Source organism: Schistosoma mansoni, chromosome 5 (assembly GCF_000237925.1).
Source record: "Schistosoma mansoni strain Puerto Rico chromosome 5, complete genome".
NCBI lineage: Eukaryota > Metazoa > Platyhelminthes > Trematoda > Strigeidida > Schistosomatidae > Schistosoma > Schistosoma mansoni.
Window position 1 is genome coordinate 8864818 of NC_031499.1, and position 72089 is coordinate 8936906.

The window sequence follows — 72089 nt, forward strand, 5'->3', positions numbered from 1 at the left end:
TTGAGATGAACGAATAATTTTAAAATAATAATAACAATAGTAACAATAATAATAAACCTTTACTGCACTCCTGTATACGAACCAGTGTGTCTCCTCAGTGACTGTCAAACTGACCTTTGTCTATCTGACCTTGTTCGGGAAGTTAAGAGATGTTTCACAGCCAGTAGGTGAACACGTCACAGCATCAACTATTCTTAAGATTGTCTAATTTTACTCAAAGTGGCTTTTGAGGAGCTTTTGACGAGAGATTCCTGGGATCCAGAAGTTTATTTGTAAGGTGAGCTGGCACTGCTCCCATTAGTTTACAAACTTCACGGCACTGGGGCTGATCATGATATTCCAATGTTGTCAGTAGTGTTGCGACACATTTCTTGGCCTTGAAAAACACAAAGCCTCATGCATTCATTCATATGAGTGTTAATCGGCGGAGAAATGCTGGTTACGCCACCAACTTCTGATTTCGTCACCCGCGTCTAAGTGTGCATGAGCTTGAGGATGGTTATCACTCACAAAGTTGAATGAATAGAATGCTTAGGGCTAGTAACTGTCACTCATAGCTTTATGATGTCTATTTCGTACAAAAGACATCAAGGTGTATGCGAAACCTGTATCTACTCTCAAACATCTACATTGCTTAGTTAAGATTAGCCTAAGAATATCGCGTCAGTGAGGAAGTTTTGTTTATTTCTAGAATTTTTTGATTAGATCAGAGAGGGTTTTGTGGAGAATTTAATATTTTCATAGTTGAAATCATGGGTCAATTGAAGCTAGACCTCCATCGAAAACCTGGACGGTAGTCTAGCAACGCAACCTTTTTTAGAGTTTGTGAGGTTCTGAAACATCACTGGCAAACATACCAGGTGTGACGTACTTGTTGAATTCGCGCGGTAGTACATTTACTACTGCGAGGAATTGTGAACGTAAGTCGGTCACGCCGTGCTTGTAGGAGTCAGCTTCTGCCAAACAGAACCATGTTTCGATGTTGTCGGACCAGAATGTCAATAACTGGAATGAGAGTGGCGTAGGAGTCATGATCTTAAGTAAATTCGGAGTCTGTCCAGTCATGCCGAATATGAAATATAGCAACGAGTGAGAAAAATGATTCAAAAATACCAAAAAGCAATATCACGGTTTGTAAAAATCAAGGTAAAAACTGATATATAAAGGTCCAACAAAGGACAGACTCGCGGTTTACGAATTGGTGTACTTGGTCACGTCGAGCTCACCATTAAAGATGTAGGTGATGTGAAGCATGGAGTACTCACTCATGATCTGATGTGGATGCGTAACCGAGGTGACTCCATAAAACTAATGTGATCAGCATCAAGTTTAGAAGACTTACGTAGCTATTGACTTTGAGGGTTTATTTACCACTACAATTCATTTCATCATTTGGACGAAGAAATGCTTAGGTATCATATCCGACTTTCGTGAGGCCGCATTTGGAATGTGGGATCTGAAGAGTGAGTCCATGCTTCAATATGAAGCTGATATTCCAGAATGAGCCCAACAGCCAGTGATCAACCTCTTTCCACTATCTTACCTCAGGTTACTCTCTTATGTAATACCGCTTTACAATATAATGAACGATGATCTTGGTAATATTATATTTTTATTCAATCTAGGACTGATCATCTGGAAAGATTATCTAAAAATGTCAAAAACAGGGATCTAGTTGTTTTCGTCTGGGGTTCCATCTCGCACTGAGTAGTGAATTACACAAATTCTCTACCGCAACACGTAACATCAGCACCTGTTTATGCATTCATGGTGAGATCGGACCTCCATAGTGTTACAAGTTGCAAAAAGAAATATAGACCAATTGACCTATTCTTACTGCTGAAAACTGAGAACAGTTCAATCAATAGGTCGTCTTCCTGGCTCGCATTACAAGCATCTAATTTTCGGCACATATTTGAATGAAGTGTGGGAAATGGCTGTCCCACAATCGTCTTGTTTGTGTTTATCCGACTCCCCTTCAGAGTGGTTAAATAAACTTTTATACCGTGATAATCTTCACAGAGATTTGACATCTACCTTAGAGCTGGAAAAATGTAATTCTGAAGCATTACTTTAAAATTATTCCTTATATCAGGTAAAGTTTGTTTCAGCGGCACTCGGGAACTTGATTATCCAGTTCTGAATGATGGCCTCAGCTATGAGATTGAGGCAACTAAATCGTTTCCTCTACCTCCTGATTTGATTGAAAAGTTTTCAAGTACATTTGATTCCGTAGTATAAAGGATATTATAGGTATGCAAACGAACTGTTTGATGGGAGTTTTCACCTTGTGTGAAAAAGTGTGGGTCACAATAGACAATGAAATATTTATGTGGAACTTCGAGGATGGGTCCGTGCAATCCATTTGGCTAACCCAAACTTATTTTTAGAGAGGACTTAGCTTATTACGATGGAGTAAACGATACTATTATATCTGTGTCGCTAATCGTGCCCTCAGTTGGTAAGTATCTGAAATGGCTTGGGTTATTCAATGCACCTATTTTATGTGGTAGTTCGATGTCATACGTTGCTCAAAAACCTGTCTTTTAATTAAAATTATACTCTCAACAGATTAACTGGAGATTCAAATATTTATTGGTTCTCAAAACTATAGAGTTTCACTAACATTCTGTATTTTCGTTTTCTTCCGGCAATCATTTTAAGATTAACTTCAGGATAAACTCGCAAAAACAGACAGTACTGAACTTGTAAAAAGAACTCTGCAAATGTATTGTTTATCCTGTCGTAAATTAAAAACAACCCCAATATAATTTTGTAAAATTATAGTTCATTTCCCTATCCCCTCACTTGAACTCTGTCTTTTGCCGAGTTGAATGCTCCAAGCGCTAAGTGAATTTTTCGACCAACTCAATTTTTCGCAAATGACTATAATTCAGACACATTTCTTCTTAACTCTTTTCCGGATGCCTGACACTTGTATTTTACGTGTAAATATGTAACAAACTTTTAAAAAATTGCTCTCATAATCGCCTTTGAAAGTGTAACAACTCACTCTCTGAGATGTATCCTATTTCAAAAGACTACATTGATTGCACGTAACTATTTTACCAGGTAAGGTTACAAAGGTAACAGTGTATGCATGGCGATCGCTTATCTTTTCAGATTATTTGTCGCCTTCAAGTTTTCAATTCGTCCCGGCATTTTCCTATACTGACCGTTAAGTTTTAAATGTCAAAGTAATTTTGTTCAAGCTGTGAACTTTCATGATCAAAGTTGACTAGTGATGTTCTGTGTGTCTAGTTACTATTTACTCCTATATGTAAATGAAAAAAGGTGGTCATACACTAAACAAGCCGGAACTTTGGTGCTAATTCAGCCAGTTTGTGTTGTGCAGGCACATGTAAAACTCGACTAAGAAACAAGTGTCATAGACCAGTAGTGTCAGGTCCCATGTGATTTGATCGAAAAACAGTTTTATTTGTGTATTTACCGCAACAAACGCGTTCCTATTTTCAGTACGTACAAATGTAGCTGATAATTTCAACATGTAAATCTAATGGACTAACTAAATAGCAGAGTAACTGCATCGCATTTCAGAGTTCCTTCTTTAAAACTTAGCTGTTTCCAACTGATACCAACTTTGACAACAACAATTAACCTAATGATCTCCAATATTAAATTAGATTGTATGAAATTGATCCAGCTTTTAAAACAATTAGACTGAGTAAAAGTCACTTCACGTTATTTGCTAATTAATCTTTAAGTATATCTTTGTTTAAACATTTAGCACATTAAAAACCTAGTGGACATCTAAAATAGCTTGTCAACCTAAAAATAGTTTATGACAGTGTAGCATCAAATTGTCGCAATAAAATCCCTCCGTTACGTGTATGTAGATTTCAAAAAACAAGTTTTTCATCCTCAAATCAAATGAGACCATAATTCTCGTACTTTTTCTATTATTCAGTGGGTACTAACACACTTTTTCAAAGCTTTTTTCAGCTGATTTCACTACTATATTTAAATAATCATTCCAAGTATTTTCGTACTTTATGTATTTGATTATAGGTACACTACCAGAGCATATTAAATTCCTATTATGTCTAGCAACTCCTTCAGAAATCTGGCTTCTTGGTATGATGTACTCAAATACGAACAGCAATCATACACTCAGAATGCAATCTTCCTGTCCTATTCTGGAAGTAATGCCAGATCCTCTCTATTGCTTACCAACCGAAAATAATTACATTTCTTGTATTGAAAGTACACCGAATGGCAGGTAATTCATGGAATTTTTTAAATGATTGTTTTACTCTTGTTAACTCAGTTCAGTCAGCTTGGTCTCGTGTGTTGTTACGGGTATGAGGGCTAATATCACTTCCTGGCTGCCCACACCGCGGAAGGGTATTTCTTGAGAAACCTGAAAAAGAAGTTGGATTAGTGTTGGTCTGAACGACCTGGGAGCGTGACCGCAGTGCCCAAGGGACAACTGCTTGAGGTCGGTCACACACGACCTTTTTGCGGGGGATTTTTGACGTGTTAGCTCCGTTCTTCAAAGGACCCTACCGCCGGAGACGGATATCCGTGGGATAAGGCGAGGTGTGCATTTTTAGGGTCGACCTTTTCTAACCCCACACCTCCTTGTGGGAAGGCAGCATCGCTGTCATGCTGGTTGTTTGAAGGAAACACCTTACTGCCGTCACACCTCTGTACAGTCGGTAGTACGACTTCGCCTTCGGACCTTGGGATTGCTGCTTTTAGTCTTACCGCTCTTCAATCGACCTGTCTGGCATGGTAGTACCTTGAGGAACGATTGTTCCAGCCAGCATAGCTCGATTGCTTCATCACGATAGGCAAGCCCAACCACCACGTCAAGGTAGCAGCAACGGTCGGGTGTTAGCTCAGTTAATCCGTTATATATATTAAGTTATACATTTATGAATCCATTACATAAAACACTCGATTTTTTCACCATTAGGTTTTTGATCCAAATTCCATCTACTTAGATCTAAGAGACTATGTTTTTGTTTTTCACTTATTAACTCATTTACCAAGCACAGAGTTATTTAATTGACTCCGTATCACGCTCCTCCCGTTATTCAAACTGATCTCCTTGTAGTGAGATTGGAACATAAAATGTAGTGGATGAACGTCTAACGCCTTAACTACCAAGCCACCACTCCACTGCGAAGCTGTGTGGTATCACTAGTTTTCATAAAATGGGACACGGAGCTAGGTATGTAAACCTGTACTTGGTAAATGAGTTTCATTAATTTACTGTTTAAAGAAAAACGCATTGAAGAAGATATGTTTGCTACATTTATCGTTCTCAATGTCTTAACGGGAATTTTAAGGTTTACTTTGCTGAAAAAGGTTAACTAATGAGGAGTAAAAACAATATGACAAGTTATTACTTATAATTTTCGTTCTATTCATCGCTTTATCTGTAGAATATTTCTTGGGACTCGTGAAGGATTTCTACTGGAAATGACTTATAGTTCAATACCTAACTGGGATGGTGATTCCCTACAACCACCCGTTGGTAAAACTGGATATTGTACGCTTGTGAATCACTCTGTTTCTGCTTTGAGCTTGTTGTTGCCTTCAATAATAACTTCTAGATTTCATAATGGTGGTAAGTTTTTCGATCATGAGGTAAAGTTTTGTTCAGTCATTCGCTTTTTAGTTCTATCAAGTGGAAGATACGAATAGTGATCTTCCTATATTGTTATGTGTTTTATCCTGCTTAGAATTAAGAATACTATTTATGGGTTATGTTGACCTTCGGGTTACTACTAACTACGTGAATGACCATAAAGCGGTGACTTAGTGTTTAAAGTACATTGTGATGCCTTTATAAGTTTTTTTAATGCTAAGATATGTTATTGTTTTTTTATAACCAGATTCAATCATACAGTTGGCTGTAGATACCTCACGACATCTACTTTATTCTCGTACTGAGGACTCCCATTTGGTGGTTTATGAATTTTCAGATAAAATATCTGGTTCTTTTTCACGTTTATCCTCATTATCTGCTTCAGATCTGGCTTATCAAGCATCTTGTATTGTACGTTCTGTAGACAAAAATCAATTTCGAAAGTAAGTAACAGATGTTTTCATTTAGTTCTATTTGTTTCATATTGTTAATGGTTTTCGAATTTTAGGCAAGCATAAAACGGCATTTTAAAGTCATTTGAATTAGTACACACAAACATTTGTGTGAGTTATTAAGTTGCAAATAAAAAAGCTTTTAGTAATAGTTTTTCGCTACGGCGTAACATCGACTCAATTTAAGACCAGAAGGTTTGATTTGTGTATGGTAGATTCGTAGGTAGATACTACCACTGTTCTAAACTAGGATAAAAAAGAAACTACAGGATGACTATATCAATATTCAACACTGGCTATATCTTTAAATCTTAGTGCTCACTGTGGGATTGTTATATTGATCGGACAAAATAATAGAGAAATGTTTTCTTCAAAGCATTATTCCACTTGGATGGAGACCAAATGTAGTGTAACTAAGTGCATGTATTCTATTTATTTATTTATTTTATTTATTTAAACACATAAATATTGGTACAAAGGGGTACCAGATAAATATGCGCCGCATAAATCTCATTTGATTTGTGTGAGGGCTGTGATACTGCCCGGGTGCCCAAACTGAAGCACGTGGTTTTCTTAGGGAGCCACACTCCGAGCCTTTGATCTAAAGGTCTGATCCACAAGGCAATGGAGCATCGTGAAGAGATGCAGTCCCATAGTAGCCGGTGACCAACACTTGATTCATACGCCATTTGTTCCCTCAGGATACTGGAGCCCATGTGCACCATTGGTTTGGAATTGTGGTTTTCCAACTCCCCTAGATAAACTTTCCGTGTCCACCAATCCGGTTAAAGCGCCGTACATTCGCTTTACGTCCTCTCACTTTCGTAAAAAACAGTAATGCTGTGAGAAGGCAGTGAGTAGGACTTCTCTGTCAGAGGCTATATATTCGCGTGTCCATATAAGAGCATTTGGAGAGGGAGAGCGGACTCTTCCCACTCTCGGCCGTACCAGGGCATTTGGGGGCATGTATTCTATCTTTTTAAAAGTCCCGCTTAACTTATTTCTTCGTTTAATATTTTATATGAATCATTTGTGTATTGTTTCAACATTAGTTATGTATATGTCAATAGTTAAGCTTCAGTTTTGCTAAAAATATATTATACATCATAATATTTCTCGTTTCTTAATATCACTACTTTCTTTACCTTTTCAATTACATTTCTATTAAACAGTATAGTTTCTATTATCCCATTAACAACTGGTCTATGCTATCTGTTGGCCATTACAAAAACTGGTATTCGTTTGTATTTCGGAGAGAATTTACGCTTACTGCATATAAGACTTCCTCCTTCCTCACCTTATGACACTATCGGTTTAAGTGATGTAAAGTAAGTTAAATATATTACTTTTTTTGGGAGAGGGTGGGCTGGGTTGGGAGATGTTGGTTTAAAGCATCTAACAGAAGTGTTTATCTGTTTTTGTGATCTGATTCGATTGTGTTTTGTATTCCGAATACATCGAATTATATATTTATAATCAATGGAGGTTGGCACAATCCGATGCGTTAATTAGTTTCTTCCTGTAAAAGTAGTATGTTTCTTTTGTAATTGTTGAGTACTATCCGTTCACAGCGTATTAGTGATGCTAAAACAAACTATAATATCAGTTCATAACTGAGTCGTGCAAATAAGTGCTAACTATCTGGTTCGAGTTTACGTGATTATCGTAACCATCAGTTAATAGGGACGTTAGATAACATGTCTGAGTATTAGTTGCAATGGCTCAGTTGTATACATTTGTCGTCATATCCTACCGCTTTTATCAATTTTTTTAGCCCATTTTAAGCTATATATCACTAGTGTTTATTATGACTTTAAATTGTTTCCCTTCCTTTGGTGTTATCATGAAATTGGTCTCCTTTTCTTTTCTTTATTTCTGTTCGAGGGAGCATGTTAATCCCTAACCAGTTTGTTATATATATATATAATTCAGGAAGATAAAAATAATCTTACAAGATAGAAAGAAAGAAGGGAAGATCAGTTGGTCCTTTTGTATGAATAAATTTCGATTTCCAATAGCATTCTTCGTCTCCAATTAATTTGTACTATTATTAATATTACCATAATTATTATTACTATCGTTTTGATGACTTTTTTATGTAACCATTTTTGAGTTCCATGTCTCACAGTAGGAAATCTTCTGTCACTTGAAGTCGTGTTACTAACAACCTGTTATGCACTCACTCAAGTTGTCAACATTCAAAAGCCTATATCATCAAATGACCAGTTAACTTTACTGTCAAATTTAGTATTCTTTATCTATAGTATCTATACTATAGGTGAGGTATTTGCAAAGGTCGCAGTTAGAAAATGTTATATCTTGTGACCGAGTGGATGCCTAGTTAATGTATGACGTGATAAGACCGCCAATCACAGAGCAGCGAATTATCGATTAGAACAGTGACACACGGAATCCATACGAGCAGTCTAGAGTGCTTATCGATCCTGCTCCTGCCTAGCCCAACCAGTTAAGTACAGAACACCAATAACATCCTCTGTGTTATGAATCCTTGTATTTCAAACATACTGAGTTTATATACCAAATAGACTGACCACACTGTACCAATGAAATGGAAAATAACATTTGTACAAGAGTTAGCCAAATGTGGCTGTGAATAGGGGGAACAGTAATTAATAGATTGGGTATAACTCAGGAATGGTAAATCGTACAATAATAGTCCAAGGGTCAAAATAAAGCTCACAATAAAAGGAACATGAACATATGAGTAGTTTAATTATTTAGCAAATATACGATAAAAATGATATGCATAATATTGGTCCAAAAATGGATCCCAAAGTTACTATTCACTATTTTTATCGGGATATAACAGAAAAACAGTTTTTTAATCTATTGGTGTTGTAACTATTTGGTTTACAGGCTGGCAGTGGAAACTCGTGGTACAGTGATTATGGTGTCTGCTTTTACACAAAATGTATCATCTACGTTAGCACATTAAGGTAGAACTTGGTTCTCGATATGCACGACACACGCTCTGCTGCCGCTACACTAAACCAGTCCAGTTTAAATATGAGTTTGGGACAGTTTTTCACATCGGATCTTGACAATAGTAATAGTAGTTACAAGGCGGCAGCAGTACTTAATCAATCTGATGATAATTTAAATGTCTTTACAAAACAAATTCCACCACATGTTATCTATACAATCAGTCCAGATTTGTACCCTTGGACACTGAACTTAACGGAGAGTTTTACGACTAGTTGGTGTGTTGATGGTGGTGCATGGGCGTTAACGGTTTTACCGGATAATCAATCATTTGGGGATTCTGTGGGGAATGATCTAGGTGGATATTTAGCAATAGAAAAAAGGTAAGTAAGGTTTTCTGTGTGTTCTTTTTTAGATTTTTTTAAACCTTCAGTATCATTTTTAGTCGTATAATTTGAAGACAAAGAAGTTATTCAATCACATGACTCAAAGCCTAGTGTATATGTTCATTTATTCAAGTTACTATATTTTGATTTGACTGTCCCTAGCTTTCTTCTAGCCTAATTGTATACCTGACATTTCCCGTCAAGATACATGGTGGTTTTTTAATACTTATATATGTCCCAATCACCTCATTAAATGAAAATATACAACCTCATAAACCTACTTTTCACTCTTACGTAGTACTCTGCGTCTAACCTCAGCTTGGCTTACTCAGCGGTTCTAATATATACTTGCAGTGCTTCGAAGATGCCTGTAATCAAATATTTGTAACCTCCGAATATCCTGCATTTGTAAAGACCACGTCCTAACAGCTACAAAGTAGAATGGACTGAACTAACGCGCAGAATAATCGTCCTTTGGCTAGTAAGTTGACATATTGCATATTTCACAAGTGACACAAGCTGATAAAAGTCAGTCAAGTTTTCTGATTCCGTGCTAACATTCTGTCAGAAATCAACCTACAAAGGCTAATGAAGCTCAATCAACTGTAGGATGCAGTTAGATGTGTATATTTGTAAATGAATTCTATGCCGTAATAGTCACATTTACATAAATATGCTTATTTTTAAAAAAATATTCCTTTCAATTTTAAATATCATTTGAAATAGTGCATGTTAAATGTCACATAATAAATGTGCGACCAATAATAGTTTAATGTTTTGTTTATCCAACCATCTGAGATGATGAATACTTTAATTAGATTGATGCTCTGTTAACCTTTGGAAAGAGATTCTTTACATCTATTTGTGACCAGACTCAACAGTGTGATGTATGCAGTCCCACATCAGTACTCAGGATAACATTTACTTTAGAATTAGATGTAATTTTTTTAGTTTCCATCTGCAAGGTGATCGTAACATGTTTTTGGAGGAGTTATATACGTTTGATATCATTTGCTCACTTTTCATTTTTTCACATCGTTCGTTTATCTACAACGGTATCGTTTGTTTGTCACTTAGTTTTTCACTATAATTGATATCCATTATTCGGTCAGTCAGTCAGCTACAATGTGGGACCAGGCTCATACATGCATCGGTCCAAGTTGCCATACCTCATTAGCACAACAAGATGAACACCGAATTCATAGAAGTAGTTACTTCAATGGTAGTAATATATAAAAGAAAGATTGTATATAAGGATATAGTACAGGAGGAAAGAATTAGTTGGTAGAAAGAACGCTATAAAGCAATTTTAATCTCAAACAATAAGGGAAGACAAAGAGTGTATACGTCATTGTGATCGATTCTGAGCCATGTCACATCTATTGTTACCGTCTCTTCGTCTTGTTCCTTTCTGTAACTTTCGTTTCTCACTATGCTTATATAAACTGTTACAATCTAGGAAGACATCGGTGCACTATTTAGCAGATCCCACTCTGTCTATGATTCACTGGTTGTCTTGGTATCACGATCAGTCGTTAGTTTTTTTTATTTTACAACGGTCTCACTAGACTAAGCCAATTGACACCAGTATGATACCACACGTATATTTGATTTTAGATAATTAAAAGTATTGAAGAAGTCGTAATTTTCTCTGTCCTTCAAAATGTACTTTTATTACTGAGGTATGTTTTTTTTATAAAACATGCGTTGGAATACTTCAGTCCTATTCTATGTATAATAGTTGTTCAATGCCAATGTTAAATAACTTACTTCATGAATGAAGTAAATCGCCGTCTTTTTTTCTCACTTTCTTGATTTTCTCGTTTGGATTTAATACTTCCACTCAGTTTTACTTACCTTCAAGTTTTACAAGTTTACAATAGTGTTTTATTTATTTCTTTGTTTTAGGATTTCAAGTTTCTCTGAGTCTTCACAATCAGAGAAACGTCAATCATCACGTCGTGGTGAACCTCCAGTTGTGTTAACACAGATTTTAGATCCACCATTTCGACGTTTATTATTAATATCTGCTCAAGGTGTTGTACATTTTCGTCTGGCTAACCCATTAACTCGATTAAGAGAATATTTATCTCGTGAATTCTCTAATGCTTCTTTATTATTACCGGGATATGGTGATCCTCAATTATCTGATATGATTCCTAATTTTCCAAATTATTTAGAGAATGATTTAAAGTTAGGCTTGGAAGGTGGCGGTAATTATCTATCCGCATTTTTACATCAATTCAGTCCAGATGAAGCTATTTGCACTGCATTAGCAATAGGCGCCTCTGCTACAGTCTCGGGTGGATTAAGCAAAGGTCTTCAACTTGTAGCTGAACAAGTAAATGTTTCTGATTGGTTATTTACTTTAGTAAAACTAGGTTGATTGATGTAAAATATAAATAATGGTGTTCATTATTATTGAATTGATGATATATACATATTCACATTAAACAACTCATTAACCGTTACACTGGATTTGATATTTATCATTATGTTAGATTCAAGAACTCTTGCACTTGTTAACAGTACTCTTACACACTTAAATGCTTAACAATAATCAAAATGTTTGCTTCATGCATTAAAGCATGTAAATTTATACGAAAACACTAGTGTTTTTATGATTTTCATAGTTGAAATCATGAGTCAGTTGAAGCTCAAAATGGTGGATTAGTTGAAGTTAGACATTAACACCATCGGATGCCGGCTCAGTGGTCTATCGGTTAAGTGCTTTGGCGCGAAACTGATAGGTCCTGGGTTCGAATCTCGCGAGTGCGGGATCGTGGATGCGCACTGCTCAGGGGTCCCATAATAGGACGAAACGGCCGTCAAACAGTGCCTCCAGGTTTTCGATGATGGTCTAGCTTCAACTGACTCATGATTTCAACTGTGAAAATACTAAATTCTCCACAAAACCCCTTTTGATTTTTATGATTTGTTGTTTTCTCGATGTTATCCAAATTAAGGATGTATTTCTAACGATTGACTTCCAGTTAAAACGTAAATGATTATTGTTCTGGAATATTCCGTCATATGCCGGCTTAAGGTAAAGATTTTCTACAATTCGCTTTCAGGTTTTCATCAATGTATAGTAAGTGCTGTGATATCCTCGATAATTGTAGGTTATCAGTTTTACAACTAACTGGACTGATATATTTCTAACAGCTATGAGGGATATCTGGCTCATTGAAAGTCGAGTTAAATAAATTTCTGAAAACAACTCATGACAATATTAAACTAAGCCTTTGTATTTATCCCGTGAATACCAGTAATATTGATCTGTCCCTTGTATAGAATAGATGGATTGTGATGAGGAACGGGTTCCAAGTCTATCGTTTCATCTTATTTGGCATTCGTCAGTTGAATGTGTCCGTATCTCCCATTGTTGATATCCCCATTAGAACTTAAGCCCATTATGAAACATGGATCCTGAATTCCACTACTGACCACAATCCATCTATTTAAAAAAACCGTGACAGAATGTCTATCGAAACTTTCCGCACAGAATGATGCATATATATCAACAGAGACCGATGAAAATTTGGTCAAGAATATCAGCGGCAGGATAGTTCAATGATATGTCGTTTGCGTATGTGAAATGTTTAGATGCTCGTATTTATAAACTGTTATATATTTTTCTGATTATTAGACTGCGTTATATTTTGCTGCTAAAGCCAGTCAATATTGGACTCCAGCAATAATTCGAACACGCGCTCCTAATCTATCTTGCGTCCAATCTCGTCCACAATTATCTTTAGCTACTTCTACTGCTACTACTCGTAGTACGGATGATAAGTCAATTAATAGTGCGCTTCATCTATTCAGTGGGATTTGTTTGTTCTTAGCACGAATTGCACGTTCATTTTGGAGATATTCCATGTTTTATGATGCAACTAGTATATGTTCTAAATGTAATGTTAAATCAATGTCTGGAATAAAAAATACAACTACTAATATTAGTAGTAATGGAGGATTAAGATCATGGGTTCGTAGTCTAATTTATACTTTATCAACTGTTTCAACATTTGGCGGTGGAAAATCGAACACATCATCAGTTGAACAGATTGTAAGTATCTGGATTGTTTTATTTTATGTATTTCATAATTTATAAAGATATTTTAATGCTTGAACTGTAAACTGTTCATCTTACTTTCGTAAAGAATACCACATGAAGGCAGTTAGTAGGAATTCCCTAGAAGAAGCTTTAGGCGGGGTATTGGAGCCAGCGGATTCTCCTCACTCCTCACCTTACTAGAGCATTGGATTGCTTACTATTATTAATTCAAAACTTGTGTTTTGATGGCGAGTATAAAAATTTATATTTGGTAAATTAGGTTAAGATCTTATGATAAATTTCAATAGTTCTTAATGTATATATAACATTGTCACTATTTTCGGATGCTTATTCTATTCACATCGTGTAAATAGATTTGTAGGATATATGCGCTTAAATGTGGATTATATCAATCAACAGTTTCTGATTACCACCAATCCTATAGTCTTCAGTATATTCCTTAAAACTATAAAAATAATTCATATATGGGTTTCCGTTTTAAAAACCATTTGTGTTTGCACCTTGTCCTCTGGAAATAGCTATTTTAAATCAGAGACAAATGATTCTGAATGCTTTCTTTTCATATCATCTCAGTCAGTCTGTTAGTCACAACGTAGAACTTCGCACGTACGTACATCAGTTCGAGTTGCCATACCACATTAGTACAGAGATGCAGTTGTCCATTCAAATCCCATAGTGGTAGAAGTAGTAAGAGTATAAGCATTAATGTGTTGATATCATATAAAATCAAACCGATATGTTCACTGATATTATCAACTTGTGTTTTTTGAATGAATGCTACGCGGTTACTTTGAAGATCAAACAGTAGTAGAGAATAGTTAGACAAGTAGTTCAGATCCAAGTTAATCTCGAATGCTGTCGGAAGTTTAAGGGGGTTTATTACCCAACGATTGCCCATACAATGGAAGAATACTGTTTCTTGCGGTAGGTGAAAAGGAAACTGGATTAAGTGTTTTCTTGTGGTTATGTGGATGTTGCCACAGTGCACACTGAATGTCTACTTGATGCTGGTGACATAAATTTTTAGCGAGTGTTCTTAATGTATCAGCTGTGCGCTTCGCTCCGCCTGTAGCTCCTCCGGGGGCTACTGCCGGTCCCATGCCCGGGTAAAGGAGGAGGGTTGAGCATGGAGTTAGCGACCCCATCCCGTAGAAAACCAACTCGTTAAAAAAACGCTAGCCAGAAAAAATTAAGTAAGTGCGCTTCGAAGGTTCCTTACCGTTGAGAACGGAAATCTGTGGGGCTAGGTGAGATGTGCTATTTTTAGGCAGATGTTTTGTAACCCCTATCATGATGAAAACTTTAAACAAACTTTTGGTTTATTGTAGCCAGATCACCCAAAATACGGTTTCTGGGGTTTGGTAGGTCCGTTAATGTTGTTAACTCTCAGTTTAATTGATCAGGGGTGAATGGATATACATATACGCATTAGTGAAATATACAAAACTGAGTATTTGTATTTCTGTACAACAACTCTCTTATCCGCTTACTGTCCTTGTAAGCTGTTCAGTAAAACAAATTTATTCTGGGTCATTCACTTAATGGTGTTTTTATCATTCCAATTCATTTTATTCAGTCATATTTTCACATTACTTTCATAGTTTGAATTATTAGAAGATCTGAATTTTCAAGACGTTGAAAGTCCATGTGTATATTTTTTGTAAAATCGATTCAGTATAGATATTTTAGAACCTTTCTGGGTAGGAAGTACATAACTTGTGTTGTATTTACCATTCCCCCTACTTCACCCTCACATTTCATCTAGACACATCAAAATTTGGTGGAGCTACTTCACTGTTGATGGTTTAGATGAAATGTGACATGGCTCAAAATCGTTTGCAATGGCGAAGGTGCATCCACTCTTTGTGTTCTCTCAAATTCTAATCTGAATTCTTCATGTCCCTTCCTTTTTTCTCTTTCCAAATTTATTTCACTGGAATATACTCCTTGAATAACATCTTCAAACCCTAATCTTTCCGATTACTGCTTATACTCTTACTACTTCTACCACTATGGGATTTGAATCAACAATTGTATCTCTGTACCAGTGTGGTATGGCAACTCGAACTGATGTACGTACGTACGAAGTTCCACGTTGTGATTGACTAACTCCTTCGTATAAGGTAGATCTAGATTCATAACAAGCCGAACTACAGTGTAATTATTTATTGTAATATGTTATTTAACAATTTCATCATATATGCTTTAAATTTTACTCATTACTTGTTCCATCTGTAACATTTTCTAAAACAGATAATTTCCCGTTTGGAAACATCTGAAATTTCATGGTTGCGTAATCAAATCATCTATTTACAACAATTAATTCAACGTCAATTAAATATTCGTGGTGGTTGGTTTCGACTATCACCATCGCATCATTCTATTGGCAATGTCAATGGTAATATTCATTTAGAATCTACACTATCAGATAATCCTACTGGTTTAAATACTGAAGAGTATATGGATGAAGTGGCACTTCAAAGATTAGCTGAAGAATTACATCATTTATTGTCTATGATTGCAGAGATACTAGGGTTTTGGGAGATATTGAGTGAACATGTAGTTCACAAAATTATGAAGTATGTTGTTTCATATTTCACTCATTAATTTGAAATTTTAATTTCAAATGATGAAATTCATTAGATCAGAAGGGGGGTTTTGTGGAGAATTCAGTGTTTTCATAGTTGAAATTCAATAGGTATATGTCATATGCTTCAACTATTTATTATTTTTTGACCATGATACTTCACTCAAATCTTAAATTAAAACAAGTTTTGATAGAAAATGATCAATGCCCAGTAATAAAACCTTTTTTTGCTTCTCTGTTCGTTCACTAATGCTTATTGCCTTCTCGTGGCGGGGTTGTTTTTTTACGAAATTGAGAAGACGAAAAGCGAATGTCCGGTGCTTTAACCGGGTTGGTAGACACGGAAAGTCCACTTAGGGGAGTTGGAAAACCCTGATTCCAAACCAATGGTGCACATGGACTCCAGTATCCTGAAGAAACAAATGGCATATGAATCAATCGTTGTTCACTGGCTACCATGGGACTGCATCTCTTCACGATGCTCCATTGCCTTGTGGACTAGACCTTCAGGTCAAAGGCTCCGGGTGTGGTCCCCTAAGAAAACCACCTGCTTTGGTTCGGGCACCTGGACAGTATCACAGCCCTCACACAAATCAAATGAGAATTGTGAGGCGCATATTTATCTGGTGCTTCCTTGTACCAATATTTATGTGTTTAAATAAATAAATAAATAAATTGTTCGGAAGTGGTTCAATCAAAATATTCTAATTTAAGCTTGATCAGTGTATTCATTAGTCAGGGAATTATTCTGCTGATAGTATTATTGCTTTTATTGAACATTTATAATTCTGTATTGAAATTATTACGACGCGGGGTATTCGAATCTGGTACTGATGCACAAACTTCCTTTACACAAGCCCCCAACTTGCTATTGGGTGGAAAATCTGAGAATGAAGAAGGAAGTTGATTGGGTTAAACTGAATACAATACATAAGTACTCTTATACATATATGTATATCTATGTCTGCACCTTAGAAAATAAAACTATTTCTTATCCAATAACATGGGATTGTCATTAGATAACTTTTGTTTAGCACAACGTGACCTTCTCATTTGTCGACTTTTGATTAACACACTATCGTAAGTCAGTATCGTTTGAAAATGTCAAACAGTCAACCATTACTGCCCAACTTTCTGGAAGGAAACTGGTGTAAAATTTCGAAATTAGTTAAAAGATTACTAGATCTTTGAAAAAATAACCTCTATAGGTTTGAATATCGTATTAACTGACTTGTTTTTCATACTGACGAACCACTAAATATATAAACTGATCAAAAAAAGTTGGTAGACCAAGTCAATGTATACAACCACTATCAAGATAGTGTAGAAGATTTGTAGCCCCAAGTATTGCCCCACAAGTGCTCCTAACCAATATTCTCCAATAATATCTGTGTAACTATAATGTCTATCCGACACATTAAGGCTGTGCTAGATATCATAACTAGTATTAAGTATGAATATTATACACATGTCCAAGCTATTACAATCACTTCCTGAGTTGGTTTTCCTACTCAAAACTTCTATCAATTGCTACAAGACTACATCATTCTTTTAAAAATATTAGTGTTATGGAAGAGATTTTCTTGATAACTGGATGAGACTCTAATTTATAGACGACCTTTGAGCGACGTTAAAGTGACCTTGAGAATGTCCGCCAATTAACTAGAGCTAAATGAGGGTTATAAACCCGTGTGAAGAACAAAGATTATGATTTATAGTTGATGATTAGGATTAGGAATTAGATTTAGGGTTTTTATCACGAACTGACATCAGCTAAAATGCCAAAACGTTATTTAGATGAATGGGGGGAATGAATTTGGTTCCAAAATCGAAGATCTGTTATCCTAAATCTGATTGGTTCGTCGATAAATCATAGTCTCGTTGATAACTGAAGAATGATAGCTTTCCAGTGTTCCTTGGTTTCGGATAACTGCTTAAATAAGATTAATCTGTGATGTAAATTACTGCTTTTTCATCTACCCCCTAATAACTGAACATTTTTCCCTTTCCTTGTAGACGACTGTCTAGTGGACATCGAGATTTAGCGCTTAAATTAACTATTGAAGCATATATATCAAGTTTGTTAAACATTCCATGCATTGGATCAGTTATGAGCAATGTACAAACTTCATTAATTGGAGATAGTCGGATAAGTAGAAGTCCAATATCATCCTCAGTTGGTAGCGTAGGCGTTGCCAGTGCAACCACTACTACTCCTACTGGTAGTAGTGTTGGTTTCAATACAACATCCAATCATACCGGTACTGAAGTTATCGGTGCATTAATTACTGCCCTAATTGAATATTATCTTGTGGAGGCAAGTGAAGAGTTAGAAGAGGAAAGTCGTAATATTCTCAGTACTACCACTGCTAATAATAATCTAACTGTGGAAACTATCACATCACGTCTTCAATCCACTTGTCCTAGATTATTCGCAAATGAAGATGCTATGTGCGCTAAAGCTAGTGAATGCTTAATCCAAGTGAGTGAATGGGTGATAACTCTGTTTTATTCCTCTCATATTTTCATCATCTTGATCTCCTCTTCACTTAAAAACAGTGTTATAATATCCTTTTTAAATATTTCATCTACTTGCATCAAGTATTTTATGTTTTCACCCATAGATTGCATCGTAGTTTCTCGTAAAAAATTACTGTACAGTAAATGTCAAAATTTTCGACTGAAATGTTTGATGTGATATACACCACCGTTCTGCCAGCATTCTACCTTTCATACTTAATAGAGCACTTCTTACTGATCAATGAGTTGTAAATGTCTCGGTTCTGCTTGATGTCAGTCACCGTCCAACTAACTTATCAGTAACGTTTCACTCATAACACCGAGCTGAGCGAAGCATGTTCGAATTCTTCAGAAAACAACGACTCCCTAAATATTCCAAGTACTTCTTGCTGATGAACTCAGCATAGTACAAAACCGACTTTAGGTGAGGCTTCTTGTTGATTAGTTCCAACCATACAACATTCCACTTTTTAATTATTCAATCAAACACGAACTTTGCTTTATCTATTTCCATTTAGGCAACTGGATATCATCACTAACGCTGTTCTCTAATACAGTGTAACTTGTTTCTAAGTTCATATACATGTTTTCTAGGTTCCTAAATTTTGTTAAACAAATTTAATGGCGATATTTCAGCTGTATATAGAGAGTTATATTCTGTCGCACCCTACACATAAATAAAAATGGTTATCCCCAAAACTTCATGAGAAGGTGTCTAGAAAGTTGAGACACTAGCACAACATCACCTTCAAAAAACTAGAAAACTCTTATAGTTCAGCTTTACTCCAACGCATTATTGGAAACCTCTATAATTCGTTCACAAATATCTAGTTTACTTTATGAAAAAGTATCTTAATAATGCTTATGGCGTTCGATTTTCGACCATTAAGTCACAGATTCGAACCATATTCCACATACTTCAGTTTGAACAATAATTTAGTATCACCTGCCCTCACACTTAGAGTGTGACTCAAAATCCAGTACATAAATCTGTATCTAGTAAATGAGCTGAATAAGTTTAAACTGTGTGTTGTGCTTGCCACTAGTGCTGACAGATATAATAAATAGTATGCCGCAGCAATCAGGAATGAAATGCCTGTCAGCATAAGACTGAATCGAAGTGACTTGCGTTAAGTCATGAAACGTCAGAAATATATCATTAGCTTTCTACCCAGTCCTCAATTTATTTGGAACTATCAAGTCCAACCTTTGCATTGATACATATAAATACGCTACATCCTTTTCACATGGAGATTCCTTTTTCTATTTAACCCTTTTTTCTAAGGCATCTATAATTCGAACAAATCTTTTATCATCAATAAACAATGGAGAGAATTTGAGTGATATTCAATATGAGAATGGTCTTTCTGACAGGACACATATAGATCAACTGATTTCTGAAGCAATCTTATTATATAGCGAAGCTGGACCTAGTATTAATTTAGATAATGCAGTGCATCGGTTAGAAAGTTGTGGTGCATGGCGTGGTGCAGTGAAACTATGCTTATCTGTTGCACGTTCACGTGATCCATCCGATATAGCTGTGGATTGTTTAAAACGAGGTCGTCGTCCATCTTCTGATCCATTAATTGATTTTGATCACAGATTTACCAATCGATCTAAATTGAATCGGCTTTATGCTGTTTCGGAATTAGCAGCCACAGAAGGCAGGTTAGTCATTAGTCAGTTGTGTTGATGTTGATGTTTTACAGTTTCTCGATTATTCAACTATTCAACTTAAATATATGGCTTAATGTAACCCATCCCCCAAGTACAGACTTAAGTACTCATTTTTAAGTCAGTGTACTTAAGTGAAGGTTAGTGGTAATGTCGTAAGGTTTGAACTGAAGACCTACTAGTTGTGATAGTTTAGTGATGTGTAACCGTTCAAACACTGGCACATACTGGTAACTAGAGTGTTTTTGTAATATTTTGCAAACCGACACCACTTGTGCTGTTATATGTTTCTTTATCGATTGTCAATTATATAATATGAGAATATGCATTTTCTCTACTGAAAACTTAAATTATGTGATTAAGGATGTTAAAAAAATCTCAGAAAGCTGCTTAGTTATTTGTTTCTTCCAATTTTATTGGTTAGATATCTTATTTCCTCAGTCTTAGCTGTCCGCAACAGTATCCATCTTTATTGTAATCAGTTAGTCATTCATGTGCAACGTACAACCTGATATGTGTATACTGGTTCAAATGACCATACTCCATTGGCACAGTGAGACAAAACTGTCAAGCCGAATCCTAGAGTAGTAGAGATAATAACTGTACCACTGGTAACAGAAAAGATTATGCATCCCATATGCCATTCCCGGAAAATATGTTGACTAGGTAAATAAAAGAATTTTATAAAAAGTTGAGAAACCTTCATCGTTCTGTTGGCGTCCCGGATTTTTGAAATCAGATATTGACCTACTAGGGTTCATGAGATTTCCAAGATAAGTGAAATGATTGAGACGTCTAAATACTGGGCTTCTGACCGTAGATAGTGATAACATTTTTGTCTTACCCTGTTATTGTTTTAGTAAACCGATTTTTCACTTTACTCTCAATGCAGTTTATTTATGCACAAGTTCTATTTCCTTAAACAAGTCATATATGGTCTCCGAAAAATCTATTTAATATTTGCTCGAGTCGAAACTAGGAGTTCTCGTCGTCAAGTTCAAAACATCAGTGAACAGTAATGTGGTTATAAAGCTTTGAACTGTTCTTTGTCGGACAGCCATTGAGCCTGAAAGACAATGGATACATCTGTTTCATTGTAATATGAGACACCTGAGCAGTGCTCACCCACCACTCTCCGGAGCGGACCCAGAATCTCTAGGTTTTTCAGAAAGCGCTCAAAATTTAAACCGCTTAATTGGACTCCTGTGGTCTATGTGTCCAACTTTAACCAATTCGTAATATTTCCCAGCCATTAGCGATTTCCATTGGTGGATGGGTGACGTTTTATCTATTTAAGCACAAAAACTTCAATACAAGGAGGCACCAAATATGTACGTTCCACACTTCATTCGATTAATGTGAGGACTGGGATACTTCCTGGACTACCAATCCAAAACAGGTGGTTTTCTTAGAGGGCCACATCTTGAGCCTTCGACCTAGAGGTCTAATTCACAAAGTAGTGGAGCAACTTCAGCAAATGCAGTCGTATGGTAGCCGGCGACCAACAATAGATTCTTAGGCCATTTTTTTGCCTCAAAATCCTGTAGCCCGTGTGCACCATTGGTTTGGAATTGTGGTTTTAACTCCCCTAGGTAGATACTCCTTAACAACCAATTCGCTTAAAGCTTCAGACATTCGCTTTTCGTCCTCTCAATTTGGTAAAAAACACCCCTACTGGGAGAAGGCAGTGAATAGAACTTCCGTGACAGTTGTTGTATACGCGTTTTCATGTAACAGCATTTGGGGATAGAGGGCAGACTCTCCCCACCCTCGACCATATCAGTGCATTTAGGCGCAAATCCACATCGATGGCGGGACTCAAATTCGCAATATTCTACCTAGAAAACAGACTACTTATCCGTCAGATCACGTGAACGGACGTGTAACTGTCTCACACCTGGCTTGGTTAACCTACACTGAACATGGCTTCTTTTCAGAACCCCGAGACATAACAGATGTAGGCTATAAACAACAGTAATCTTCGTACTTCTTGTATATTGACAACAATTTTCGAACTGTTGATCGAACAATCGGTAAGGATCTGAGAAAGAAAGAGAATTTATATTGAATAACTTTTTATCACTTTCTCACTTGTACTGATGATTATCTATGTTTTGATTATTTCATTCCCTCGTTTTCATAGATACGATGCATATCGTCGTATGACTATTTGTTTAGATCATTTACTTCATGCAGCTCAAATTAAATCTGATGCAACTTATCTTCTTGAACCAATATCTACTACTACTATTAATAATAATAATGAAACCATATTGAATAAGACCAATCAAGATGGTGAAGAATATCCATTCAATATTAATGAATTATCTAATTCATTATTTATTCTAAATGAATTAAATGATTTATCATCACCTCAATTGGCACGATCTATTTTACAAATCATTTTAATGGATATTAATAAATCTGATGATATATTGGCACATTTTGAAGTAATTATTTCTTTGCAATTGAGTTTTATGCCAAAAATTGTTATTCTTCTTTTTTTGTCGTGTTCTTTGCCAATCACACCTAACATAGACCGTTGCTACTACCTTGACGTGGTGGTTGGGCTTGCCTATCATGATGAACCAATCGAGTTATACTGGCTGGAACAATCGTTCCTCAAGGTACTACTATGCCAGACAGGTCGGTTGAAGAGCGGTAAGACTAAAAGCAGCAAACCCAAGGTCTGAAGGCGAAGTCGTACTGCTGACCGTACAGAGGTGTGATGGCAGTAAGGTGTTTCCTTCAAACAACCAGCATAACAGCGATGCTGCCTTCGTCATCATTCCTACTTCCGAAAGTAATTTTCTATCATTGACTGCTACCACCTTAGAAAGAAGTTAATTGAAAAAAGGTCGAATAAATCCAAGTATGGCATCAGTTATAAAGGCGTTTAAGGTGAAAGGTGGTGAGTTCGCGTCTCAATATAAATATCGACACTGAGATGCAGGTGTATCGCTAGTTGACGAGTTCCAGATGAGACATAATGCCCATCCCTACTTGTACTTCTAGCCACATACCAGATATTTCATATATTATCGTTGAATTACTATTATCACTTGTCACTTCAATGCTCACAGGTTTTCAGTGGTGGTCTAACATTCATAGATTCATGATCTCAATCAGTTTTTTTTTCAACTAATTATTTTAAAACATTTCTTCCTTTAGGTTTTTAATTGGTTATTATCAAATGGTCTTACTGATACGGTGATGTTATTAAATTCAGCGCATTTTGAAGCATATCTACGTTCAAGACTGCGTCAAACACCAGATGATGCTAATTTACGTTGTCTTTTATGGCGTTTATTGGAACGTCGTGGTGCACGTTTAGAAGCAGCTCAAGTGTTGGAACATTTAGCTGTTACACCATGTCATCAATTAACTTTAGAGGATAGATTAGATTTTGCTGCACGTGCTATTGTCGCTGTCAAAGCACTTCCAGGTTAATAAATTTGATTGATTTACATATATAGTTTTATTAGTTTATTAGTTCTTCATTTCATCATTACTGTGATATGTGATGTTTGAATCTTTTTTATTTACATTACATAATCATTTCACTTTCCAAGTTTTTTAAACATTCATTTAGAGTAAATAGATAATCAAGTACATTATCAGAAGGGGTTTGGTGGATATTTTAGTAATTTTATAGAGTTAAGATCATGAGTCAATTTAAGCTAGACCACCATCGAAAACCTGGATGCGCACTGCTGAGGAGTCCCATAATAGGACGAAACGGCCGTCCAGTGCTTCCAGGTATTCGATGGTGGTCTAGCTTCAGTTGATTCATGATCTCAACTCTAGAAAATCAAGTACATGTTCCAATTAATCAGTTAGTCAAGATCAACTTGGAGTCTGGTTTGTATATACATTTTTTTATATATCATATTAACAATATGAGATGAATTTAAAATTGTGTATAATGGAGGAGTTGAAATAATGCAGTTGCACTTATGATGATAAAGGCTAAGTGTTGAAAATATGGTTCAAATAGACAGAGTGAAGTGGTATGAATGAAGGAATAATGGAACTCAATATTTAGAGGGAGAAAATATAGTGAATGCATCTACACCATTGTGATCGATTTTGAGCTATGTTACTCAAAGTCTGCAATCACCCATCATGGTTATGTTGCGGCCCCCATCCAGGTAGTGGGCGTCTGTTAAAATGCTTTATACCGTTATGATGGGTAATGTCCGTGATCTGATTTTGATACACAGCGTGTTACGTGCCGACTCCCAAAAGAGACTACTTGAGAGAAAAGACAAGAGTGAAAGAGAAAATTTATTGGGCTACCGACTAATATGCACAAATACTTCTTTATATATTCATTCAGGTCATTTCTAGTTGCTTTCAAGTGACCTCATTTGGATACTTCTGATTAGCTTACTATATCACCTTTCACTCCTAAGAAAGAAACTTGTGACTATCACTTAGTTCTAATAGTTCGAATTCTTCTATTTTTAGTTCTAAAATCGACAATTGATCATTTTCTTTTGACAAATTATGCATTTTGCTGAATGGATTACCTTGATATTCCCATCGGTCTAAGACACTTTTTCATAACAAAAATTGAATTGAATTCTAATATACTCAAAAGAGACTTGATAATTTGTAGATCTTAATATGAACAATAAGAAAATTCAAACTCTCACGAATACCGTTATAACTCCCCCTTTGGATGCATAAACGGAAGGCCATTAAGATTCAGGAATTCAGTTGATAACGAATTAAGCGTTTGAGGTGAAAGACTCTTGGTTTGAGTCACAATGTAGTCATCAACACTTTCGAGTCTCAGATAGGATGACATGTGTTCTTATATTCTGACCAACTCTGTTTTACCTACAACTTATAATATTGCTTTACTGATCTTTCATTTCCTTTCTCTTTTTACAAATATATTATGATTTCCTAATATAAAGCTTCTCAACAAGATTTAGACTATTTAAGAGATCTGGAAGTTCGCTTAGAACTAGCACAGTTACAACAAATGTTAACAAATGAATTAAAACAATTAAAGAAACAATTAAGCTATCAACCAAAACGACATCAAGACAAACAGACACCAGGATCCCCGCCATCATCATCACCCTCATCAATAACACGTGGCAGTAGTCATATCTCACTTCTATCAACAACTATAAATGATGATATTGACGAAGCGTTAGGACAGTTAACTCATGGACCATTATTAAGTGTCACTGAAATGTTTGCTAATTATGCTGATCGATTTGGTTTACATGAATCAAAATTGTTTTTATTATGGGCTAGTGGTTCACAGGTAAGTGATAAATGTGTTTACTTTTCGTGCTTACTTTTATTGTATAATAGAGATGATTTACAGGTAAGGTGGATCCTTTCATGTTGTGAGTATCCTTATTATTATTATTTTTATTTGAACGCATAAATATTGGTACAAAGGGGCACCGAATACATATGCGCCGCACAAATCTCATTTGATTTGTGTGAGGGCTGTGATACTGCACAGGTGCCCGAACCGAAACAGATGGTTTTCATAGGGGTCTAACCCACAAGGCTGTGGAGCATCGTGAAGAGATGCAGTCCCATGGTAGCCGAGGACCAACGATTGATTCATACTCCATTTGTTCCCTCAGGATACCGGAGCCCATGTGCACCATTGGTTTGAAATGAAGGTTTTCCAACTCCCTTAGGTGGACTCGCCTTGTCCACCAACCCGGTTAAAGCGCCGGACATTTGATTTTCGTCCTCTAAATTGCATAAACAACACCTACGCTACGAAAAGGCAGTGAGTAGGACTTCCCTGGCAGAGGCTATATGCGCGTGGCCATGTGAGAGCATTTGGAGAGGGAGAGCGGACTCTCGACCGTACCAGGGCATTTGGTGGCTGTGAGTATCCTTAGAGTAGACATTTTAATTTGCAGCTTTTACTGTTATTTTATGAATAATATTCAAATCACTACTAGTCGCTGGTTATAGTTTCACTCTTTCCAGTTTAGACAAGCAGTGAATATCACTAACCCTTTCACATATGGAATGTGATTTAAGGTCCAGAACACGAATCTGTGCTTAGGGAAGTATGTAATATCATCATCATTATTCATGATGTTATCCAGAACGACAATTGGATTGATAGTACCTACTACTATTATTGACTAAGTAGTAAATTGACTTCATTATATTGATTGTCGTAAAATGATGAAAAATAATTCAATAAACGTTAGATGAATCTGCTACCATTATTCTATTGTTCACTCTCAATTTCATTCAAACAATGAATTTCCTAAAAATAGAAGTGTAAGTGATTTCTCACAATGGTGTTTGTATTCTGTTCTGGTACTCGGCATCTAAGAACCAGAGTAATAACGTAATCAGTATTACTCTTATAAACTTATTTGTCAAAGTTAAAACCATGAGTCAATTAAAGCTAGACCACCATGGAAAACCTGGAAACACTGGGCGACCGTTTCGTCCCATTATGGGACTCCTCAGCAGTGCTCATCCACGATCCCACACTCTCGAGATTCGACCCCAGGACTCATGGTTTCAACTTTGAAAATACTGAAATCTCCACAAAATCCTCTTCTGACTTATTTGTCTTTCATTATGAGTGTATCTATTGACTAGTAAAGCACACTCATTATACATTATGAAATTAAGTTCACATTATATGTCATGGAGAAAATAAGGTGTGGATTTCCGGTTGTATGTAATTTATCACTATCCTTAGATAACAGTAACCTAGTCATTAGTTTAAGTTCAGTCATTCAAGAATTGCTTCTAAATCTTGTCAATTAATTGCTTTTTGAGCTACGGAGATAATCGGTTGAGTTAAACGAAATCAAACGGGTTGATTTTAAAGACAATTGATGTATCTGCATATCTTAGCAAAGAATAAAATGAAAAGAATAAATTTGAAACTAAATATAAAAGCTACATAGCTGTCAATGTTCTTTCCATATAGTTGCGTGTATAAGGCTTTTAAGTGAACGCTACTGAATTTCGCCTCTCAATGACAGACACTGCCACAGAATCTCGCGATCAACAAAGTAGAACGCCACTTTTAGGTCAAGGAACAGAAATAAAGTTGGAAGTTGAAAAGTGTATCTATGTTCCATATTCTGTTAAAGGGTGAATATTTGGTCTATACATCCATGTCCAGGTCTGAAACTAGCCTAGTTTTCTTGGGTTCGCTCTTCACAAGTTCTAGTTAGATTCGAAAGTATTATTGAGACTAATGTCTTAGACATTATATTAATGAACACATTGGTAAAGATTCATTTAATCATTAATTTTCCATGAGATTTCGAGTTTTATAATTGTCTTATACTATGTTTCAAAAAGCTCGTTTGGTTTTTGCCAACTTACATCACCTATGGCGAAGACGAGATATCCGTCTATGAATTAAGGGACGAGTATACTGCGCAGCAGTTCGTTCTGTTCTACTTTATGGCTGTGAAAAGTGGCCATTAAGAGTAGAAGATACTCGTAGGTTACTAGTATTTGACCACAGATGCCTTAGAAATATTGCTCGCATCTGCTGGGATCACCGGGTAAGTAATAGTGAGGTTAGACACAGGGTATTAGGAAATTATAGTAAATCAGTTGATGAGGTGATGAATCTTCATCGACTGAGATGGTTGGGCCACGTGTTACGTATGCCTGAGCACCGATTACCACGACGCTCTATGATGACTAGTGTAGGGGATGGTTGGAAGGGAGTTAGGAGCGGCCAAACCAAAACGTGGCATCAGAGCATGAAGTCACTAACTTCTGGTTTGAGCCATGTTGGTAGATGCAGACTACTTGGTTGGGGTCCGCGTGACTATCGTAACCAGTGGTCGAAGACTGGGTGACATGGTTGAGAATCGATCACAATGGTGTAGGTGTATACACTCTTTATCTTCCCCCCTTGAACCTTGAGATTAAAATTGCTTCATATCTTTCTTTCTTTCTTCCTGTACTATATCCTTGTATACAACCTATCTTTTATATATTACCATCACTAAATTAACTACTTCTATGAATTCGGTGTTCATGTTGTTGTGCTAATGAGGTATGGCACCTTGGACCGATGTATATATGTGCCTGGTCCTACATTGTAGCTGACTGACTATGTTTTCTTAATGAATTCATTTTCCTCCTCTCAATTCATGTATCCTATGGGTAAAATTTTCTACTATTACCACTGAGACTGTTACTAGTAACTTTACATCCCTCTATTGTAGCAGTTTCTGACTAACTCTACTTTTCATACAAGTCGATTGTTTTTCTTTGTAATTAGATTTAATCGTAAATTAGTCGGTTAAATCTCTTTATATTCACTGATATATAGAGTATGTAGCTATATTTTCATTATAATTCATCTGATATTCAAAGTGATACAGTTGTTATGTCTACTACTCTAGGATTCGTCTTGACATTTTTATCTCTCTATGCCGATAGGGTATGGTAATTTGATATTCCAAATAGGTTAATCAAAATTCATTTTCTAAAGTAGAACAAAAAAACACACCGTTCTAGTTACCTACTACTTCGGGTATATATGTAATTCTTTTTTTTTGTGTTATAAAGGATTCTGCATTAATCAAAGCAATTTGGCGTGATCTTCTACGTAAAATACTTAATCAACCATCCATTGATACTACTACTACTACTCAAAGTCCATTGAAGCGTTCACCTTCAATGTTTACTCCATATACTAAACCACAAGATATTAAAACAACAAATCGTTCATCTACATTACAATTAATTGAATTAACATTACAAGATTGTTTATCACGTTTTGGTAGTCGTTTTTTGGATAATCCAAGTACAAATCATTTAAGATGTTCTATTTATTTCCCTTTAAGTAAGTTTCATTTGTATTCTGTTGTAGTAAAATGTGTATTGTTTTTTTTTACTGAACCGATCTGTACACAGTATCAGTTAAGCAAACACTACTGTAAATGTGTGTACTCTTCTACTATTTAGTTTTTAGTCGAACAGTTTGGTTCGTCCCATTCTTCGCAATCTGAAAGACAATTAAGAGTTAACAATATATATTATTTATTTATTTATTTAATCACATATATATTGGTACAAAGGGCACCGGATACATATGCGCCACACAAAATAATGAAAATGGGAGAAGGAAGAAGATGCGTATATATAAAAGAAGGAAAAAAAAAGGAGAAGAGTAGTGATGGGAGGGGAACTGAATGTACAACCAGAAGAGCTCTCTCAGTTAGGATAGTTATAGCCACTCTTTATGAAGAAAGTAGAAGAAGGTTACAGCAGGACCGCCACTGGCTTCTATTCTGAGCCATATCTGATAACGTCTCTAGCCACTGTGTTGCACTATCTCTCGGACCCCAGCCAGGGAGTCGTGAAGGACCAACAGAAGCTAGCCCTTTGCAGCTTTCTTTCATGCCACGACACCATGTCATACACTGACCTCCTCTCCGCTTTTTCCAACCAGTCCCAGAGTCGGCAAATAATTCACGACGTGGAAGTCTCTGGGACGACATTCGTAAAACATGTCCAAGCCACCGAAGTCGGTGTTTCAAGATGGTGACACCAATTGAATTATCATCTCGGCGCCCGAACACACGATGCCGAACCTCTGCATTACTAACATGGTGTTGCCACTGAATGTCAGCAATCCTTCGGAGACAACGATGATCGAACACAGAGAGACGTCTAACATCCTCAACTCGTAGAGGCTAGGTTTCACAAGCATAGAGCAAAACTGCTCTCACCGATGCGTTGTAGATCCGACCTTTTACAGCCAGACTAACATCACGAAGGCGCCAAAGATGGCCCAGATTGGCATAAGCCGCTCTGGCTTTCATTATACGTGCACCAATCTCATCACTCACGCCACCACCAGCACTTATATAGCTACCTAGATACACGAACTTCTCAACTACTTCGATCTCCTCACCATCCAGGGTGAGTACAGGATTAGAATCCTGCCAGTCTTTTAGGAGTACTTTGCACTTGGAGGGTGCAAAGCACATGCCGTACCTGCGGACACTGATTGCCAACTGATTAAGTGCGGATTGCATGCCTTGGGCATTATCGCACAGTAAGACAATATCATCCGCATACTCGAGATCGAGAAGTCGTTCTCCAGGCAACATATCCACACCGTCATTACTTACATCCATCAGAGCTGTTCCCAGGATGTCGTCGTTGGCAAAGTTGAAGAGGAATGGTGAGGTTGGGCAACCCTGCCTAACCCCACTGCTCGAATGGAACAAGGGAGAAAGGTGGTTGTATGCCCTCACTCTGCCTGAGGTGTTCGTATACAGGGCCTTTAAGATGTTAATGAACTTCTCAGGCACACCCTTCTTCAATAGACAATCCCAGAGAACAGTCCTGTCCAACGAATCGAAGGCAGCCCTGATATCAAGAAACACTACGATTGTTGGCCTGCGATAAGTATGACGGTGTTCTAACATTTGGCGGAGGGTGAACGAAAACCAGCCTGCTCCTCGCGAGTCAATCGTTCTCGGGTTTTAAACAACCTACGAAGAATGATAGAAGCCAATAGTTTGGACGCAATCGAAAGTAGACTTATCCCCCGATAGTTATTACAGGAACAACGTGAACCCTTTTTAAAGATAGGGACGACTATTGACTCATTCCATGATGTTGGAACACTTTCTTGCTCCCAAACCTTTGCAAACAACACCGTCAGTTCCTTAGCCAGAAAGTCACCACCATCTTTAAAAAGAGCCGGAGGTAAGTCATCTGGGCCAGGTGATTTGTAACGTTTCAAGAGTTGGAGTTCCTTGCGGACTTCCGCCTCGTTTGGTGGATCAGTCATCACCGGCCATGGGGGGCAGGACAAACTGGTTGATGTTGCCGGAGCAGCAGGCCAGTTGAACTGCCCTTCGAAAAATTCCGCCCATCGTCCAAGACGTCGAGAGATGTTAGTGATTGGCATCCCATCATCCTCGTAGATTGTTTCACTCACACCAGACTTCTTGCTGCCAGTGGCTCGGATGAGTTGGAAGAGCTTCCGGCAGTTATCAGATGCAGCTGCTGCTTCCATCTCATTAGCACGCTCCGACCACCAGGCTTCTCGGTCCTTACGCAAGCTTTGCCCAATTTCATTACGTAACAGCCTTCGTTTGTGGTCAAACTCACGGTCACCCGGAGTAGACCGACGGGCTTCCATCAGTTGTAAGGAGCCAGAAGAAACCCAGTGCTTATAAGCGGGACGTTTCGCGAAGCCGCAAGCGGCTTTACTCGCCATTTTCATGGCGTCGTGAAGATGCAGCCAATGCTCATCTTTACTTTTCGGTGGGATGGTAGCTAGCCTAGAAGCTAGCTCCGCTCGATACTTACTTGCAACAGAAGTTGCAGCCAGTTTACTAACATCGATCCGTTGGTGGTGGTCAATCCTTCGGCCACTGAAAAGTAAGGTGAGATTGGCGCAGACCAGGGCATGATCAGACTCCAGATAAGTACTCCAAAAGGAGCGGCAGTCTTGTACACAGCCACGCCAGCGGTAGCTGATCGCGATGTGATCAATCTGAGTCCAGGCTTGGGATGCAGAGGGAGGACGCCAGGTGGCACACCGGCGATGACTGTGCCGGAAGTTAGTGCTGACCAGAAACAGGTTGTGGTCTGTGCACAGTTGCAACAAACGGTCCCCGTTATATGTCCTGCGACCAACAAGTCCCCATCGGCCACCTAGACGACTCTCTTCTGTGCCTAGACGCCCGACCTGTGCATTCAAGTCTCCGGCTAGTACTACAATATCTGTCGAACGCGCTTTCTGGAGAAGAACTGTTAACTGATGGTAAAACTCATCCTTGATTGCATCCGAGCTGCAATCTGTCGGGGCATAGGCGGAGATGACGAAAAGACACCGTTTCTCACGCCGGTTTCTTCTCACTTTGATGGAACTTTCTACTCTAACAGCACATAACCGACTGTTAATGGGGATCCAATCGATTAGTGCTGCCTCAGCTCTAGCGCTTAGTGCGACACCAACGCCAGCAAGACCAGACGAAGATGCCACAGGGTCCCCGGATAAGCGCACGTGAAACAAGCTTTTCGAGGCGACAGATGGAGAGCGGATTTGTAGTACTTCACTAGAGTCTTGAATACGGGTCTCGGATAGACAACAAACGTCAACATTAAGACCTTCCAAAGACATAGCCAGCCCTATCTGTTGTCTGATCTGCATTGGTGTGCGAACGTTGAAGGAAGCCAGCTTGAACGGCGTACGTGGTTTCAGAAAGACTGCTTCAGTATTCATAATCGGTGGAAGCATTCACTTTCAACCAGACGGTGACTGGAGATCGTTTAGATAGGACAGATTTTCCACCAAGAGCGAGCTGATGCATAAGTTGAAGAGTAAGGTTACACAAATTGGGGATAAAAGGGGGTGAGTTAGCGATATGGTAAATAATAATAATAATAATAATAATAATAATAATAATAATGGTAATAATATAATAATAGTGTAAATTGTCTTGCTTCTAATATGAGCGAGAATAGTATCGCTAATATGAGCGAGAATAGTATCGTCAATAAAATTCATCATTTCATTTATTTGTGTGTGGGCTGTGATACTGCCCGGGTGCCCAAACCGAAGCAGGTGGTTTTCTTAGGGGGCCACCCCCCGAGCCTTTGACCTAAAGGTCTGATCCACAAGGCAGTGGAGCATCGTGAGGAGATGCAGTCCCATGGTAGCCGGTGATCAGCGATTGATTCGTACGCCATTTGTTCCCTCAGGATACTGGAGCCCATGTGCACCATTGGTTTGGAATCAGGGTTTTCCAACTCCCCTAGGTGGACCCTCCGTGTCCACCAACCCGGTTAAAGCGCCGGACATTCGCTTTTCGTCCTCTCAATTTCGTAAACAACACCGGTGTCACGAGAAGGCAGTGAGTAGGACTTCCCTGTCAGAGGCTATATTTTCGCTGGCCATGTGAGAGCATTTGGAGAGGGAGAGTGGACTCTCCCCACTCTCGGCCGTACCAGGGCATTTGGGGGCAATATATATTGCATATTCGTCGGTTACTAGTATTCAGTCATGGGTAACCTTGAAGCATTCCTCGTGTATTTTAAAACCATTAAGTTGACGATTTCAAGGTTCGACGCACAGTGCGATGGAATGGTGGAAAATCGTTTGACAAGGGAGTGGATTTTTAGAGATTGAGATGGTTAAAACATCCCTTACGTATTCCCATCCACCAACTACCTCGACACGCACTGATGATTGATGTTATGGATAAGTTGGGAGAAAAGCTAGGGAGTGACTGAATTAAGACGAGGCGTCAATATATGATGATACTGACCTGTGAACTGATTCATGGAGGTAGGTCCAGACTAGGTGGTTGGGGTCGGAGTGATTATTGTAACCAGTAGTCATAGACTTTGGATGACATGAATCAAAATCGTTGGCGATTACGGAGGTGCAATCACTCTTTGTCTTTCCGTTGATTCCAAGTTTCTCAATTCTTTATGGAATTCTTTTATTTACCTAGTCGACATATTTTCCGGGAATTTCATCTGGGATGCATAATCTTTTCTGTTACCAGTGGTACAGTTGTTATCTCTACTACTCTGAGATTCGGCTTGACAGTTTTATCTCGCTGTGCCAATGGGGTATGGTAATTTGAACCAATATACACATTCAGTTTTGAATCCAATTAAAGGATATGATAGTCAGCACTCTATGGGGTAACATGAAATACTCAAATGATCAAGTATGGATCAAAGTCTTTCTTGTTCATTCTTACGTCAATATTGTTAAGTAATCTTGTCTAATGTTCCATTTTTTATGAAATGCTTCGTACAAAGATGTCACTATTTAGTGAAAATGACAAGGACGGTTACAATTTCTTATTTCAATCCAGATTTCATTATAAATGATAAAGTTATAGGAATTCCTGTTTCAGTTATTTAAGATTTATGTACATGAACCTTTCTGTTTGAAATGCTGATTAGTGTTGATGACAGATGAAAGAAAGTTAGGTAGCGGTCAAACCAAAACATAGCATTGGTCCTTGTAGTCACTAACTTCTAGTCTGAGCCATGTTGGTAGATGCAGACTATTTGGTTAGGGTCCGCGTAACTATCGTAACCAATGCTTAGAGATTCTGGGTGACAACTCAGAATCAATCACAATAGTATAGGTGTAAACACTCTTTGTCTTCCCATGAATTATGAGATTAAATTTACTTTATACCTTTCTTCCAACGAACTAATTCTTTCTCCCTGTATCATATCTCTCTATATACAAACGTTTTTTATGGACATAACAACCATTGAAGTAACTACCTCTATGAATTTGGTGTTCATCTTATCGTGCTAATGAAGTATGACAACTTGGACGGATGCATATATGTGTTATGAATTTAAAAAAAATAAAGATTAGTTTTATCACGTGAATTATCCACCAATCGGAATACGACTTTTCTAGTCAATACTGTGCCAATCAATGACGTTCTACCAGTATGAGTAGTTTAGCGTCCTTATTGGTCCTTTGTCCGCCTAGCCCTTCCACTTGAGTCCAGAACACCAATTACAGCTTTTGATATGCGAATCTACGCGAATCATTTATTTCATGTATACTCTGTTTATATACTAGACAGACAGACCACATCACACCATAAAATAGAAAATAATATTTGTACAAGATGAAGCCAAATGTGACTGTGAACATGGGAGACAATAATCAATAAACTGAATATAATTTAGGAACAGTAAATTGTATAATAATAATTCACAGATCAAGATGAAGCTTATAATATGATGAATATAGATATACATAATCTAATTACTCAATCTTTAAAGAATAAGAATATATATAGAATAATAGTCCAATAATAGGCTTCGGGAGTTACCCATACTTATGTCTTTGCTAGGATATAACTATATGTATTTGATCCTACGTTGTAGATGACTGACTGATCTTCCTGTTTTCAAATGAATAAACTGTTTTTGTACCCGAAAATAATGAAGTTTTAAGATTGAAAAAAAAGGTTCCCATGTTATTGCAAATATTTATTGGTTCTTTAAACTAGTGAAATAAATTTGAAAAGAGAAAAAAGATAGAGACATGAAGAACTCAGAAGATTAGGGTTTGGGAGAACACAATGCCAATTCTTATCTTCTGAATTCTTCATGTCTCTATCTTTTTTCTCTCTCCAAATTTATTTCACTGGATTATACTCCTTTGAATAACATCTTTAAAGCTTAATCTGTCCGATTACTGTTTATACTCTTACCATTTCTACCACTATGGGATTTGAATTGACAACTACATCTCTGTGTTAATGTGATATGGCAACTCGAACTCATGTACGTGCGTACAAAGTTCTACATTGTGTCTGAATGATTCCTATTGACTCATTATTAACTGTGTATGGGGCATCAGGACAGTAACATCTATTTGGATGTCATTGAAAAGAAAAAAGCTGTTTTTCCATCATCTTTTTCCCATTCAGTAATCCTATAATGCTATCATTGTTTTCTTTATACTCTCCTTATCTATTAGCTGATATCATTTCCACTTTGGAATATTATGCTATTCAACATTCATTAAATCCTACATGGGTACCAACTATTCTACGTGATTCACATTTATTATGTATATCTAATATATCTGATGCATATAATGAATTAATTCATTCAAAAGATTCATTATGGCGTCGTGATGAATTACAAGAACGTTTATTTATTGCATTAATAACAATTATTGAAGATTTTTTAACTAATACATCTATTCAATTACCATTACGTCAACGTATGTTACAAGCTGATCGTATTTTAAATCAAATTACTGGTTTATTAGTTGATTTAAATTCAGATATTACCAGTATCACCACTACCAACACCATCATCACCAGCACAGCAACAACAACCAGTAATATGATGGATAAAACTGGTCATTTTGGTAAATTATCAAAATCTAAATGGATTGAATGTTTACGTAATGTACATGATCGTTTACAACGATTAAGTAGATAATTTAGGATTCTTTTTCTCAATTTGATGGATACTTAAATGAGATAATATGTTCATCTTGGATAGGATAGTTTTCTTTCTATATAATAAAGGGAAATTATATAAGACAATGGAAATACATTTCTGTACAGTTTTGTTATCATTTATACCCCTTTCAATAAAATATAAAAAAACGTATATCTGGGATTTTCTTTTGTTGATTTTGCGAAGCTACTTAAATGTTTGTTAGTAGTTAGTTCACTTTTGTTTAGATTGTAGTTTATTATTTTAAGCAGATCCCTAGATTGTGTTATATCGATTGCTTGCGTATTAGAGAACAGTGAATTTATTAATCGACTAATGATACACGAAAACCGTATAAGCAGTCTAGAGCATTACTCGGTCCTGCTATCTGCTTAGTCCTGCCAGTTAAGTACAGAACACCAATAATAGCCTCTACAATATGAATCATTATTCTCAAACATACTAGGTTTATATACCAAATAAACTGACCACATCGTACCATAAAACAGTAAATAACATTTGTACAAAATTTGGCCAATTGTGGCTGTGAATGTGGGGGGCAGCAATCGATAGACTAGGGATAACTCAAGAATCGTAAATCGTATAATAATAGTCTGTGGGTCAAAATAAAGCTTATAATAAAAGGGAGGCGAATATGAATAGTTTAGTTACTTAACAATCATACAATAGGAAATATACGCATCATATTGGTCTATAAATAGCCTTCATAGTTACCATTCATAATTCTCTTCGGGATATAATAGATTGATTAGCGTTGATGGGTTTATATAACTACATTTTTATTGTCTGTACAAAGGGCGAGGAATAAGATAGAAGTATATCTTTGTTAATTCCATTATACATGCTCACTAGTGACTGACTTCAAGCGCTATTTTCTCGAGTTCTAGTGAGAAGCAGTGACCAGTGGAGTTCAACCAGGCCTTTTGTGAGATATCAACAATGGTGAACGGTTGCTCAACTTCGTGGTTTGGTTAAACTTAGACATCAACACCATTGGATGCCGGCTGAGTGGTCTAGTGATTCAGTGCTTGCGCGCAAGGCTAATATGTTCTAGGTTCGAATCTCGCGAGGCGGGATCGTGGATGCTCACTTCTGAGGAGTCCCACAATAGGACGACACGGCCGTCCAGTGTTTCCTAGACGGTCTAGCTTCAATTAACTCAAGATTTCAACTATAAAATTCTATTATTGTTGAAACGCATCGATGTCCAGAAGAGTAGAAAACATGCGTCTAATATGTTTTCATTACATCGATTGTCATTACAATCAAAAGGTTACAACAATGTTTCGTAATTCTTAGGAATATATATATTTGCTTTAATCAGACTATTTGTGTAGCCTAGTTGGATTGCAAGACAACATGAGTACTTAGCTTACATGATTATCATACTCAGAAACATTCTCCAGTTTATAGATGATTCTAAATACTCAATGGAGAATACAGTTTATATTTGACTTACACCAAATAATAGAGGTGTAGTGAAAAAGTAATTGAATACTATGTAAGGTTCATTATAATTCATTCAGTTAACTTAATCATTCTGAAATGATGCTTTTATTAATACATCAATTATGATTAATAAGTTTTCTAATGTTGATGAATCCACTACAATGGTGAGCACTTATTCAACTGGAATAATGTTGAAATTCTGAATGGAGGGGATACTAAGAACACTAGAGAGTTTTTAGAAGCTTGGCACTTAAGTCATTTGGTGATCAACAAACACATTACAATCGATCTAATCTATCAACTTCTCAGAAAAATCATAGACAAATATAAGATCGAGAATCAGATCAAAGATAGGCTCAACCAGAATGAAGAGACAGATGATAATACGTTCGAGGTCAACAATAACAAGATTGAAGTCCACCGATAAGCAGTTAGTCATATGCGGAAAAATTCGAATACTTCACTACTATCTGTTATCCTTATGATATTCAGAAGAATAATAAAATTTCTACGACAAAACCATCCAGCTCAGAGAATAAAACTCCATCAAAATCACTTCGATTCGTAGCTTATTTCATGCTAATTTGTTTATATGACATATGCATTGCTGACCTAATGCTTACATAATACCCTCGCCTACTAATCAGTATCGACTAGCACTACATACACGTACTGTTCAGTTTTCACTGTCGGATCTTATCACTAGACATTAAACAACACAAATGTAATATGAAAACGTATACACAAATCACTAATTCATAAATTTTTTTTATAGTACATGTGATGTAGAAACATGAGATTGCTATAAGTAGTTACAAGATGAGAGTACAAGTTTTTCTTTTACTGAATAGATCATAGCCGATTCGGACGTCGTTTTATTAATAAAAAGTTGCTAAAACCTGTTGGCATAACTATTCACAATCTGGTAAAAAAAAACTGGTCAATAAAGAAATGAGTGTAGATAACTACTATCTCTTCATGTTCTATGTTATGCTTACGAGGTTCCTAATAGGACAGTGCATATGCAAAATATCCATGAACATGAAAGTATACAACAATAATTCGCGGTAGATGTGCAATTCCTACATTGTCACGTTTCTCCGCCTTAATTCATTAATGATTCAAACGATTTAAGTATTCTTATCAATTCACACAACGATTGATGATCACATCAATCCACACGCGTCATAACTTACATCATAATTCATTGTTTCCTGATTTGGTTTGTTGATTAGCGTTCGTGATATATTACAGCTCTTAACACTTCGTGTTTGAATTACACTGTTCATACGCCATTGACAATTGTCGTAACAAAATTGATCGAGTCGATTAATGATACGACGCTAAACCGGACAACTAAATACACATAGGATTCAGATCGAATCTAGCTACAAAAATCTGAAGATATATTCTAATGTTTTACAACAAGAATTCACTACTTTGTATTAAATTTGTAGAATTTGATCATTAAGGTATTGCATCTATTCCCCATACAATACTAACTCAGGATAATAGTTACTTATGAAGAATACAGCAACATTCATTCAGTGCGAAAAGTCAGTTAACCACAAGACAACTAACGTAGAGTCTGGCATAAATATGTGTCATCATAAGTTACTATAATATATCCGTAGGAGATTATTAGCATGAGTTGAAACAGGAGTACAACCAATGGTAATAGGAAAGATTCAAGAATAAATAATGCTGTAAGAAACAAAATAAGTAAGGTAGTGAATTAATCTGCTCCTCTTGATGCTCAAAGCATAGTGCCATAAATTTCCAACCATTTATTTATTCACTAGACACGGAAATTCACAGATAGATAAGACTATGAAAGTCATAAAATAGACGTTTTGCCTGATGCATTGATGATGGCAAGGCGTTTAAATTCTGGGCTAGCAAATTGAGCTTTACACACTGTTTACATTTCATCATATCAATCAGGTTAGTTAGAGTTGCAAGACTAAGAGCAGCAATGGTCAAATTGTTCGACTTTCAACCATTAATTATTACATTCAGACCTCGCTATACTTTAGTTTTGAGCCGATCGGTAGAGTGAGGATCATACACAAGTACTTGGTAAATGAGTTAATTTAATTCTCTGAAAGCAAAAACGTGCTACCTATGAATAACATTTGCCACCAAGTTTACGATTAGTAAAATAATGCACATTTGACAAGTAATAAGAAGTCTTGTTCTGAACCTATATTATCCATCTATTGAAACATTTTTGGAAATCAGTTATCGTTTCCACTAAATGTCAACTATTATTATGAATTCAGAATGGTGGACATAATGAGACCATTTATATCGACGACCTATACTTTACATTGGTTACGCAACAATCTAAGTGTATTTACCTAGTACCCAACTGCGGTTGCTAGTGTTACGGTATCCGTGCTTGTATGTAGTGATGACCGAATTGAGTTATGTTATCTGAAATACTCGTCTTTTACGTTCTATCATGCCAGGCTAGTCGGTTGGAGAATGGTAATAATAAAAGCGGTAAACTCATGTTGACTGCTGACTATACAAGGCTGTGATCGCAGTGATATTTGACCTCCGACAACTGAACAAGGTTATGAAAGATAATACATCTCATCCTACGTAGCCAACACATGTAAAACTAAAAACAAGAGACTGTGGCTTAGCCTGACGGATCTGCTATCACGCTCCCGAGTCATCAAAACTAACTAAATCTTTCTTCTCGTGTACCTCAACAAGATATATATATATATATATATATATATATATATATATATATACCGAAGTTTTTAGTATGACTGGTACAGTCGAGAGTGATGAGATTCAGCTCTTTCTCTCCAAATGCTCTCACATGGTCACGCGTATATAGCCTCTGTCAGGGAAGTCCTACTCATTGCCATCTCAAGGCATTACTATTGTTTACGAAATTGAAAGGACGAAAAGCGAATATCTAGCGCTTTAATCGGGTTGGTGGACATGGAAAGTCCACCTAGGAAGGTTGGAAAACCCTGATTCCAAACCAATAGTGCACACGGGCTGCAGTATCCTGATGGAACGAATGGCGTATGAACCAATTGTTGGTCACCGGCTACCATGGGACTACATCTCCTTACGATGCTCCACTGCCTTGTGGATCAGACATTTAGGTCAAAAGTTCCGGGCGTGGCCCCTTAAGAAAATCACCTGCTTCAGTTTCGGCACCTTGACAGTATTACAGCCCTCACACAAATCTCATTTGATTTGTGTGGCGCATATATATCTGGTGCCCCCTTGTTACCAATACTGATGTGTTTAAATAAAATAAAAATTACATATATATATAACAAAACATTATTTGCACAAAACGACTCTCCACCCCCACCCCCCCTCCTGTTTTTTTTTTTACAAACAAATACATAAAGATATTGAACAGTATAATTCTGTCCATATATATTAATTTTTTTTTACAATTATATAAGCAAATACATAAAATGTATAAAGAGTAATAAAAAAAAAGTTTTTTTTGTATGAAACAATTTGAGCACTGTTTACACAAAAGGGGGGGGGCACGGAACAAAAATATAGAACCCAAAATATATAATATATATATATATATATGAGAGAGAATGATTTTAGTTACATAATGAACAAGATTAAATTACATCTGATTCATATATAGAGTAGAAATGAATGAAGAACAGTGAATTGTTCCCTTTTTTTGTTAATGAGATTACTAAAACGAACAATGATAACATAATATAAATTAAATAGAACAGGAATAGAATGAGAGGGGGAGAGAGAGAACGCACAACATAGTAGGGGGTAGTAGTAGTTGTTGTTGTTCCATGAGGAAGTCGTATGTAAATACGTCACTACCACCACTACTAAGTTACAAGATCTTAATTACATTTACCATGTATAAAACAATTAGATCTATACACACATACATTTTTATTGGTGTACTTATGTGAAATACACACACACAGATCTCTTCCAAGGTGGTGATTTACTACTTTTATCAGTAGTATGTTAATGATTCTCTTTTTTTTTTATAATTAATAAATGCACTACTGTATGTCAATTTCTTTAATTTTCTCTCCAAAAATTAAACAAACAAACAAAAAAACCAATGACAAGGATAGAGAGTGAGAGCAATCGACAAGGATACTACTATAACCTTGGTAACGGACGAAACGAACACCATTGAGAATAAAGACACGTAGAGAATTATTTTAAAATCTTTGTCATTTTTTGGGCAGTTGATTGCCTGAATAGTAACAATAATAATAATAATGAAAATGAAGAAGAAAAATGCAACTGCCATTTGTTCCTGTATTTTCCACTTCATAAAATACATAACATTACTAGTTAACGCTGCTACCTGTCCCATTTGTAATTGTTGCTTCTGTGGAATTCTCCGATTCGTGAGATTCCAATTTTGGACGTTTCATTGTTGTCGCCTGACTATCATCAGTGGTAGGAGATGAATTGTTTCCATTGGTATCTATAACAATAATATGTGTTTCATCATCATGAACATGATTATTATCCTCGGAGAGTTCATGAGAAATTGGTCGTTTCCTTGGTGATAGTTTAGTTGTCGTCGATGTGTTTTTAGCGTTGTTCGTTGATATGGTAGTTGAATCAATTAATACACTACCTTTATTATTATTATTTTCGTAATATTCAACCCAACCAGGAAGATTGTCAAAACGAACTATAATACAGGTCATATTATCACAACCTGTACCGTCACCGTCGGTATTCGGCGCCAAACAATGATCGAAAATCTATAAGATAAAGAAAAACAAACATTAAATTCAATGGTAAAGTGCGGATACAAATCTAGAGCCGATTATTTGAAACAAAAACAGCATCTATCTAAAGTATGAATATACTACAAAAAAGAGAAACGTGTTCAACACCATCAGACTTGTAATAAAAACTTATACAATCAACTAAACTACATCTCCTTTTGTACAAAGCAAGAGCGATATTATTTGCCAGTTCTCTCAGATACAAAATCTGGAAAAAAACTATCAGTCTTACTTCATGACAAATTTTTCTTAATTGATCAGACGAATCCAATTTATCGACCTCACCACGATCATTATCATTTTCATTGACATCAGCGGCGGGATTCGAATGATTGTTTGTAGTGTTTTTGTTACTACTGTTATTGTTTATAGTCGGAGGATGTAAACGATCCTGAATAAATTCTACAACCTCTTGACTTGTCATTGAATTCCATACTCCATCACATGCAATAACTAAAAATTCATCCGCTGATGGAATTAAATCTATTTCAGTAACATCTGGGGATGGTGTGATCATTTGATCTGTTAATGGAATATTTGGAGTTTGCTGTAAAAGAAATAAGACAGTTATTGTGTTACAGTGATTAACTGTATACAGTTCAAAATATATGTGTAATTCAATTGCCGGGTACTTATTCCGTTACAAGTCATACTTCAACTATGAGGACTAGTGGCCCTATGGAGTTTTTCAAATCGAATTATTAGGAACAAGGTTTGAACCCCAAACAGAATTATTCTCTGACACTTATTTTTATCGCTACATGATAAAATCTAATAAATACAAAATATTGGGATTGGCGTATTGAGCAGTTAGGCATCGAGTGCCACCGTCACACTGTGCAGGTAAGCATTTCAGAATAGACCACAAACAAACTATGCGGCTCCATGTGGTTATATGATAGTAAATAACGGTGGACAGGAAAAGGGGTAATGTTGTGCAGCCGTAGCAGTCTCAAACGAACACATAAATCAGAGTACTTATCAAAGATGTATGACTAAATGACGCCTGACGCATTGAGATGTGAGTCTCGATTGCAGAAGAGGCACTGAACACCAAAACAAATGATGGAATACTTCCAGGACAATCCGAAATGAAATGAACTGTCCAATTCAGATTCTACAGCTAATGATTGATTAAAAAACGGAACATTCGAGGTATTAGTTGATAAGCATTGTTGTCACTTTAAAGCAAAGCAATTAAATTGATCAGTAAAATATACTTTGTGGGTAAGTGCGTTGGTTAATAGCTAAAGTATTAGGGCTTCCAGTTAGTAGGTCATGGGTTTGAAGTGCACTCCACCATCATAAGAACATTAACTTAAAGCCAAAGTATGACTTTTCCATGCATAACCTCACCTTATAACTATGATCACCAAGAGCCCGACTGAGATTAAGACCACCATTTACTCGGCCATCACGCGTTACAGTTCCACCAGCTGCAACAATCCGAGCTTTTTCATCTTCATCCTCAGGTTTATGATCAACTGATAAATCGACTGCAGCACCACCACGACAGAGTACAGCTCGTGAATCGCCAGCATTAGCAACATACAAGCGTACAACACCATTGACTGGTACAAGAACAGCAACGCATGCAGTTGTCCCACTATCTATTCCAGGTTCTGATTCTTCAGTGTCTGCTATAGAACGTGGTATGGAAAAACCAGTCAGTTCATCGTCATCGTCGTCATCCTCTTCGTCTTCATCATCATCGTCGTCGTCGTCATCATCATCCTCTTCATCTCCTTCCTCTTCATCATCATCATTCTCATCGGTATCTTCGAATTCAATTGATGGGTCAAAATCTGCACTTTCATCGTCGCTTTCATCATCAACATCATTCATTGTATCAGTCACTGTAGAATTGTTTACATTTTTATCTGTAGGTATTTCTGATGGTTCATTTGATAATTCTTTTTTTGTATTATCATCATTGTGAGAATAAGTAGTACTGTCTTTTCTATTACTAGATTCAGAAGCTAAGAAAAGAGTAAGAGTTAATAGTATACAAACTTGTCATTAATAGTAATAATGATGTTTTGAACTCATATATATTCAATTAAGACCACAGACTGTTCGAAGTAAAACAATCAGTGAAAACCTGAAAAACATAAAACAAATATTTTGTTCTATTATGGTGTGGTGTGAGCTACTGATATCGACATAAGTAGTATATGGTGTGGGTCAGACATAGAATGTATTTTGGCAGAAGACCGATGAGGAAAGAACTGAAATGAAGCGCAATCGTTTGGAAAATGCATGAACAATGGAATTAGAGAAGAAACAGTGAAGATTGAAACAATTGGTTGTTAATTTGCAAATTGACTGTTCATTGTTTGGTTATCAGAATTTACTGAGATAGTCTGTAATCTTTGCTTAAATACATTCGATTGTCCCCAACTAGTGTTCTGTTCACTACAATGGGACTTCTCAAAAGTACAATACGGAGATCATCATGTGACTGGGGGGGGGGTCGAATACAGAACCTTTAGTTCCGTGCATGAACGTTTAGACTTCTAAAAACCACTGAGCCACCATTCATCAATTTACAAGTTTAAATTCAATCAACCTAAGATTTGGCGTGACTCTTCTGTTGATATTACGGTAGATACTTTCCTCACACCCAAACACAGCTGAACTCAACTGATTAAAACTAATATTTGTGTACGAGATCATTCAACACTAAAGTTCTATACATATTGAGCTAATATTAAAACTAATTAAACTTATTTTTATATTAATTATCAGAAGGGGTTTTGTGGAGATTTAGTATTTATCATAGTTGAAAGCGTGAGTCAATTGAAGCTAGACCACCATGGAAAACCTGGAAACACTGGACGGCCGTTTCGTCCTAATATGGGACTCCTCAGCAGTACGCATCCACGAACCCGCTCTCGCGAGATTCGAACCCAGGACCTACCAGTCTCGAGCCGAAGCCCTTAACCGATAGACCACTGAGCTGGCATCCAACGGTGTTAATGTCTAACTTCAACTGATCCACGAAGTTGAGCAACCATTCACCAATTATCTTCAGTGAGTTCCTATCTCACAACAGACGTGGTTTTGAACTCCACTGGTCACTGCTCCTCACTAGAGCTCCTAGATATACTTCTCGAAGTCACTAGTGAGCATATGATTATATTAATTATCAGAAGGGGTATACACTTATACTTTACTCAACAAATTTTAGGGTTATCCTTTATGCAAGTTTGACATGTTTCAATAAATACATACTGCAAGTAATGTTAACTGATTTTCCTATGTTAACAACATATACTGTCAGGTAACCAATCGATATTATCACACTAGTTTGAGTTATAAATTAAATCGTAGAAGAGAAGTTTATCTGCCTGGTGTGGTGTTATTTCACTCTGAGTATCGAGCAGGTGAACGTGAGAAAAGCCACCCTGAAACTATAGATATTAAATATGAATTTCTGTTGTTGTCTCACTGCCGGTGAGTTATTGATTAAAGAAAGGTCAATTGGTGAAGTAGTGAAACCTCATCAGTTGACATGGCTAGGGCATGTGTTACGTACGTCCAACCACAGACTACCCCAACGAGCGATGTTTTATGGTGTAGGAGTAGGTTGGAAGAAAGCTAGGGGCGGCCAGAACAAAACATGGCACAAATCCATGAAGTCACTGACAAGTGGACTGAGTCATGTTGGTAGGTGTAGACTACCTGGTTGGGATTCGCGACATAATGATAGCAATCGATGGTTAGAGACCTTGAATGACATGGCTCAAAATCGTTTGCAATGGCGCGGGTCCATCCACTCTTTGTGTTCTAGCAAATTCTAATCTTCTGAATTCCTCATGTCCCTTAGTTATTTCTCTTTCCGAATTTATTTCACTGGATTATACTCCTTCAATAACATCTTCAAACCCTAATCTTTTCGATTACTGATCATACTCTTACTGCCTCTACCACTATGGGATTTGAATCGACAATTGTATCTCTGTGCTAATGTGGTATGGCAACTCGAACTGATGTACGTACGTACGAAGTTCCACGTTGTTGCTGACTAACTGAATGCAAAAGAAAAGCTTCTTTTGTGGATTTGAAATATAGGCAATTTATTGTTATTTCTATATCATATCTACTTAACAAGTTTCATCTTTTGTTCTACTTATAATAACAGAACTCAACCGTTAATGACAACTTATTGATACATTATCATTAGTGTAAAAATAAAACGATGTAAAAGGTAAAACACCACTCGATACAATAATGTTTAAACAAAAACATCAGAAATTTTCGATGCTTTAATAAACAAACTTGATCAGACAAATGGACGAATACATTAATTTGGTTTCTTACAAAGTTATCAGTCGATCATATCTTATTTATCATTTCAAAAGCCCCCAAATGCCCTGGTACAGCCGAGATTGGGGAGTGACGACCCTCCCTCTCGAAATGCCCTCACATGGCCTCGCGTATATAGCCTCTGTCAGGGAAATCCTACTCACTGCCTTCTCGTGACACCGGTGTTGTCTACGAAACTGAGAGGACGAAAAGTAAATGTCCGGCGCTTTAATTGGGTAGGAGGACACGGAGGGTCCACCTAGGAGAGTTGGAAAACCCTCATTCCAAAACAATGGTGCACATGGGCTGCAGTATCGTGAACGAACAAATGGCGTGTGAACCTGTTGTTGGTCACCGGCTACCATGGGACTGCATCTTTTTACGATGCTCCACTGCCTTGTGGGTTAAACCTTTGGGTTAAAGGCTTGAGGTGTGGACCCTAAGAAAACCACGTGCTTCGGTTTTGGCACCCGGGTAGTATCACAGCGCTCGCGCAAACAAAACAATATGTCCGGCTGAAGTTTTCAGTCAGACATTCATATTTATACCGGTACAAGTTGTCAGATAGTATGTTCAAAGAATAACGGGAATGAGGACTACTATTTCCACGATTATGACTACAAATTACTGATGCAAAAAGGAGTAGATGCTGATAAGAAAAAATAAAGAGAATAAATTGTGACGTTAACGAGTACTGAACATTGCGATGAAAACGATGGAAGGTTGTTGTGTCCCGATAACAATAGTGAATGGTAACTTTGAGATCCATTTATGGACCAATATTATGTGTATATTTTTTATCGTATAATCGTTAAATAACTAAACCATTCATATTCGTGTCCCCCTTATTATAAGCTTTATATTGACCTATAGATTATCATTATACGATTTACGATTCTTGAGTTATCCCTAGTCTATTAATCACTGCCTCCCACATTCACAGCCACATTTGGCTAAATCTTGTACAAATGTTATTATCTATTATCTGATATATAAACTCAGTATGTTTGAAATACAAGGATTCATACCATAGAGGCTGTTATTGGTGTTCTTAACTTAACTGGCTGGGCTAGGCAGAAGCAGGACCGATATGTACTTTAGACTGCTCGTACGGTTTCCGTATGTCACTTCCAATCGATAATTCGCTACTCTCTGATTGGCGGCCTTATCATGTTACACAATGACAGGGCATCCATTCGGCCACAAGATATAACAAGTGTACAGAGAGTAACAAACAGAAGTGAATATATATATATATATATATATATATACACTTAATACAAAGTATCAATTAGTAGCTAAAAAATAATAAAACTCACATGAGTCTCCTCGTTCAACAGTCCTAACATAAGGAGAAGTAAGAGAAATATTACGAAGAAACGATTAGTTACTTATTTTTATTTAAGTAGTCAAACTGACATGTTAGATTACGAAATTTGTACTCGAAGCAATACAGAAAATATAATTTATTAAAGAAAACAATATGAACGATTAATCCGATAGAAACTTATTGGAACTAAACGGACAATCAGTGTTTCCAGATGTTCAACAATGATCTAACATTATTTGGCGCATGATTTTAGTGAAATTCAACAATCCCCACAACCTCAAATCGAAATATAATTTTAATCAAATACATTTTAATACGTTACCTTAAGTCACTTTAATGAAAAGCTTAATCAACGATTGTATAAATACTATTCATGAGAAAATCTGATCATAAATCGTTTCTAGGTATTTATGTCTTATGAATTATAGGTTGGGAGAAACATTATTTAAGTAAATGCCCTGGTACGGCTGAGAGTGGGGAGAGTCCGCTCTCCCTCTCCAAATGCTCTCACATGACCACGCGAATATATAGCCTCTGACAGGGAAGTCCTACTCACTGCCTTCTCGTGACACCGGTGTTGTCTACGAAACTGAGAGGACGAAAAGCGAATATCCGACACTTTAACCGGGTTGGTGGACACGGAAAAATCACCTAGGGGAGTTGGAAAACCCTGATTCCAAAACAATGGTGCACATGGGATCCAGTATCCTGGGGGAACAAATGGCGTATGAACCTATTGTTGGTCACCGGCTACCATGGGACTGCATCTCCTCACGATGCTCCACTGCATTGTGGATCAGATCTTTAGGTCAAAGGCTCCGGGTGTGGCCCCTTAAGAAAACCACCTGCTTCAGTATGGGCACCTGAGCAGTATCACAGCCCTCACACAAATCAAATGAGATTTGTGCGGCACATATGTATCTGGTACCCCTTTGCACCAATATTTATGTGTATAAATAAATAAATAATATGAAGTACTCAATAAATATTGCTTATACTGCTGTATAGGTATACGTAGAGAAAACGGACACATTAACACATAGTCAAGCTTTTACAAGTACAACCATACTGTAATAATTGACTGTTTCTAGAATAGAATTTTAAAAGACCTGTATAACTATGAATTAATAGGATTAAAAAAATACATACTCAACAGCATTGGCATCAGTAGCATTGGATACTTTAGTGCACGAAGAATCTGTTGTTTTGTCCAACTCTGAATCATTATCTTCTGATGAACTTTTTGACGATTTACTTATATTACGACTACATTCACCAACTTTTTGTTGACGTCGGGTATCCAGGATAGTCTATGTAGAGAGAGAGAAAATTCGTGAGCATTAAATTCGGTTTATATTGTAAACTAATTATTAAGTGAAGGGCCTTTAGCATATATATATACAGAGAGTATATGTGTGTACAAACAAACGAATCTAATGCATTGTAAAAACCTGCTTCATTTATATGTCAGTAAAAATTGAGTGACTTTTAACTAGTATACGAAGGATTAAGCTCAGATTGTCTTCACGTGATTTGTTTTAATGGCAATTGAATGAATAACTATTCTCCATATTGATTTTTATGAATACGTAGGAATTACTACTGAATAAGTTTATTGAAATAGTTGAAAATAATCAGTAGATTTGATAAGAAAATACTTGGTTATTTATTCTCTAAAGAAGTGGCTTACACTGAGCCACGAAACGTTGGAAAACCTAATTTTTCTACTCATCGGGATATTATAGATATAATGTACATAAAGGTTAACTCTGCCTGGAGCCCCTCTGGGGTTACCGCCGGTCCCGAACCCGGATAAAGGAGGAGGGTTGTGCATGTGGTTAGCGACCCCATCCCGTACAAAACTAACTGGCTACAAAGACGCTAACAAGAAAAAATTATTCAAACCATTTAAACTCTGCCCTGGGAGTTAGAAGGTAATCATTTAGAAGGGTTATGACGCCGAGTTCCTTCGGGAGTCACGAGGCCGATGCCACTCCTGACAACTAGAGCAACCATTAATTTAGGTACATGGAATGTTCGTATAATATGGGAGACCGGGAGAGTCATCCAAGTTCCTGCAGAAATGAAAAGATACAACCTGGAGGTGCTTGGGATCAGTGAAACACGTTGGACGCAGGTTGGGAAAACAAAGACCGGCTTCAGAGGAGCTGCTGTTATACTCCGGCCATGAAGGAGAAAATGTTCCACATACACAAGGCGTTGCACTGATACTATCCAAGTAAACACAAGAAGCACTTATAGGATGGGAATCTCATGGACCCAGGATCATCAAAGCCCCAACTGGATAGAACTAGAACGGAAGGCTCATAACAGAGTGGTTGGGAGAATGCTGGTCGGTGGCCTATTCTTCATTGGGGGTAACAGGCATAAGTAAGCAAACGTAAAGGTTGTTTACTTCAGAAGTTTAATCTTACCTTAATACTCGAAGGTAAAGCATCCTCTCCTCCATATTGTTCTAAAACATCCTCCAAAGGTTGGTTTGCTTCAGCACGCAGGGCCAAAAGTTCAGAATAATTTTCATCTTCCTCTCCATCATTATCATCAATTTCAGCGGTCTGTATTTTCAATTATGAGACAACTTTATGTGCTTACATAATGGGCTGGGTCAGGTGACTCCTTCTCTGATGAACTATCGGCTTTGTCTGTCTCTGACATTTTACTTAAAACAGCTCTCGTTTCAGGAGTTACTAATGTAGCGTCGAAATCAAGGAATAACTGCTTTAAGGTTTCCTTCATATTTAATTTATTATAAGGAAGTTTCATTAAAAAATCAGGCATGTATTCTGCACAATATCGTGCCACTTCTGATCCACCATGGCCGTCATAGACTGCAAAGAAGGAAATACCTAGTGATGCATCGAAGTTCGGTATGCAGTTGTGAGCATCCTAGAAGCATAAATAAATAAACAATTTCGAAGTACATGATTAGTACAACTAAATAAAAAGCGTAACGCATAAAATATCCTGAAACAATGAAAATAGCTCTGAAATTCAAAAATGTAAAGGAGCAGATGTAATTTTTATTGAAGGAATACAATAACTAACTGAAAACAAGCCACAAAACTTTTACCACTCATTTATCGTACTCAGTCAATTACAACGTGAAACCTGTACATCTGTACATCGGTTCAAGTTGCCATACCCCATTAGCACAGGGGGATGAAGTTTTCGGGCCAAAACCCAGAATAGTAGAGATAGTAACAATATCAGCGGTAATAGGAAAGATTAGGCATCGGAGATACGACTCGAAAAGAAAACATAAGTGAACCAAAACAAAGAAGTTATAAGGAATTTCGAATCCCAGAATTTGGGGAAAAACAAAGAATAAATGCACCTGTACCATTGCAAACGATTTTGAGCCGTGTCATTCAAAGTCTCTAACTATTAGTTGTGATAATCACAGGGACCATAAACAGGAAGTCTACACCTAAAAGCATAACCAAGCTCGACCGTCAATGACTTTACGAACTGATGTCATGTTTTGGTTTGGCCGTCCCTGGCTTTACTCTATCCAACGCCCACATCGAACAACGTCGCCCTTCGAGGTGAGCGGTGGTTAGAATATGCGTTACGCATGCCCAACCACCTCAGTTGATGAAAACTCACCAGCTTATCAATCGATTTGCCATCCTCACCTGGTACTATACTGCTAACCCAAGAATTCTGAATCCGTGTCAAGATTTTGTCAAACACTAGACCATCAGGACTGATGAGACTGTCAAGATAAGTGACGCAGTCAATGAGTTCAACTACATCACTCCTTATCAGCCATTCAGACGCCGGCGTGACTCAGTCCTAAAGCACCATTTTGCATTTGGAGGCAGATAATCGCATCCCAAACATATTTTCATTGTTCCTTAAGGTGGTCAAAAGACTTCATTTCGTCACCGTCTACATCAAACGGAACTATATGTTCCACGTATTCTAAATCAACAAGTGAATCTTCTAGTCGAAGGTCAAGTCCTAGAACTTTAGACGAATAAAGAGTTATCTCCAAAAGTATGTATACGACAACGTTAAATAATAATAGAGGTGGTCAACTCTGATGAACACCATTTACAGTAACCGATTCCGACAACTGTTCCACAGAAGATCTGGTTCGACCAGTAGTGTTCGAGTGCCGAGTATAGTCTGTACGAGAATAACGTACTTCATTGGTACGCTTTTCAGTGACAGACACCGCCACAGAATCTCACGATCAACAATTGAATGTCGCCTTAATGTCGAGGAATGCAACTAATATCGTCGATGTTCCAGAACCTGTCGAACGATCAATACTTGACCCATACATCCACGCCCTGGTCTAAAACTAGCCTGGTCCTCTCAGCACAGGAGTTAGTTTATGAGACTATTACTCTCCCTCGCCTCGTATCGCATATATCCTTTTCACTCTCATCGAGTTAAAGGACTTATTTCAATTTCCCATTCAGGTTGCTTAGGGATAGTGAGTAATTGTAGTGAGGCTAAATGCCGGTTGAAGTGTTCCCTAATATTCTGCCCATCCGTACAACCTCCTACATTTAGAGTGATTAATATTCTCAGAGAATTTCACTAACATTCGGATTCTTAATACCCGTTCCCTTGATAGTCTGAACAGTTGTCTACTGTTATCTGTCGCTTTTATATTTTTCATCACTGCATTCGCTACCCACCTCTGATCACGATCATTATGTAAGGTTTTTATCAACCTATATTTAAGTTGACTTCGCTCCTCATCGTGTCCTGAGCAGGAGGGGATGAGGCTTCGAGATTCATAACATCATAATTTAATGACCAGTAACGATTAAAGGAACAGTTTGAAACCCCAAAACCAACAATAGAAAATTAGATGGATATACACGATAGTTACCCTTTAATAGCTGTGAAATTTTTTTCGCGCTTCACAGATATTTAGATAAATGCAATATCCATCCCAACAGCTTAGTCTAGGAGTTACTAGAAAAACTTAAGCAAGTCTGGTGAACTGGAAATTGATCAACTTAGTAAATGCATTGACAGTTTATCAAAATATGCAACAGCATTTCTAAGCAATCGCTGGAATCCAAATCGGACCTGGTTATTCAAAAATATAGGGAGTAAGATTGGTACCCGCGGACTACTACACACGAAACGCTAGTTTTCCGGGTAGAAGTGTGACTCAAAACGAGGTACATTAATCACTGAGTGGTTAACGAATTACAATCCATCAATGGTAATTGCTAAGTTGCTTAACATATAAATCAAACAGATGAGATAAGCATAATGTGAGTCATAATGTGAGTCACGCACGGTATTAGGGAATGATGGTAAATCAGTTGATGAGGTGATGAATCTTCATCGACTGAGATGGTTGGGCCACGTGTTACGTATGCCTGAACACCGATTACCACGACGCGCAATGCTGACTAGTGTAGGGGATGGTTGGAAGAGAGTTAGGGGCGGCCAAACCAAAACATGTCATCAGTGCTTGAAGTCACTAACTTCTAGTCTGAGCCATGTTGGAAGATGCAGACTACCTGGTTGGGGTCCGCGTGACTATCGTAATAATTGGTTGGAGACTCTGGGTGACATGGCTCAGAATCGATCACAATGACGTAGGTGAATACACTCTTTATCTTCCCCCCTTAAACCTTGAGATTAAAATTGCTTCATGACTTTTTTTCCTTTCTATACTATATCCTTATATACAACCTTTCTTTATATACTACCACCACTAAATTAATTACTTCTATGAATCCGGTGTTCATCTTGTTGTGCTAACGAGGTATGGCAACTTGGACCGATGCATATATGTGCCTGGTCCTACGTTGTCGCTGACTGACTGAATGTGAGTCACTCATAATCAACATGGAGCTTGGTGCACATGAGTTGACCTGCTGCGATACCACTACGTGATGAAATAAAATTAACAAGATCAATGACCAGTAGAAACAGTTGTAATAGCAATAAGGTCATGAAGAATGAATGATAAAAATACAGTTCGGGAAGATGTAGTGAGAAAATGTATATGAAGGAATACTGAAACTTAAGATCTAGAACAAAATAAAGAACGTATCTCTGTCACCGTGACTGATTCTGACCAATGTCATACAACAGTAAACTAACAGCGCGAACTCGAACCAAGTAGTTTTTTGGGATGCTTTAATCCAATCTGTGTCCCGCTAACAAGTTTACACTTATTAACATAGATAAAACCAAAAGTATATGACTTCACAGACTGATGCTATGCCTCGGCCTGTTTGTATCTAGTTTTCATTATCCTACAGCCACGATTAAATGTCGAGGTAGGCAGTTTACGTATACGTAACCACACGTGTCAGTTAACTTATTCGATGAAAAATCATAACCTTATTGACTGATTTGCCCAGTATAACCCTGGTATTCCTAACACATAGACTTATTATGAGTAAAACCCAAAATGAGAAAAAACAAATCTAATCCATGATGAGTATAAAATGTGAGATTAGGAATTACATATAACCTAACATTCATATGGTCATGAGTAAATACAACTACGCCACTGTAGTTGGCTTTGAGTAACACCATCCGAGATCCTAAATCACTAAGGATAATGCTCAGGGTTTGACAAAGGGGTCTACACCTAATAAGATGACTTGGAACACCAGTCAATTACATTATCTTTAGATGCCATATCCTGTTCGGCGAGACTATGAATTATGGTAAATTCAGTCAGACATAAGACGTCAAGTTCTGAATTTTGGTGCGAGAATCAAACAACTTTATAGTTAAATGGCATCTTGTCGTTGTAGATGATGTTATTCCGTGACAAAAACGCTAACTAATTAGTAACCGCATATTATCTAACTAAATGCTAATTCTGTTTCCTCACATTGATACATAGCTTTCAACCCAGAGTAATTGGTTGAATTTTATTGAAGTCATGTCAGCATCGCTCAAACGACACTAATAAATGGTAGTCTAACCACTAAAACTTACAACCGACAGAGTACCTAAAATATTCTGTGGCGAGACCAGACATCAAGATATCAATCAAAATAGATTTGTCCGATAAAGCTCTGCAAATGAATAAACAGATGAGAATGAGCAGGACGAGACCTGGAACAAACACAAACCAATCCTGGATCTTTCACCGCCAAATGCCCTGGTACGACCGAGAGTAGGGAGAGTCTGCTCTCCCTCTCCAAATGCTCTCACATGACCACGCGAATATATAGCCTCTGACAGGGAAGTCCTACTTACTGCCTTCTCGTGTCACCGATGTTGTTTACAAAATTGAGAGGACGAAAAGCGAATGTCCGGCGCCCTAACCGGGTTGGTGGACACGGAAAATCCACCTAGGGGAGTTGGAAAACCCTGATTCCCAAACAATGGTGCACATGGGCACCCGTATCCTGAGTGAACAAATGGAGTATGAATCAATCGTTGGTCACCGGCTACTGTGGGGCTACATCTCCTTACGATGCTCCACTGCATTGTGGATCAGACCTTTAGGTCAAAGGCTTCGGGTGTGGTCCCTTTAGAAAACCACCTGCTTCGGTTTGGGCACCTGGGTAGTATTACAGCTCTCATACATATATCTGGTGCCCCTTTGGACCAATATTTATGTCCGAATAAAATAAAAATAACATTGACGTAAGCTAAACTTGCCGTAAGCTGATAGATTCAAATCCAATTGACTCTGGACAGAATAGCTATCACTTAACTGGCTTTTTTATTTAGTAACAGTGGATCACCGAAGCCTCCACGTAGGAATCTTGGTATACTTAATAATAAGGGAAAATATTGATAAATTGTAGTGAGGTACTGTCCTGAGTCCTCAAAAATGACAAATTTTCTTCTAAAGAACTGCTAGAAATCCCTTTTGACTACCTCATCCGGTATCGAATTCCAGATTTTGACCATTCATGAACAGTAAGACGTGTGCCTACAGTCCATTTTGCTATATTGTCTTTAATCTCTGGGTGTTAACCATAAGATTTGTGTTAGGACTGGACTGAAGTAGATATTTAAGGCGATGTACTGGAGTGTTAAGCATGCGACAAGTCATTAGAAGGCCACCTGTGAAGCACCCATACTTTTAAAAGGTTAAATACAACCGGAGACACAAAATAATGGAGGTCATCATAACATAAAGTCCAAAACACATTTGTAGGTGAAACATGTCATATCCTGAGCAAAATACAACACTAATAAAAATGTAGAAGGCCTCAGGCAATACATGGATGGTTGAGAGAATCAAAATTTAGAAGTTAACATATAAATGTTTAGTAATTACAAAACATGAAATGTCTAAGTTAAGGATTACGGTGATTCATTTGAATTGCATACCTCCTGATGCATTCTCCAACCCTGCATAGAGCAGGAGCTATAAGATAACCACTGATTCGCCCCATCATCAGAGATTTTCTCTGTTTTCGGTTTAGACATATAAGCTCCCATGCTTATGCTATAGACAACCTCCGCGAAATTGGCGCTTTATAGCTGAGGAAACTTCAGAAGAGAAAAACACTCTTGTTTAATGCGCGATAGAATTCGGAAATTCTTGAATTAACCATATACATTAAGAGTTTGAAGATTTTCGCGGTGACTTCGTTCTTTTTGTGAAATAACTTTGCTTTCGTGTACTTAATGCATCACAAGCATACCTGGTCGATTGCAACCTGAATTATTTCAGTTAAGGTTTGAATTTTTCTTCAGATTCGTTTTATGTTAGTCTTTTTAGCTGATAACCACACCAGTGATTATCTTGTGTATTTTGTTTATTTTTTCCCTTATATCTTTTCAAAATGGTCGGCTCTACTTGTATATGTGGACAACCAAATTGTTTCTTCCCTATTGAGGAAGGAATGCAATGTAATGAGTTTAAAACACGGTGCTTCAAAATTTGTACTACTTTAAAACCCACCGCATACAAAAATGCTCGAAATCTACCTCCCATTGCCTGCTGTTTTTGCTGTTCGAGTAAGACATCACTGCTCCAAGAGGCAATTAGCCTGTAGAGGTAGATAAAGCCCAAAACCAAACTGTTCTGCAAGTATTCGACATTTGATGCTGACCATGTTAGTTTTAGTGGACACATCTAGTTAAAAGCTCTCAGTCACGCATCCGCACCAAATCATGAGTGCGTAACACCTAACGCTTCTCGACATATCGATAGCCTTCGAAATATATCTTCGAACCCCTTCACTTCCCTACTCTGATTTGACTTGGTTGACATACGTTGATCATAAGAAACTTGTGTTCCAAGGCGTTGTCAAACTCCTAATACCTGTAGCATTTTTAAGCCTTCTGGCGTTGACCGGAGAGAAAGATTATGAAGAATGGACTGGTAACATGAGCACTAGAAGTGAAGAATGTTTCAGTGTAGTACGAGCTGTTACGAGACGAGCCAAACACCCGACTACAAAACTGGTAAAACGGATATTTGTTTGGAGACAAGTAAAGAGTGAAATATAACTGGAAATTAGGGTTCATGATCCCGTAGAAGACTGTCACCTTTCCAAATATTTTCGATGTGGCTGTCATTATTTTATTTTTATTTTTATTTAAACACATAAATATTGGTACAAAAAGCACCAGATAAATATGTGCCTCACAAATCTCATTTGATTTGTGTGAGGGCTGTGATACTGCTCAGGTGCCCAGACTGAAGCAGATGGTTTTCTTAGGGGGGCCCACTACGAGCCTTTGACCTAAAGGTCTGATCCACAATGCAGTGGAGCATCGTGAGGAGATGCAGTCCCATGGTAGCCGGTGACCAACAATAGGTTCATACGCCATTCTTTCCATCAGGATCCTGGATCCCATGTGCACCATTAGTTTGGAATGAGGGTTTTCCAACTCCCCTAGGTGGACCCTCCATGACCACCAACCCGGTTAAAGCGCCGTACATTCGCTTTACGTCCTCTCACTTTCGTAAAAAACAGTAATGCTGTGAGAAGGCAGTGAGTAGGACTTCCCTGTCAGAGGCTATATATTCGCGTGGTCATGTGAGAGCATTTTGAGAGGAAGAGTGGACTCTTCCCACTCTCGGCCGTACTAGGGCATTTGGGGGCTGTGGCTGTCATAACTGACGGGAAATGAACAAAGATGGGGAAATAGGGAAGAGGAGGGAAGGTAACGTGTTCGAATCACGTCAGGCTTACCACTGAGGATACGACTGGTATTCTAGTTTGACAACTGGCGACCAGTAGCACCTTCTATATTCGAAACTTCTTCCGCTCAATAGAATTCAGAAGTCAGATGAGAAGAGGTAGGAAAGATATATTTGATACATTATCAATATATCGAGGAACGTTTATTCTAAGCTGACTAGTGAACGTAGGAGCTGTGTCCCACGCCGAGTCGAAACGTGATCTGGTACGGATGCATGACCGAAGGCCTTCGGTTAAACAAGTCCACTTAAACAACGTGGTCAGCATTCAATGTCGAACACTTAATGAGCTATTGATTTTGGGGAATTATTTACAGCTGCAGTAACAACAAATAGTGTCCGTATGATTAATAAGTTCTTGGTAGATCCATTTTCTAACTCCGCCTGTAGCTCTTCTAGAGTTACTGCCAATCCCAAGCCCGGGTAAAGGAGGAGTGTTGGGCATGGGGTTAGCGATCCCATCCCGTAGAAAAACTAACTGGCTAAAAAGACGCTAACCAGAAAAATAATTCAAACCATATAAACTCTGCCCTGGAAGTTGAAGAATGAATTATGACGCCTCAGGATGAAAGCCGAGATTCTTCGGAAGTCACGAGGCCGATGTCGCTTCAAACAACCAGGGTAAAACTTTTTACAGATACATGGGACGTCTGGACAATGTTAGGGACCGGGAAGACCAGTCAAATAGCAATGGAAATGAGGAGATACAAATTGTCAGTACTTGGAATCAGTGAAATCCATTGAACACAAGCTGGACAACAAATGCTAGATACGGGAGAGATGCTGCTGTACTCCGGTCAAGAACGGGAAAATGCTCCACACACTCAGGGAGTTGCTCTAATGTTGTCCAGAAAAGCACAAAATTCACTTGTAGGATGGGAATCTCATGGATCCAGGATAATCAAAGCATCATACAAAACAAGGAATGAGGAGATCACAAAGATATGCGCCCACCAATGATAGCTACGACGACAATAAAGATCAATTCTACTCGAGGCTGAAATCAATCATAGCGAAGCGCTCAAGGAAGGACCTCACAATCCTGATAGGAGTTCTTAAGGCTAAAGTCGGAGTGGACAACATCTGACGTAAGATCCATTTTGAACATTTCGTATGTGAAAATCCCTTCATGCATACATTCATAACTTCTTCTTAATGTTTTCTTTATTTGTACATTATTGTTAGTATTTTTGATGCCATTTTTGACTGTCGTGTTTCATTTCATAATAGTTTTCTTAGTTTTTCTATCGCTTTCATTGAGTTTCTATGTTCCTTCTTGAACTGTATCTAATTTGTTTTAATTGATATTATTCTGGCTGCTGCCATATTGATTGTTCTATCTCTGACCGTGTTGCTTGATTTGACTGGGATCGTGTATTTTGGTTGTTGATTGAAGCACTTTCCCAGAATTTGAAACACTGTGTTAGAAAGCAACATTTGGAACGCATTTTTTACTTGATCTTTCCAGGCAGGATAGAATAACACTTGTTTTTTTGGAGCGTTCGGTAATTTTCATATATTTCTTATCACTTTGCTATTTATTGTAATTTAAATTGAGTATTTTGGGATCAATGGTTGGTTGAATAACCGTGTGGTAATATTTGTTTAGGTAAACTTGTACATTTGTATATATGATGAATTTTCGAACCTTTATTACCCCAGTCATCTTGTTCTGATTTCAATTGGAGTGTGAGCGTGTCTCCACTTTTACTCTACAGTTATTCAGCAGCCAGACCTATTGGGATTTAGGTTTGAATTTTACATATAATGATGACATAGTGGGACGACATGAAATACTAGAGAGAAGGGAAAATGGGGAGAGGTTTGAAAATCTATGTGCATTCAACAAATCGGTTATAGACTACACTATATTCCCACAAAACGCATACACAAAGCTACATGGGTCTTACCAGACCACCCCGAACAGATAGATCGTATTCGCATCAAAAAAAGATTCAGAAGGTCTATGGAAGGCGTAAGAACCCGGAGAGGAGCTGATACAGCTTCAGATCACCACTAACTGGTGGTTGTCGAGATGAATGTTCACTACAGCCTTTCTTCAACATACTGACAAACTCGACCAACCAAAAAAACTCTCAACAATATGTTCCAAGCTTTACAGGATCTACTGAAAGAACAAGAAACTACGATGGAGGACAACTGGAAAGGGATCAAAGAAGCACTAACTTCAACGTTTCAGGAGGTTTGGGACACCACAAAGCATCACCATAAGGAATGGATCTCTATCGAAACCCTGCACAAGATTGAGGAAAGGAAGAACAAGAAGACAGAAATTACCAAAAGCCGAACGAGCCAAGGGACAAGCTGGATATACTGAAGTAAGTAAGTAAGTGAAGAACAGACAGAAATGAGTGGAACACCTAGCAACGACAGAGGAAAAAGTTGAAAGAGAAGGATCTATGAAACGACTACATGACACAACGAAGAAACTGGCAGGGAGATGAAGTAAACTAGAGAGACCGTTCAAAGATAAAAAGGCAAGACAATCACTCAGATTCAAGAACAGAGGAAAAGATAGGTGGGACAATTCGAGGAACTCTTGAAAAGACCAGCCCCAATTGAATCCACCGTAGATCGGAACAGCACACACAGACATTCCTATAGATGTCACTCAACTAACGATCGAAGAAGTCAAGATGGCTATCAGACAAATGAAGAGTGGGAAAGCAACGGGACCTGACAATATACCAGCTGAATCACTGAAGTTGGACATAGAAGTAACTGAAAGTATGCTTCACGTTCTGTTCAGGAGGATTTGGGAGGAAGAATAAGTGCCGACAGACTGGAAAGAAGGATACTTCATCAAGATACCAAAGAAAGGAGATCTGAGCAAAAGTGAGAACTACGGACGAATCACACTACTATCAGTACCAGGAAAGGTTTTCAATAGAGTGTTGCTGAGCAGGATGAAAGACTCAGTAGACGCCCGACTTCGAAATCAACAGACTGGATTCCGTAAGGATCGGTCGACCACGGATTAAATTGCGACACTACGGATCATCGTTGAACAATCTGTTGAGTGTAATTCGTCACTATATATAAACTTCATTGACTATGAGAAGACGTTTGACAGGAAAACACTATGGAAACTCCTCAGAAGATTGTCAACATGATCCCGAACTTATACGACGGACTACACTGCAAAGTCATGCATGGAGGACAGCTGACAGATGCATTTCCAGCAGGGACTGGAGTCAGACAAGGTTGTCTACTATCCCCCTTCCTCTTTCTTCTGGTGATTGACTGGGTTATGAAGACTTCGACATCTAAGGGGAAACACGGAATGCAGTGGATATCTCAGAATCATTTAAATGATTTGGACTTCGCAGATGATATAGCCATCCTCTCTCATATACACGAACAAATACAGACGAAAACAACAAATGTAGCAGCAGCCTCTGCATCAATAGGCCTCCACATACACATAGGAAGAAGCAAGATTCTCAAATACAACACGGAGAACACCAACCCAATCACACTTGATGGCGAAACCATGGAAGAGGTGGAAAACTTCAAGTACCTGGGAAGCATCATTGATAAACAAGGAGGATCTGATGCAGATGTAAAGGCGAGGATTGGCAAAGCAAGGGCAGCATTTCTACAATTGAAGAACATATGGAACTCAAAACACCTGTCAACTAACTTCAAAGTGAGAATCTTCAATACGAACGTCAACACAGTCAGTCCTACTGTACGGAGCTCAAACGTGGAGAACTACTACATCCATCGTCAAGAAGGTTCAGGTATTTATAAACAGTTGTTTACGCAAAATACTCAACATTCACTGGCCGGATACTATCAGCAACAGCGTTGTATGGGAGAGGACAAACCAGCTTCCAGCTGAAGAGGAAATTAGGAGACGTTGGAAGTGGATAGTACATGCATTAAGGAAATCACCAAACTGCATCATGAGGCAAACCCTAACTTGGAGTCCGAAAAGGAAGCGGAAAAGAGGAAGGCCGAAAAACACATTACTCCGGGAAATAGAAGCAGATATGAAAAGGATGAATGTTAACTGGAAAGGATTGCCCAGGACGGGGTTGGATGGAGAATGTTGGTGTTCGGCCTATGCTCCTCCACGAGAGGTAACAGGCGTAAGTAAGATTCATTCTCTGGGCCACATAGTATTCCGCTGAAGATTCAAAGTGAGACGATAATTAATCCTGGCGTGGTTAGAAAATGTTCGATCAATTCTAATATTATTTTAAGTATTTTGCGCTAATCAAACATACTTTGATTCAAAAACAATCAAAAGTAATGCTCTCAGTAGTTAATAGGAAAGAAATAAAAACCTAATCGATGGTCATGTACACGACTTTCAAACAAGTTCAGTTCAATCCTAGCCCAACTATTTTCAATCTGGAAGAGTCAAAAGAAAATGACCGCCGATAAAGACCATGCATACGATTTAGGGTTAATAGAATCTGTTATCTGAAATGTGCTTTCAGAAAAGGTTCAAAGTGTACATAATACTAAGATAATAAGACTCGGCAAATGAGTTGAGGGAGAGACCCAAACAATAGTCAAAAGTTATGCTTATTAACGAATACAAGACCAGTAATTCAAATATCCGTATCTAGCGAGATTGGCTACATAATGATCGAATCCAGTGGATTTATGATCTTGTAAATGTTGTCGAGTCTCGGTTGACTATGATCACCACTACAGCAAGATTATGTGCCAGATATCAACTTGGATCCCTCGGTAGGCCAAAAACCAGAATGCAGTTAATCGTTGCAATAAGATATATTTGTTGGCGATCTCGTGTTATTTAAATAATGCCGAGACGTGCCAAAGTTTACGGGCAGAACTGCCGAGTGTAAGCAAGTTCATGCAAGGTCAAAGTAAACGGAAGGAAAAGTGCGTTTCGTACAGTTAAATAAACAAGTACAGTAAAACAATCACTGGTACAATTGGTTATAATAATAATAGTTCCCATTATACTAATAGCGTTCTCGTCATAAAAGTAGGTCACTACACTCTGAGTTAAAATCTCGAAGGGAAAACGGCCAAACAAATCTTAAGCTCTAGGATTTTTGAGTATTTAGGTGTTGGAAGTCAACGCTCTCGAGATCTTCATGGGTATAACGAGTGATTCTCAAAACACCTTGAGTGTGTACTACATAAACAGTCGTAGTCTTATCAATAAAACATTTGAACTAAACTTGACGGTAAATGGTTCAAGTCCAAATATTACTGGTGTCACAGAGACGTGGCTCACAGTAAATGTAAACTATTCTCCAGTCGTTGAGGGATATATCTGTATTCGAAGTGATGGAATTATAAATCTCAAGGGAGGAGACACGATATTATATGTTGGAGATCACTTTGGTGTAACATCGACTACACCAGAGGTGGATGATATTGGTACATGTGAGATAGCTTGATGTACCATTAAATCTGGACATTGGTTAGTAACCACCGGGTTCTAATCAGTTGCACGCACGATTTCTGTCAACCTTTGCAAGCACAATGATAAAAGCTCTCATGATGCTGTTCAACATATCGCTCTCTCATGCTCATTCCCTATTGATTGAAATGATACGATAGCTAGCATTAAACTTAATCATGCGAAGAGACAAATATAAGCAAACTGTGATGAATAAAGACTCAGTAACGGTAAATCAACTGGCTTTGGATGCAAAGTCACACGGTTGCTTCGTAAAATATAAAAACCATACATTAAATACAAGATTTGCATATCTTCATTTGGTTGGCCTCTACATACTTCATGGTTCGTTTAATTATGTTGGTATTCTAAATGCTCTTTGTTTTCCATCTTTTTCCTTTCAAATCCATCTGCCGGAGACAGGCCTCCCAATTCCAATTGCTGCCATAAGCGAATGATATCTGTAGACAAATAGCGTACACCATCTTAGATCCCTTACTTTTTCTTTTCTCTCCAATGAATTGTCGAGATTGCCTAGCTCGCCCACATTTTCGTTAACAGATGATGTCGAAATCTGGATAACAATAAGTAGTGAAGCTGATCGTTTCGGTATACCGCTTCCATGCATGCAGGGGCACATAGACCTTGACGTAACAGTGAGTCACAACTTAAAACACAACTGCGTGTTGCAACGTAGCAACTGTCAGAGGTTTTTGAGTGTTTTATTCATTTCGCCGAGCGTCCAAATGCTTTGATGAGAAGTTTTGATTTTTATATCCCACCTACGTACGACCACACCTAGAGTGCTGTGTACAAGCTGTCAGTTCATGTTTTGTTTAGGGATTACCTCAGTTGTACATGTTCAGCGGACGGGAACAAAGTTATTGAAGGGTCTTTCTGAAATTCCACACGATGAGCGCTTAAAACGCCGAAACCTTTTCGTCATATCGTATCATAGAACACAGGATGACCTTGTATTGGCATTCCGTATCTTTAACAGCGATTTGGGTGTGAATGTGCCGTATGTCTTCTCTCTGTTCAGAGATAATCGTTTCCGAAGCAACAACAGGAAGGTTCAAAAACCGCAATCTAACAAACTCAGACTGGAAATCTGTTTCTCCCATCGAGTAGTCAATCATTGGGACGTCTTACCCGAACACGTATTATCAGCCGCATCAGTGAAAATGTTCAGGGAGAAGCTGGACTTTCACTGAAACACGAGTTTCATGGATTGACAAAGGTACACCAACTCATTATCCTTGTCACTGAAACTGCGATCAAGCAGCCTAAGAGGCTATTCTCGTACATATACTACAGAACAGGCATGCAGCATTGGGTAATCAATCTAATTACGGAAGTGAGTGGATCTAAAATCATAGGGGATGATCAGAAAAGGACAGGCTATGGCAAACTATTTCGGATCAGTTTTTACCCGAAAGCCTCTTCTAGATGAAGAAGTAGACCCAGAAACAATGTCAATGAGCTATCGGCTCACTATAAACTTCGATCGAGACGATGCAATTAAGGCCTATAGCACCCTAGATACGGAAAAGTCAGCAGGACTGGATGGACCGCACATCGAAATCCTGAGACTAATTGCGTCCCCGCTGACTGTGATATTCAATATGTCACTTGGACAAGGTGAGTTGCCTACGGACTGGAAGGATGTAGTCGTCACATCAGCACATAAAAACGGACCAAGAAAACTTCCAGCAAAATACGGCCTCACTGGTATCGTATTAAAAATACCGGAAAGAATAGTCGAAAAGGCCATGATAACATTCATGTAAACTAAAAACTGTTGAACAGAGAACGACACGGTTTCAGAAAAGGTTTATGTTGCACAACACGCCTCCTTATAACAAGGAAGCAATGGACTGGGGCTGTAGACAGTAGAATATCAGTGGATGTTTTCCACGTGGACTTCAGCAAAGGATTTGATGAGGTGCCAACAAATAGACTGCTATTGAAGCTGGAAAATCTAGGCATTGCCGGATCTCTCCTAAACTGGCTTAAGGATTTCCAGGTACGTAGTGAACAGAAAGTAAGAGTAAATTTCCAGTACTCCACCTGGAAACCAGTACTTAGTGGAGTACCTCTAGGTCCTTTACTTTTTATACTGTGTGTAAGTAGACCTCAAAATATAGTTGAGTCCCCAATGTTATTATACGCTGATGATGTGAAAATTTGGTGAAAATAACAGGAGACACTTCAGGCCCACTTAAATATTGTGGTTAGCTGGTCTAAAGAGTGGCTGATGATTATCAATGCAGTAAAATGTACCTACATGCACTTTGGGGACACAAATGTGCAGCATGGAGGAAGTGTCTGTACCGGTCCGGTCTCACAAGGATCTTGGGGTGGGGGTGAGTCATGATTTTAAGACCACAGCTCACTTCTGGGAGGTTGCAGCTTAGGGGTTTAGGAGCCTATGGGCTTTAAGACGGACATTCACCAAGTAAGATACCACTACGTTTACTACAACATACACAACCTCAGTGAGAACTAAGCTTGAGAACTGCGTTCAGACTGCAAGCCCTTATTTGAAAGGTGACTCGGATATCCTGAAAAAAGTACAGAAGGCAGCTTCCTGTGCAGCTTCAGGACTTCGAGGCTTAGATTACAAAGGGCAGCTTGAAAAGCTAGATATCTTCATTCTGTCCAATCGCAGATAAAGAGGTGATCTGATTTTGATGTGTGAAATGCTACGAAATGATTTTGGGCCTAATATATCCTTTTTCCTCTCATTAGATCGGGACATCTCAGGGGACATAACAGGCGAGTAGATAAGCTAAGAATGAGCAAAATACTTGTTGCATACAGGCTTTCATACGGAGTCAATAACTCTTGGAACCTGTCACCCGAAGCAGTGGTGTCCGCACCTTTGATTGACTCATTTAAGAGAAGACTATGCACTCACAGAAGAATACTAGAAAAGGAATAACATAGGCCATAGGCCTTCTTCCCTCAGTACATAAATCGAAATCGGGGTCGGAATAAGAAAATACCAATAAGAATTAAGCTGTAAAAATTGGCGAACTCCTTAAACCTTACATGGGTAGAGGGAATTAGAAGGTAATGAGTATGGGTAGTCTGGGAATAAATAGAATTATTCTTCCATGCTTTTTGGAACTCCTTTAAGACACCATCAAATTCAATCCAGCTTTCGAAACCCCTCGCTTAAGTCCCCTGGAATGTATCTTGAACATGAATCACTACAAACAGCACTTAATAGTTAGCAAAAAAGTTATTTCTTGCGATAATACTTTAATAACTGAAGAAAGTACTACAAACATTTAGGACTTGCCGTTTACTCGAGATTTCGTCTTAATTCTTGCGGAAAATAACGATTCACACAAACTCAAAGTATCTTTTACGGTTGATTTATTCTCAATACGCAGTTTTGTGGACCCGAGTAAATTTTAAACAAGGACAGTGAGGTTCACTTGGGTAATTGGTTTACCAGGTCAAGTTACGAAGCAACAAATGAGCCAAATTGTACACTAAAAAACAGAGGAAGCTAAATTAACGCTTTTCGCGATGATTTCGCGAATTTGCTGCAGCAAAACACGACTCAAATGCGAGAAAGCCTGATGTTCGTGCAATCCAACGGACTCCCAACAGACACTCAACAACTCAAATGCAGAATGACCGCCTCTTCCAGGCCGTTCAAGGTCGTTAAAACGAAGCGGCGGGTGGCTTTGAAAGGCCCCGACTTTTTTTTACCGTGCGTAGACGATATTAGACGGTAACCTGGGTGGTTTCGTAGTAAGTCACTCCTTCGTTATGATAGATTTGGTTATGATCCGGTATGGGTGGATCTTTTTTCTAGGCTAACACGAAAATTATGTGTGGTAGACTACATTTGCAAAAGAAAGTCAGCGACCGATCGTTGACATCGAAGGTAAAGTAGTCACATCAATTTTTAGTTGTTGAAACTTCATTAAGAAATTGAATATAAAATTATAGAATGCATAGTGCTTGTGGTCAGCCAACTTTAAGGTGTTCATGCTTTAATGTACGGTAATTGTTATTAGTGAATTACAAGGCCATAGCCGTGTAGATTTAAGCAAGTAAATCACTTCCTAACTTAGTGAAAATCTTGAACAGTTTCAAGGAATCGCCATCAGAGGCTACGTAAAACATGCTACCAAGAACCTGAAGGTTTCTATTAATTTATATTTTACCCAAAGTCTTAATTTAGGGGGAAACCCCAAAACAGAGACTACTATGGTTGTCCCAGTTAATACTCATAACCATTTAGAGGTATGCAAAACCAAAATAGTAGTTTCAAAAAACGTACTCAGAATACAAAAGATAAGAAAGCAAAGTTTCTTTAATTACACAAACCCACTAATTGTAAAGCATTACTCAGGGAATTGTGGCTGTGCTTGATAGTATTCGGATACAGACCTGATGTCACTTAGTACGACAGTTATTGGTCTGTCATGGCAAGAAATTTAACAGTGTCATCAACAAATCCACACCTCGATCAATGGAACTGACTTCATCGTAATCCGGTCTATCATGTGTTTGCGTGGATATAAAAAAATCTGGAGTAAACCTTAGTCCATATAACGTTTTCTTTGCCAAGATTCTTTCGTCTACATCATATATATTTCACTCTTAGAAGACCATCAGATTAGCCAGTAAATTCTGCTAGTTTTTACGGTTAATTGGTTTATAGAAGCATGTCGATAATCCAAGACAGTAAATTAAGATAGACATGGTTCATACAACTACTAAGCACTAGTAGGAAATTCACTCATTTGCCGATTACAAATTTATGTGCTCATCTACGAGTTGCATTAAGTGCACATTAAAAGTGCCTGTCGACTCAATGTTCAGTTCCCAACTCGCGAATAAATAATTCACAGAGAGCTGAACCACAGAATGTCATTGTCTTCAGACTAGTAAATTCTTTTCTTCATACTAGTTAGGCTTGATTTACTATAGTTATCCACCAAACACGTTAGTCTTCAGTCTTCAGTAATAAGGATAGTAGGTTGATGAACCTGTGTTAATCCTGACAGATTTCCTTCCAGTGAAGGTCCAGCTTCTTTTTGAAAATGTTCACTGATGGTGCTGATACCACTTGTTCTGGTAAAGCGTTCCAGTCATTGACCACTCGATGAGAAAAACGGGACCCCACCTTTAGTTTATTAGATCGCGGTTTCAGAACCTTCTTGCTATGACCCCGGAGATTATTAGTGCTGGAGGGAGCAAAAAGATAAGACATATTAACACCCAGATCATAATTAAAGATACGAAATGCCAGTATAAGGTCACCTCGCGTCCTACGATAAGATAAGGGGAAAAGATTTAGACGTTTTAAACGCTCATCGTAAGGGAGTTTAGAAAGACCCTTTACTAATTTTGTCCCTACACGCTGGACACGCTCAAGCGATTTAGTATCCTTTATCAGACAAGGGCTAGCTGCTTGGATACAGTATTCTAAGTGTGGCCTTACATAGGTGGGATATAGAATTCGAAACATATCCTCATCGAAGCATTTAAATGCTCTGCGAATCGACCATAGCGCGCGATAGCCTTTGGAAGCAACCGCATTGCAGTGCGTAGTAGTTTTTAAGTCGTGACTTATAATTACTCCTAAGTCTTTGTGCTCATGAACGCGTGGCAGAGATGTACCATTAATGGTATAATGGTAACTAATATCGTGCCCGATGTGCATGAACACGCTCTTCCTGGAATTAACTTCCAGGCCCCAATCATGAGCCCACCTAACTAATTCGTCTAAATCTGCTTGAAGATAACAACGATCAGTCTCATTTCTTATTGTTCTCCAGATTTTAACATCATCCGCAAACAATAACGTCGACGACTTCAGTAATAAAGGTAGTTCATTAATATACAGAAGGAAAAGTAAAGGGCCTAAGATGGTGCCTTGGGGTACACCACTTTTGACCGGTTTCCATTCGGATAGAGTTCCATTGACCCTCACTCTCTGTCTGCGGTCACATAAGAAGCTTCCTATCCATTCCTGTATAGCACCTGTTATACCAAAGCTCGAGAGCTTTTGCATAAGACCTAAGTGTGAAACCTTATCAAACGCTTTGCTAAAATCTATGAATATCACGTCGACAGACTGGCCGTTGTCTAGGGCAGCTGTCCAATCCTCTCTCGCAATGAGTTAGTCAAGCATGAATGCTTGGTACGAAACCCATGTTGCTCGGGAGTTAACAGATTGTACGAATCTATGTGGCTCAGTAGCTTAGCCCGAATTAATTTTTCAAGTAACTTAACTACTATACTGGTCAGGCTAACAGGCCGGTAGTTAGATACGATCCGTCTCTGACCATCCTTAAATATAGGACTAACTATGGCGTCTTTCCAGTCTCTAGGTAGTTGAGCCTGTGAAAGGGACATGTTGAAGAGCATCGTGAGCGGTCTTGAGATAATGTCCGCAAGCGACGACAGCAAACGTGGGTGTAACCCATCGGGGCCCGGTATCTTACAAGGTTTTAGGTTAGTTATCAAAGGAAGAACAATATCCTCTGTCACGTGTAAAGGTCCTATGGCTGGTATCTCATTGTCAACGGGACAAGTAGTTGTAACACTACACGTAGAGTAGACTTCACTGAAATAGTTAGCAAATGTCTCCGCTTTCGCTAGATCAGATTCAGCCAATAAAGCTGAATTTTCGCTTAACAGTAATGAGGGGATACCATCACTACGTTTCGTCCGCCTTTTAACATACGAAAACAGTCGCTTCGGAGAGGTACGGCTATCGTATGCCAACTGTCGTTCGTAAGCCGTGCGGGATTTAGCTATGGTCTTTTTACATATATTCCGGATTTTTTTATATTCGCACTTAAATGATGCCTGACCTGTTGACAAGAATAAGTCCCAGAAGTGTTTCCTACGCTTCAACAGCTTCCGGGTTTCCTTATTAATCCATGGGGGGCAATATGATAGCTTACGTGCTGACCATGGGATAAACGGTTGAGTTACGGATTCGAACGTAGACTTGAACCTATTCCATGCATCATCAATCGATCCATCAGCATCGACCGACCAGTCAATTGAGATAGCATAGTCCCTTATTGCCGGAATATTAGCTCTCCAGATATTAGGACGGGGTGGAGCAGATGCAAATTCTATACCATGTATCCGGAACTTAAAGGAAAGTACGACATGGTCACTATTCACCAGTGGGGGAAGGTGTTGAATGTCGACGATGTCTTCACAGTGGTGTGTGAGGACATGGTCTATCAATGACGGATTATGTTCCAAGTCTATATGCGTCGGCTTAACGATACATTGTACAAGTGCACATTGAATAATTGATGACAGAAGGACGCTATCGAAACCCCCACCTGGAGCTGTGAGCTCTATCCAGTGACAAGTTTGCTTAGGTTTTGGTAAAAATAGACCTTGACTAAAAACCGACTCGAAACATTCATCTAAATATTTTAATGAGACTTGTAGAATTCTATTGAGTATAGGCTGTCATATTGGTGATGGTCGCTACTTCTCCGCCGTCTTTTCGAACATAATTTTAGATAATGTTCTTGTAGGTGAGTATCCCAGGATATTCACTTCACTTGACACTTCTACAATATCATATTGTTCAAATAACCTACTTCAGAAGCACAAGCAGTATTTGTAGTGTTTTGAGCGTATAGATTGTATGATGAGTTAGTTTTATCCTCATTGCCGATTTATAAGAAAGAACAAAAATGCTCTTGTGATAATCACCGAGGAATCAGTTTAACTAATATAGTGTCATATAAACGAATGACCTTACTATTACTTCGTTTTAAAGATACGGAAACTTAAAAGTGACTGAATTTATATTCAGATCTGAACAATTCATGATGCATGTAGGAAATCAATATAGGCTTTAATCCTACTTGTCATCGACCATGGTCGGTAATGCATTATCGACTGCCAATGGGTTGTTCGAAAGTTTCTCGGTGTTGTGTTCTCTGGACTAAACCGTACAACTCAGAGAACGCAGTATCAGCCTGTGGTACAAACATACTCCGTCATCTCACTGCTTCATTTAAGAAATCGCTCAAGTCCACCCCTGTACTTTAAACGTTCACTATAGTTTAGCTTTGTCCATGGTTGTTGAACAAAGTAATCAGCCCACACACTGGTGTTTAAAGATAGATTGGAGTAGTGACCACTTCTAGGCTCTGTCTTATGTGACCTAAATTTTCAGTATTTTGATGAATATACTGGTTAAACTGTTGACAAATGCTAATCTGCGAGTTAACCATCCTTACATAACTAAATGGTGAAATCCATGACGCGTTGGGACCATTTATTTATAAAGTCGATTTCGGCTGTTAGTCAGACATCACCATGAGATTTTTATTGCTGAAAGTAATTACTTATACTTTATGTAAGTTTGTGTTCTTTATAGGGTTGTATCTCGGAAGACACATTAGCTGTAGTGGACTGGTGACTGG

At 37.9% G+C, this 72089-nt stretch overlaps 4 protein-coding genes across 4 annotated transcripts in view; 3 read left to right on the forward strand and 1 right to left on the reverse strand.

Moving 5' to 3' along the window:
* Positions 1-1933: 1933 nt before the first annotated feature.
* On the forward strand, positions 1934-36217 carry Smp_169330 (putative nuclear pore complex protein nup155; the record flags this gene model as incomplete). The annotated part of the gene is made up of 21 exons (XM_018797824.1): positions 1934-2054; positions 2096-2218; positions 2254-2350; positions 2391-2461; positions 4030-4240; positions 5412-5596; positions 5865-6060; positions 7242-7397; positions 8947-9001; positions 9031-9395; positions 11307-11739; positions 13048-13325; positions 13359-13464; positions 15727-16052; positions 18077-18542; positions 19866-20251; positions 22401-22707; positions 23429-23702; positions 25183-25541; positions 28814-29090; positions 35745-36217. 21 exons carry the CDS (start codon positions 1934-1936, stop codon positions 36215-36217), a joined length of 5265 nt encoding a protein of 1754 aa, XP_018652827.1.
* A 5032-nt stretch (positions 36218-41249) lies between these two features.
* On the reverse strand, positions 41250-56527 carry Smp_169320 (putative protein phosphatase 2c gamma; the record flags this gene model as incomplete). Its single annotated transcript, XM_018797825.1, has 8 exons — positions 41250-42441; positions 42701-43015; positions 43825-44108; positions 48096-48118; positions 49256-49416; positions 50542-50682; positions 50720-51013; positions 56417-56527. 8 exons carry the CDS (start codon positions 56525-56527, stop codon positions 42016-42018), a joined length of 1755 nt encoding a protein of 584 aa, XP_018652828.1. The 3' UTR covers positions 41250-42015.
* A 6813-nt stretch (positions 56528-63340) lies between these two features.
* On the forward strand, positions 63341-63649 carry Smp_169310 (hypothetical protein; the record flags this gene model as incomplete). Its single annotated transcript, XM_018797826.1, has 1 exon — positions 63341-63649. The coding sequence occupies one exon, from the start codon at positions 63341-63343 to the stop codon at positions 63647-63649; it is 309 nt and encodes a 102-aa protein (XP_018652829.1).
* Positions 63650-67318: 3669 nt separating this feature from the next.
* Positions 67319-72089, forward strand: part of Smp_086710 (hypothetical protein) — a 12440-nt gene continuing 7669 nt past the window's right edge. Inside the window, exon 1 of the mRNA XM_018797827.1 lies at positions 67319-67419. The gene's annotated coding sequence lies outside the window, so the exon portion shown is untranslated. The remainder of the gene's footprint in view (positions 67420-72089) is intronic.